General features: G+C 41.4%; 3 protein-coding genes across 8 annotated transcripts; all 3 read left to right on the top strand.

Moving 5' to 3' along the window:
- The first annotated feature begins 1,357 nt into the window (after positions 1-1,357).
- Positions 1,358-21,031, top strand: spon2a (spondin 2a, extracellular matrix protein). 3 transcript variants are annotated; one of them, XM_086085061.1, is made up of 7 exons: positions 1,358-1,497; positions 3,826-3,915; positions 9,713-9,935; positions 14,232-14,452; positions 17,781-17,972; positions 18,410-18,581; positions 20,299-21,031. In XM_086085061.1, the coding sequence occupies exons 3-7, from the start codon at positions 9,713-9,715 to the stop codon at positions 20,484-20,486; spliced, it is 996 nt and encodes a 331-aa protein (XP_085941187.1). In that variant the 5' UTR covers positions 1,358-1,497; positions 3,826-3,915; the 3' UTR covers positions 20,487-21,031. The 3 variants fall into 3 exon arrangements, with proteins under 3 accessions (XP_085941187.1, XP_085941185.1, XP_085941186.1); XM_086085059.1 differs by lacking the exon at positions 3,826-3,915; XM_086085060.1 differs by lacking the exon at positions 1,358-1,497 and having other exon boundaries at positions 3,723-3,915.
- A 1,984-nt stretch (positions 21,032-23,015) lies between these two features.
- Positions 23,016-43,970, top strand: kdm3b (lysine (K)-specific demethylase 3B). Of its 4 annotated transcripts, XM_086084653.1 has the most exons (26): positions 23,018-23,600; positions 25,966-26,121; positions 28,254-28,367; positions 28,527-28,632; positions 28,811-28,935; positions 29,025-29,084; positions 29,419-29,464; positions 29,891-30,114; positions 32,511-33,717; positions 33,793-34,009; positions 34,117-34,331; positions 35,243-35,395; positions 35,532-35,639; positions 35,728-35,855; positions 35,926-36,226; positions 36,311-36,564; positions 37,280-37,552; positions 37,675-37,846; positions 37,938-38,028; positions 38,144-38,274; positions 38,390-38,509; positions 39,090-39,113; positions 41,663-41,802; positions 41,910-42,086; positions 42,159-42,293; positions 42,993-43,970. In XM_086084653.1, exons 1-26 carry the CDS (start codon positions 23,391-23,393, stop codon positions 43,071-43,073), a joined length of 4,968 nt encoding a protein of 1,655 aa, XP_085940779.1. In that variant the 5' UTR covers positions 23,018-23,390; the 3' UTR covers positions 43,074-43,970. The 4 variants fall into 4 exon arrangements, with proteins under 4 accessions (XP_085940777.1, XP_085940775.1, XP_085940779.1 ...); XM_086084649.1 differs by having other exon boundaries at positions 23,017-23,600; positions 29,419-30,114; XM_086084650.1 differs by having other exon boundaries at positions 29,419-30,114; positions 35,929-36,226.
- A 4,874-nt stretch (positions 43,971-48,844) lies between these two features.
- On the top strand, positions 48,845-59,367 carry reep2 (receptor accessory protein 2). Its single transcript, XM_086085519.1, has 8 exons — positions 48,845-49,145; positions 51,358-51,430; positions 52,993-53,069; positions 53,305-53,425; positions 53,511-53,624; positions 54,560-54,740; positions 55,843-56,006; positions 57,752-59,367. Exons 1-8 carry the CDS (start codon positions 49,114-49,116, stop codon positions 57,815-57,817), a joined length of 828 nt encoding a protein of 275 aa, XP_085941645.1. The 5' UTR covers positions 48,845-49,113; the 3' UTR covers positions 57,818-59,367.
- Positions 59,368-60,948: the final 1,581 nt, after the last annotated feature.

Genomic DNA, 60,948 nt, shown 5'->3' with positions numbered 1-60,948 from the left:
ATCTGAGATTATTATCATGGCTAGTACCCTACTATTTGCAAGATAATCATACAATGAAATGTGACTTCCCTTTAAAACTAACAGAAAGCGATGGTGAGAATTGGACCCCCCCCCCCCCCAAAAAAAATCACTTGCTTCTCTGAACTGGATACGCTGTAGAAAAAAAGATGGTTGCATTGAAAATGTTACTTAAAGCAGTTTTTCCAACCATTCGGCAAATATTTGACAAGCAGTCAAACCGATGATCTCTTATGGCATAATGGCTTGGAGTCACTTTCTTAAAGGTTCAGCAGTTTGACAGTTTGACCCTGGAACAAATTCGCCCATTTTCCATGATTTCCTATTGCACAATTTGTTTCGAAAGGAGGTAGTCCATCATCCAAAAACAATTTTGTTGACCTCAGAGCTTCCATTCTATTTTTACGCTATGCCCGGCGGTCCTTCAGGTTTGTGGCACTGAACCATTGGCCTAATTGATTAGCTTTGGTTCCCCTTTCAATGCTTCACTGACTTGGCTCGTATTTGTTACAATGACGTGTGTACGCCATTGACAGGAAGCAACTTGAGAGCTAGTTTGGACATTTGCCTCTTTCACACAGTCTAGTGCGTGTACTAAATGACCACACTATTCCAGGTAATCATTAAGATCTAAATGCCCTTTATTTTGTTCATTACAGAGTTCAGATAATGAGTCATTTTGTGCGTCCACCCATGCATGTACACACTCGTGTATTTGTACTGTTTTTCATCAGTGTAAGATGCTGAGCTCATTGACATTAATCAGCAACGGAGGCTCCCCCCCCCCCCCCCTTCATATATATACTCTTACCTATTTTATAGAAACATTTCCACACGCAGCCTCATTTAGTGTGAGCTTTGACATGATGATGAGTGAGGGGCGTCCCGTAACAAAAACCTCCCGAGTCGTCCATGTGTGTAGCAGCTGTAGGAACTGGTGACTACACGTCTGACAGCCACCTGAAGAAAAGCAGCCCTTCAGCTGACATCACAGCTGGATCTGCCACATTATTCAGGCTTTTTCTTCTCCGATCACTAAACAAGTGCTGCCTCTATTTCAAAGTTCCCCCCTGCTATATATTCCTTCAGTCTTGACACCTGCACATGAATCCACAATGCAGAGCAGGGAGTCCAATGTGGTGTTGATTAACTTGTCAGCAGAGAGAGAGAGAGAGAGAGAGAAAAGAGCTAAAGAGTTAAAGGAGGTGGACAGTGGAGGAGAGGAGCAAGGCTCTTTTAACCTCTTTCCCATACAAGGAGAGGTTAGGGGGAGGAGAAAGCCCGAGAAGGAGGTGGGAGACAGCGATGAGAGAGAAAGAGAAAGGGAGGAGAGGAGAGTGGGGGGATAAAGCCGGTCAAGGTTGATAAGGTTGCACCACTGACAGCTTTGCAGACACGTGGAGCTCACGTCCTCGCAGAGGTATCAAACCCGGCCACTGATTGTGCGACTCAGCCGCTGATTGATTTGAACCAGCAAAGGTAAGACACGACACGATAGCCTCCATTCATTACATTCACTTCATGCAGAGGCAGTTTCTCTCATTCCCCGTAAGGATGCAAATTGGAAAAAGATCTGGTGCTGCATTTGGAATTCCACTCAAGTGCATGTGAAGTTCTCATGTCAAACTGTAAAGAATTGGCTTTTTTTCCCCGAATATCACATATTATGGTATGCTGTTTCATATTGTGCATTTATACCTTGATACAATGAGTGAGCTCACTGTCACAAATAAAGTAAAAGTACTTCCTCTGCCATTCAACATGTTGAAGTTGAGATGTTGGAGTACATTGCAAAAATTCAAATTCAAAATTCTTTGACTTTTTCATTTTAATGCATTTATAAACAGACACACACCAACGGATCATTTTAAAAGAAAGACCTGAATCTTCTATTCTTCTCATTTCTACTGTCTGATCGTAAAGTATCCTCTGCTGTTTCAAGTACCGATATCTTAAAATTAGGCCTGGTCTTGGCCCGATACTGTGGTATCGGTACGCGCCTTATTAGGAATGAATCGATAATAGCAATATCGTGATATTGCGATATTAAAACTGCCACAATGTTATCATCGTCATGTCACAATTTGTTAATAAAAGTCAAGTTGATTTCCATTTTTGCAGTTTCAGCACCCTCTGGTAGAGTTTTTATGTCCACTGTATGTATTACAGTGTTCCCTCGCTACTTCACGGTTGAGTTATTGTGGATTCACTGTATCGCGGATTTTCATTTGTGACTAATTCGTGACCTCTAACCTGGTTTCTGCTTGCGGTAAGCCATTTTAAGATTTAAAAAGAAAAACTTCAGCAGCTTGGTATTTATTCTACATTTTGTGTTAAGTGCAACAGTTTAGAAGGGTGGGGATTTCAGAATTGCTTAATAGAGGTGTAAATCACAAAAAAAAAACACTACTTAACGAAAATTCACTTATTTGGGTGCTTGGAACGTATCAAAAAGTGAGGAACACAGTATATGTATACATATCTGAATACTGTACTGTTGTATGTGCTACAATATTATATATACTCACTTTTTGTCTCTTACCACTTAAATATTGTAAAATGAAAATACCATCCTGAGGCTCCAAAGAACAATCATCACAGCCCACTCTTCTACTCATAACATATTCTTTAATAAAAAATAAAATTATAGATATATTTGAAAAAATGCCGGATAATTGAAACATTTTATTGTAATTAGATTTTTTCCCCCATCATTTTATTTGTTGATGCTGCTGATTGGCTAGGAGAAGTCACATGGTACCGATGCCAAATAATGAGATGTGTATGGTCCGTTTTAACTCCAACATATGTTACCAAATATGGTTTTATGCAAATTTCTCACACAAAATTTGAAGACAGACCAAAACTGTCATTTCAAATTTAGTAGCATCACCTCAAATGTGAATATAATTCTTTCAGGTTCCTTCTGCTTGAAATATGCTCGCAATGGAGGCTTTGAAGAGCTGCAGTCTTTTCACTTTCCTCTCTGAACTCTTGCCGACTCTGTCATTGTTTCCCTGAGACACAGTCCAGTTCTGTTCCAGACTTGAGCGCATTTATCTCTCTCCATACGTCAGTGCTGGCCAACTTTGAGCACATCTGAGGAGGAGCGCGGCCAATGACCTTCCTGACATCTTCTTGTTAAAAAACAACATCTGAGCTGACTTTGCGCGTGTGCAAATGTGCGCTTGTGCGTGCCTGTGTATAAGAGTTGAGGTCGATGTGTACATTATCTCTGCGTGACTCTTGCCGTGATTACACAGTGAGGAGTGCCTGTGTGGCGGCACGTTTGGCTCCATGCCACATCCCCTGCTTTTATTATGTCTTCTGTCTGGGGAGAAAAAATCGCTTCGTGAGTCTGAGCGTGTATGCATTGATCGGCTTTCACTGTGTGAAAGTGTGAAATCAAAATAAGCGTACCCCTAAATACATTCAAGACTGTGTGGTGTATATATTTTTAGTCATCAGTCTGTCATGTCTGTGTGTTGACTGACGGAGTTTACTGTGCGGAAATTCATGAAATGTCTCTTAAGTCTGTTATAGTGTGAGAAGTTGACAGGGAAGGTCAGAAGACACCTCCAGTCTCATTGTTTGGAATGGTGTCATTTGCTGGTTGTTATTGCCACACAGGTCACATGACACATGCTGTAATTGCCTGAATAGACTTGCCTTTTGCTCTTCAAAAGGGCACATTGCTCAGAAAATGTCGTGCGTGAGGATGTGCGGGAGCGGATTTCTTTCAAAGACGTGTTAGTGATTGATGAGCAAAAACAGCCCGACAGGACTGACCTCCTTTTCCATCGTCAGCACAGCACAGACGGACGGGACAGTGGCTATTAAGGAAAACCTCTGACTCCGGGTGGTGAACTTTCATGAACCCGCATTGCTCAAATCCAGGTCAGAACTTGTTTGTTGTACTCCTCACTGTCTTAAGCTTAAGTCAGCAATGGACTCGTTTTGCAGTGCTGTCCACTCAGTAATGTTATCTTTACTTCTGCTACTCTTATTTGATAAAGCGGCAGGATGAATAATGTTGTGACTAAAGATGAGGGCTTGCAGAAGTTTCTCAGGTCTTGAGGAATAGCCTATTACTAATTCCTCTGATAGAAACATTGCAAAGTGTGTGGCGAAATCAAGTTCACGCCAACTCTGGCAGCTGAGCAATCTGACTATAGCAATTGAAAGACTAAACGTGCGAGTACAGAGATCAGAAAGTGGAAGAGGCTAGAAAACACAAGACGAGTAGCAGTTCGCTGCTTATCCACTTTATATTGCCCCGTATTTCTTATTTCTTATGGAAGGTCAACCAGCTGACATAAATCCGTTACGTTCGTATATACTACAAATATGATGTAATTAATGGGGTTCCTCTGATATGATTTTTGAGGCCGATGTCAATTCTGATATTTTGCAGAATAAAATTCTGATAGCATATTAATTGGGTAATTAAAAATTATACAGTAATTTAAAAAAAATAGGGGGGGGGGGTGGCCCTTAACGCTTATAACAATAAAGAAATAAACTACAGGCAGAATATTTGACTGTTTTACAATTATACGGTCCTTTAGGGCGGTATTTTTAGAGACAGCGTACGTACACTCGGGCATAAAAACGGTTGCAAAAATAAAAATGCTTGATTTTAGGGCAGGTGCACGCCCGGCGCACCTGACAATTTGATGGCTGAAAGTAGACTAAGCTTTAGACCAGGTGAAAGCAGATCTATCATGGGTGGACGGCATCTCCAAGTGCCCACTTCACAGTTGCCAACTTTACATCATTCACAAGTGGAGGTCTTCTTGCAGTTCCTCATAAACGCACTTTGCGCATGTCAGTCTCCGACATTGGACTCCACTGAGGTTATTTTATGCTTCCACTTTAGAGATTGTGCCTATCCTGCGCTGATTTGAAAGGAAAGTAGATGAGCCACTTCTATTGGTCAGGAAGCATGTCGGCTGTGTTCACTCCCTCAACGGCGCAAATATTTGAAAAAGCCAAGAGAACTAAAACTCCACTCTTGCGCACAGTTGGATCGCACTTTGCGCTTGATTTCACTAGGCATGAAAATAGGGCCCTTGTTTTTTTTGTTTTTTTTTACAACAGACAGAAAAATTGCCCAAAATTAGCCGATTTATTATATTTTACTTTGAGGGTGAGGGGGATGTTTGAGAGAAAAAAACTCAACAGATTTTTTAAAGATCAGCTGTCTAATTAATCGGTCAGGTATCTACTATCTGATAATCAGCAGTGTTCGAAAACAGATTTATTTTTTTGCCCAATATAAGTCCTCGATGTGAAAATGACTATACAGTATTGTGATTAGGGAATAGTAAATAATTCCGAAAACACCGTGAAATCCTGTATCGAGTCGTCTTTCTTTTACAGAGAGCTCACCAGAGGGTGGGCTGTTCTTGTAACTCTGTGGGCTAAGCGAGTGGCATGGCATCCTAGAATCAAAAAGAGGAAACAAAAAGAAGAAGTTCTCACTAATACAGTTTCGTAAATAAGTGTGCTTGCTTCCAGCTCTTCATGTGTCACTCCAAGTTGAAGTTTACTGTAAAACTCACAAAGCAAAAGAGAATTCAACATTAAGAAACAAAAGTCCGCTAGCTTACTGCTAACGTACAATAGGGGAAACTGGGCTAATGAAAATGAGCATCGATACACATGGTTAAGATAATTATCAACTTTTAAATCAGGCTAATGCAAATTAGCATAGATACACGGTTAAAGTAATTACAAACGTTCAAACAAGGCTAATGAGAATTAGCATAGATACATGGTTGCCGTAATGATAAACTTTGAAACAACCACTGCTTTCACTCACACAGAGCAGCAACACATACGCGGCATCTTAACCAATAGACTTAATTGGGATTTGAAATTCACTTGCCTGTGTAAAAACCCATTAAAAGAAAAACAATGATTGCTTAAAAATCTGCAATATAGTATTGGAACGAGGCTTTCGTAATAATACAACCACATTCATCTTCATTTAATTTCGTTATTAATATGTAGATCTTTCCGTTAGCAGCGGTCATGATGTAACTTACAAGAGACAACAAGCAGAAGTGGTCGGACATCAACGTAAAAAACTGTTTTAAGTTGCCAAAATCATGATTTCCACAAAAGTGGCCTTCTGAAGTTAGCATCTCTGTTGATCCTCCTGCTGCAGCCGGTGAGATGATCACATGACTGTTCTTTTGCATCTCCATCCTGCAAGTATTTTTTTTACAGCAGGCTCTTAAAACCGTTACGTTATGCATACACGCTTAGTGGATTCCGGGAATTGATAAAACACTCGTGACGTGCTTGCCTGCACTCAAGAAAAGAATTGTCAAGACTTGGAGTTTTGCAGCTCCGAGGGCCGAGTAACACAATCTGACCTCTTGAAATAGACCTCGGGGACAATATGCACACACGCGTGCTTGTTTGTGTGCACGTCGACTTGACCAAATTTAACTGAGGGCATTCTGCAGCTGCTCCCAGGTTTAGTTCTAGTACAGAAGCACGCAGAAACAGCGCAGCAGGTTGTCGAAGGCCGTCACTCTCCTGTTTCTTCAGCTCATTGCGCACACATAGTTGAAAACATCTGCGACAGCAAATACATACGATCAGATTACCTGAAGGAAGGATGGCGGGGTGGCAGTTGAGTTAAAGGGAGGGATAATGGAGGACGATGGGTGACTACGTGGGAAGAATGAGGAGAGAATGGGCAATGGCGGAATGGAGAAGGACGACGTAAGATGAATGAGTGACGATGGATGGATCGAACGGTGGCAGGATGAGCGAGGGGAGTAAATGAGATGAAACTGAGAAAGTGGCAAGAATGAAGGGAGAGAGATGGCGGATGGGGTAAAAATGGGAAAGAAGGGACGAATTACATGAGAAAGTAAAGTGATGAATGTTTGAGTGAAATAATATTTTTGATGAATGAAGCAAAAAAAAGAAGAAGATGGTGGTCAAAGTGGAGAAAAGAAGATGGATTAGTTGGATAGAAATTATCCCATGCTGCACCACGCTGATGTGAATCGCTATATATAAACAGAGGTGAGCACTTCTTCCCTCCATTGGACCCGTTATTGACGGATACCCACATTTTTACCGAGTGCTTTATGACGCGAAGCCTCGAAAAAATACACGGACTGAGAGGGTTTTCACTGACCTGGATTGGCGGACGAAAACCTCCTTCAGTCGGTGCTCAGTCCGTATATTTTTGTTGCCTTAAAATTCCAAGTTCAGGCAATTTTTTTTTTTTCAATAATAGTACTGGGAACACAATTTTGTTGAGATCTGACAGCTGTTTTTAACAAATTTCAAGTTTTTGATCTGTAGGATCCTGGTTTTCTTAAATATAAAATAAATGCCTTAATGCCCATGGTTACAAGGTTAAGAGAAAAGCCAGCACTAACCCTCTTAATTCCTACTTTGCTAGCTTTCTGTTTGCAGATACTGATAGTACGGACCTATTGGGAGCCCACACATCTCTCACCGCACTTCCTCAATTGTGACTGCACAAACGCGTTGATACTTAGCTTTAGTTAATCCCATTGGAATCAGCTCTTCTTACTACAGTCTTTCTACAGCTATCAGTTTTTTTTTTGCTTATCTGGAGGGTAAACTTTTGAGAAAAAACTTGACATGCTAAGAAGAAAAACTGACACAATTTTGGAATCTGCATGCCCATTTTAGTTTTAATCAGCATAAAAATCTAACTCAGCAGAATTTTTTGTAGGCTTAACGGGGATTTGTGACAAAAGGTGCTCAGGTCACAAATGTTCTGCTGTGGGAATTTATAGTGCAGGTGCAGAAAACTCAAGAAAACAGTGCTTGCCTTCTGCATGGTTTGCACATGAGAGGATAACCCAAATATTGAAAGATCAAAGACGCGCTCCGTTTCGCTGCTGCGCTTATTAAAGGAAGTCGGTACGAGTCAGACTTGGTGGCCAGCGCATGGTCAGTCGCTGAGGTCAGTAGAGCAGCACAGCAGACTGGATTTGCGTCTATCATTAGGGATGTTGTCCATGTTGTCTTATTTTGGTATGACTTAAGCGCCAGTGTACACACACAGACACACACACTCACAGGCAATAGAGGAATTTGAAAAAAGCCAAAGCAGTTCAATCGGTTCACAAAGCTTAGATAAGATAGATGAGGTGTTTTATGAGCTCATAGCGACATTTCTATGTCAAGCCTCCGATTGATTGTCCCGTATCGGTTTCCGAAATATTCACGATGACATCATCTATTTATGTGCATGACAATTTTATGAGGTGTGGTTCTACAATGGTCCCTTTTTTTTTTTTTCAAGCTATTTTTGTATGTGACTTTGGGCTTGTCCCATAAGGGGTCGCCACAGTGAGTCACTCGCATGGTTTGTTTGGCACAGTTTTTACCACGGATTCCCTTCATGACACAACCAAGCCATTTTTGTTTGGCTTGGAAACGGCAGTGGCTGGGAATCAAACCAGCGCCAACTGCAGAAAAGGCAGCAGGATGAACCAGAATTGCTTTAATTCAGCGACACTGGAAAGTTTTCAAGTATGATCGGCCATTTTAAGGCCTTGCCACAGCATTTCCAATTCGATTCAAGTCCAGATTTTGACAAGGCCACTCCAAACCTTTTTTTTTTTTAAGCTATTCAAAAGTTAACTTTCTCATGTGTATTGGATGGTTGTGCAGCACTGAACAGTCCCCTTCAGGATAACCTCAATCACAACAAGTCGTCCAGGTTATGAAGTAACAGAGCAGCCCCAGACCGTCGCACTACCACCAATGATGTTCTCCCAAAAATCTTGGGAATCAAGCAGATGTTTTTGTTTTGTGTTGAGCAGTGATTTTCGCCTTCAAACTCTGCCAGTCTCTTTCTTAAATTTGAGTCGTGAACACTGACCTTAACTGAGGAAAGGGGAGGCCAGCAGTTCTGTAGATGTTGTCCTGGGTTCTTTTGTGACCTGGATGAGTCATCACTGTGCTCTTGGGGAAATTTTTGTAGGGCAGTCACTCCTGGGAAGGTTCATCGCTGTTTTCTCCATTTGTGGATAATGACTCTACCCATAGTTAGCTGGAGTCCTAAACCTTTTAATGGCTTTGTAACCTTTTCCACACTGATGGATGTCAATTACATTATTTCTTATCTGTCCTTGAATTTCTTTGGATTGTGACTTATTTTATTTTATTTTTGAGATATTTTGGCTGACTGATTTTGTCAGACAGTTCCTAGTGTTTTATTGTTGCATCAAATTTTCTTTATTAAAGAGAAAACTAAAACAAAACAACACATTGAGTTAGACCTGGTCCAGCCCCATTTAAGTAGGACGAGGACGTCCACCTCACCCCATCCTTCCCTTATTGTTTGCTTGGCCAACATTTAAACGTTTAAAAGATTGTGGAATTCATTAACAGTTATGTTTAATTTAATTTACTGCAATAGGGAGTTTGATGTGAGCAGGAGACTAATAAAGTGAGGTGCGAATTCCACATGAAGCCACCTTCGCCCTCATTAAAGAGTTAATTGCCATCAAATAAAGTAGGACAATGACTGACTCACAAACAGGAGTTACAAAACAGGACATTAAAAACAAGCGCGCCTGGAAACCATGAATGTTGTCTTCACAGAATTTGCAATGAGTTATTTCAGATAATGGATGTATGGATAAACACATATGTAACTACATTACCCATCTCTTTCTTTCAGATGATGTCATCACAACAACTGAAGAAGCTGTGGCAGCTTCTGGTTGTACTTTTGAAGCTGTGCCTCACTTGTGCTGGTCCTCTGCAGCCACTCAACGGGACCGAATGCACAGTCAGAGGCCCTGCTTCTTACATCGTGGTGTTTACGGGTTACTGGAGCCCACAGGCCTTCCCGAAGCAGTATCCGCTGTTCAGGCCCCCTGCCCAGTGGTCCAAACTCATAGGTGAGAAGTTGAACAATAATACTGATATAAAATACTACTTCAATGATATTGGAATAACCTGGTAGTTTTGTGTAACTTTGTTGTCGTACTTTTACACCAACTTTTTTCGTACATGTATTTTGAACAATGTGTGAATCGGGTCACTTGTATCTCAATGTTACAATTTTGAGTTTATAAACATTAATTTTGCAATTGATTCTGTTCTTCTTGGGGGAAAAAAATCATTCAATGAGGATCTGAGGTTTGTGGTTCAAATCTTGGCTTCGGCCTTCCTGTGGTGAGTTTGAATGTTCTCCCCGTGCTTGAGTTTTCTCCGACTTCCTCCCCAAATTCCAGAAACATGCTTAGCTTAATCAAAGACTTTAACTGTCCATTGGTGTGAAGAGAGTGTGAATGCTTGGTGGTCGAAAATTTGCCTTTGGTTTGGCAGGCATCGAGCTGCCTTTCAGCCGGGATAGGCTCCACCTCAGCCGCGTGACAACAAGCACTATAGGATAAGAATGGACGGTTTGTTTTTACCACTGTGCCCGTCTACTGCATCTGGTGGGTCACTTCCCCACTTGCACCGAATGCAAAATCACCACTTTGCTTTATTGAGTTTGGTCCATTGTGGTCGATGACATTCCACCTTCATCCTTTTCCGATCCAAACCATTCAGATCACCCACTGACTGGTATTTTTGCTCTGTTATGAAGTGTCATTTTATGGCCTTGCTGTCAGCACGCACTTCTGCTCACAGACACGAGCAGTGGCGAGATGTTAATGAGCTAAGTGGTGAGTAGCAGACGGCCTAAACGCTACCAGACGGCTTTCTGTGTTTCTCTAACTGTCTCCTGACTGTCCAGCCATATCTATGATATTTTTCTATTACCCTCCATTCCCCACGCCCCCACATTTCCACTGGTTTACCACAGTGCTGGCGATAAAGAGTGCAGCGGAGGTTTGGGGCTGAAAGAAGGTGGGTGATGACTCTCAGGGCGGGGTCAGGTCAGACCTTACCTCAGAGCTCGGAGCAGAATGGGAAACAATTCGAGCTCATCTCTGTTCTTTTCCCCCCCAAACCAAACAGGGATGGATGGCAGATGTTTATGCATGTGTGTGTCCATGTGTGTTTGTGCCAGACCACGGTTGTGCGTCAGTGCTTGTGGCGGCTGCGGCTTCCTTCGGTTTCAGCCTACCTTGCCAGAAGATCATGGCCTACTTACTAGGGATGGCTCCATACCATTTTTTCATATCCGATGCTGATACCAGTACTGTAGCCTCAAGGACCGACAGTTACCGATCTTATACCCATCTGATTATTTTTGTCGATTTAAAAGTTTTTTTTTTTAAATAATATTAAGTGGATGTAATTTGATATCTAAAAACACTGCGGTCACTGTACATAAACTATTCTGGTCCCCTAAAGAAAGAACGTTATATGTATCATATTTTACGGACCATTTGGTGCAACAAATGATCAGGTGTAATATCAATGATTGAGTCTGTTTTGAAATATTTTTATACATAAGGGTTAGAAGGCGCATTATCTTTGTGACACATGTATGTTAAATTGTTTATTCTAATTGTACCATTTATATGTTAAATTTAGTGCTATTATGCTAGGTTCACACCAGACACAAAATATCGGGTAGCAGCGCACGTTTCCTTTTTTTTATTGTTGTACACGGGGTTGTTCAAATGGTCTTTCTTTTTTAAACACCTTTTATTTATTTTCTTATTTCCCAGTTCCTTTTACCATATTGTATTTTAGCTTTGTTTTTGCCTTTTATTATGTTTTCTTTTAGCTTTTTAACTGCTCTTATTTTGTTGTCTTTTAGTTTTTAGCTCCAGTGTTTCCTGGGTGCCTTTCCTCACATGGTTTCTCTGTGCCCCGCCATGTTTGTGTGTGTGTTTTATTGTATTATGGATGTTTTAACACCTCAAGTTGCATTTTAATGTATGTCAGGTGCTATATAAATATTGATTGATTGATTGATTGATTGATTGATTCGAGCAACAGACAAAAAAACATCGGTAGTCAATCTGGTGACTGGTGGTTGTTTTATTACTTTGGCTAACTTGGTTGACAGTTCAACAGCTGTAAACAAGACAATGCACTCACCATTATCCAATCTTTTTTGCTCATTTGCGGCAGCTATTGGAAGCTGGCTGTGTCGTTCACCTCGCGCTGATCCCACATTGTAACTTTGGAAATGTGTAGCCAGAAATGCTCAGCTTGCGTTGGTCTGACCGCAGCAGCAGGCTAACAGGACTACATTTCCCATGATTCTTAGACACATAAGCAAATATGTCTACTAGCATGTCACACAAAGTGAAATAGAATATAGTATATGATGTAGTAATTGGGTTTATGGATTGGATCAGACTGGTTCTAATCCAGTCATTTCGACTACCAGCTCTTCATGGAGAAAGTAATATTTGCTCCATGAAGAGGCCGAAACCAGAGCTTCAAATCCAGCTTTAGTGGCAACAGCGTGTCAACGCATTTAAGAGGGCATAACCCGTTGAGATGTTTGGAGAATGGTTTGAGGCAAGGACGCCGCTCTAGGAGAATGGAGTGTGTCAAAAAATGACGAGTACGGGATGCCTTAATATCTTGGTGGGGCTTTAAAAAAAAAACATGATGGGTGATTGAATTTCAAGGTCTTGATGCTTGTGGGAACCGAGTTAGGATGGAAATGCAATTATGGGCATAAGTAATGACAGAACGGGAAGAAACAGGATAGTGTGTAAAGTGTCCTGGTCACGTTGTGTGTGTGGCTCACTGCGCTGTGTGCATTAATACATGTGTCAAGAGTGTTTAAGTATGACTGCGTGTGCTTGTGTGTGTGAACCTTGCAAAGTGAGGTAAGGCAGAACCATCAGAGCATTTGTCAGCGTGTTTCTGGCTAACCCCGCTCTGGCCTTAAAACCACGGGTCCAGGCCAGTGGTTCTGTGGTTTTCAATAAGGAGCTTCATTTTAACCTAAATATGAGTCCCTTCATAGGTAATCGGGAGTAAATGTGTGAATGTGAAACTGATGGTTTAGTTGTCTTAAAGAATAGCACCCCAAATTTTTTTTTTTACGTTTGTTTGTCTGCAGGTCATTCCCCCTCTCTCACATTTACTATCAATTCTTCAGCTGAACTGTCGATTAAAGGCTAAAAAGCCAAAGAAAAAATACTTAAAGGCTTTTTAAGGGCTCTCAAACCCTGTGGCCCACAGAATGGTGTTTTGAGGCTCTCTACTTGACATCAAAGTTTAATGTTAGGGCCCACATTTTTGTCTCCCTTTTGTTTGTTTGTTTGTTGTTGTTTTAAACTTATGGGCTTCTATAACTCAGACTCATGACAGCTTTTGGTGAAATGTAGTTCTGAAGGGATATCCTGCCACACAGCCCCATATGTCTTTTTCAAAGCCTGCCGTGAAGAGAAAGGTTGCCGACGAGAACAGCCAACTGGACATGCTGAGGAGCATTTTGTTCACCTTCTGAAGACCATTAATGTTCTGAATTGTTATTGACTCATTTGCTCCCAAAAAGTATAAATATGTTCTATTTTAAATATTTTAAGTGTCCCAAAGACATATTTATACTTTATTAATGTTTTCTTATGTTGGAGCATACAGAAGGCTTTGATGCAGCCTCTCAACTGCAAATTTTTTTGAAAGAAATTGTAGTTATTACACAACCGGAAGCAGAGCGTAGAAAAGAGATCAACCAGGGCCATGTTGGAAAAAAAGCTCATTTACTCACAGTTCTAAATAGATTTGTGAATAATGATGAACCTTAGCCAGCTCCATGTTTTTATAGCATTAGAACACAATATTCTCTAGGCCTTCAAATTCCAGTAAAACAGCCGGGAGTGAAGGGGATTGCTTCAGTGACAATGGCTGGGAGTGAATGAGTTGATAAAGATTGATAAGACTTTTATTTTGAATACTTGATGTGCCCCAAACACACCCAGACTCTATCTCCAGTGGCCCTCACATACATAAGTTGAGTTTGAAACAACTCCTGTAAACTATAGCCCAAAACCTCTTGACAGCTAAAGCCCTTTGGTTTTATCTGTGCACGATAGAGAATATATGCAATCATTCAGTGCTATGCATTTAAACGTTTTTTGGCGAATTATCTGTTTAAATGCAGGAAGCTGGAGGCAGTCATTGAAATACCTACAGACTCCAGCACGGTGGAAATGATCTCAGCGTCTGGCAGAGGCTCTGTGGTCCTTCACTGACATTGGGAAACATTCCAAAGAGTAAGAATCTCACTGCTGTCTTCTCTGCTTTCTTGTGTGTCTTTCTCACTTCAGCGGTGAGCCATAATCGCCATTTTCGTCTCTGGGAGGAGGGCGCTAAGGCCAGCGAAGGGGTGCAGCACTTTGCTGAAGTTGGCGTGACGGTGGAGCTGATGAAGTCGGCCAAGGAGGCGAGGAGGAGACGCTCGGTCGGCACCATGTACCGGACGGCCGGCATTCCCAACGGAATCGGTCACAGCTCCACGGAGCTTCTCATGCTGCCCAGGAACTCACTGGTACTCATTCACAAAAGCACACACACATGCTCAGACAGCGTAAAAAAGCCACATTTCCTGCAAACGGTCCAGGTCAGCTCGGAACAGAATGGTTTGGAGCCGTAAACTTTGATCACCGCAGGGAGTGTAGAAGGAAATGCTGTGTCAGCTGTTTAAATGGTGTGACATCATAGCAGTGTGACACAATGCTGTAAACCTTGAGTAAAACTTGGCATCCAATGTGCAAGTTAAACACAATCCTAGCCGACTCACTTTTGAACAAGGGCCTCTTTTCATGTCTCGTCAGGTATTATCTTACATCTTCAAATCCTCTCCTTGTAATTCAAAATTGTTGTTTTTATTCATTTTTCTTTTCCTTCTATTGCTGTCACTGCATTGTAAAAAAAAGAAAAGGTGCCCTAATTTGTCCAGCCAAGAAAATTTTCAGTTATAGACTTCATGCATAAACATGACCAAATACAAATGTCGGAGTCAGGGTGCTGCACGACAGACCCGTCGTGCCCTTCTTAGTTGGAAGTTAAGTATCCGGGTCAAGGCCACCTCTCCGGCAACAACATCCTGGGTTTTGATCTCTAGCTGCCTTGCTACTGAAGATATCAATTTCCCAACCTGTCGGTCCTTGTAACCTGACAGACTGGGCCCCAAGAAGTGATGGCTCTCGGACATCCAATCAGTAAAATGCCTTGGGGCAACACCAAAAGGTGATAGTTTGGAACTGTTATCTTGCTACCTCTCATACATTTTGATAAAGAATAAAAAATATATATCCAGTCCTACAGTGAACTGCATTGCTGGGCCTCCCTGTGATGTCGTTCACCAAACACTTGACCACTGATTTCCGCCACCCAATCAGACTCGTGTTTAACCAGCGCAAAGGCCCTGGAGCCACAAACGCCCACGTGCATCCTGCGCAGTCTGGGCTCTGCGCGCCTGACGCCTGTCCCAATGAAGTCGGTCAGATTGTCAGATGCCTTCAAAGCAATATTTTTGCTGTACTCATCAGATTTCTTGCGAGTTACGTTACAGTATAAATACAGCAAATTTCTTGGAAATATTCAACCATCGCTGCTTAAGACTATATTTAGATATGAAGAGCGACTGACACCAATCTGATTTTTGGATGAGCTATAAGAAGGCACAGCCAAAAGTCTACAAAGATTGTGTAATACCTCAGGGAATAGAAATGACCCCACTGTGAATCCTCTGTGTGTACACAAGTCTCAACACTTCTGTAATGTCGCACCAGCGTGCCAAAGTTAGATCGTGTTACAGCATTCCTAAACAGCACAAGTACCTGGAATTGCCTGCTATGCAGTTTCGACCACTCAGTCTTTTGGTGCAACACTTTTAATTGATTGAAGTAACAATTTGTACTCATTTCACATTAAATATTCCCTTCAAAATACTAGAAATTTTTAATGTGTTTATTGTTGTCAGATCACGGAGTCAATCTTAAACATTTCTTGTCAATAATATGTTATATGTGACCGTACTAGTCTAAACATGACATTCTGATTAATATTACATTTGTGGAATATGAGTTATGCAGCAAAATCCAGCCGTTTTTATCCATCTCACGGGGCGGCCATTTTGCCACTTGCTGTCGACTAACGATGACATCACAGTTGCTCAGGGCTCAGGCAACGACCAATCACAGCTCGCCTGTTTTCTCAAGCTGAGCTGTGATTGGGTGTTACCTCACACCTGAGCAACTGTGATGTCATTTTCACTTGATAGCAAGTGGCAAAATGGCCGCCTCCTGATACTGACAAAAATTGCTGGATTTTGCTGCTTAACTCATTTTCCAATAACACAATATTAACCAGAATACCGTATTTTGACTAGTGGAGCCGCATAGAACATATTATTGTCAAGAAAAATGTTTTGGGTTGACTTCCTATATTATTATGGACTAAGTATGAGAACTAATTTAGTTTTTCTCCGCGTACTATGGCTTCCTCCCACATTCCAAAAACATGCATGTTAAGTGAATGGAAGACTGAAGACAATATAAGCATGAACGGTTATTGCAGTCCATAGTATACCCTGCTTCTATACTCCAAAGTCAGTCAAGATAGACTCCAGCTCACCCGTGACCTAATGTGTACAAAAAAAGAGCCAAAGATAAATAACTTAATGCACTGTGAGTGCCACCATTGTCGTGTGATGTCAGACTTTTGAGGAAAATGCGCTACTGGGCACGAGGTTGGAAATGTCCAACTTCCCAGCTTTCTAGAAGGGAACATTAAAATAACACTTTGCATACAGTATAGGAGAGCTCATAAAACAGCAATTATTTAAGTTGGCAGATAATGTGCATAGTACATGCCATATAGTAAAAGCATGTTTATAGCCCAGGCTATTTTTAATAAGTCCGGTGAGAAGTTCACTGCGGGATGAGGATTACACATTTGATTCCTGCAATTTTGGTTGTCATGACAGCTGGACTGAAAAATAAAATTAAAAGGTCAGCCCGGGATTCTTTTGTGGCTGGGAATACATTTGAGTGCGCCAGTCGACAAAAATGAATTATTTAACAATAAAAATATATTGAATCCACAGAGGTTAATATTGAAATAAAATGATATTTATAGTATAGCCTACATGGCTCGTGATTAATAGTTTTTAGTCATAGGTATGTGTCTGGTGACCTACATATCTTTATTAGTTATTCCCCTGCCTGAACTCGGGAGCGCTGGAAATCATAAACAATCCTGCAGGAGGGTTTCTTTGTTGTCATCTTGTCATCTGTCTACAATGTCTGAGGCTCCTTTCGAAATGGGCCTCATGCTTCGAGACCAGAGGACGATGTGGCGGAAAGGCAATGCCGGGTCAGACAGTTGTGTGGTTTGTAGAACATGACAGAATGATGAGCGTCTGTTGACAGCTTAATCTGTTATTCAGCTTTTGTGCGTGCTTTTTTTTCCTGGGCTATCATTCTCCGTCCATGCACAAAGCCGCACATATCTCAAACTCGATGAGCTTCTTGCTATTGTTTTATTTGTTATGAGGTAATTTTATATCTGGTGTAGCGCAGTGGTTCTTAACCCGGGTTTGATCGAACCCCAAGGTGAGTCAGTCTCAGCCCAACATGTGCTAACACCCAGGCCACTTCCGAGATGAGGTCATAAGCTCACAGGAAAACACTCATCGCACACAAGCTTTTTTTAATTATCGGGTTAAGACTTGACTTTAGGTTTCTCACCCTTGCCTTTTTGCAAGTCTCAATTCTGATTGAGAAAGAGATTGATTTCTTGAACTCAAATAAACTTCTGTCAGTATGATGCAAACAAACCTTCAAAGCGTTTTCATGATTATATTGTTTCAGCTGTCTCTGATGGTGAAGATGATCCCCAGCCCTGACTGGTTCGTTGGTGTGGACAGCCTAAACCTTTGCGAGGGGAGTCACTGGAAAGAGGACGTGACCATTGACTTGCAACCTTATGACGCCGGGACAGACAGCGGGTTCACGTTCTCCTCCCCCAACTTTCCCAGCAGCCCCCCAGAAAACATCTCAAAGGTAAATTGGCTTCTTGAATGTTGACTCATACAGAACGGAGACATTTTGACAGTGGAACTTCCAGTTTGTGGATTCCGTTGGAGCTTATTTGTTTAAATGGATGGCTGCTATTTGAGGATATATTGCATACAGTATAAATAAAGTACAGACAAAAGTACATATACACATTATTTCCAGTGTGTAACAAGATGATGTCAACGTCTCCCATCTTCTCGTATGAGAAATAGATCGGGAAGTAAGACTTCACCACATTTCCCCTAAAAGTGAAAGCTTGGCAGAACTCACATGACCTGAAGCCATAAGAGTAAAAAAAGAAAAGAAAAAAGACAGACCCCTGTTACATAACAAAAGGCGTTTAAAAGTTGGGCTATTGGACATTTGTTGGCTCTTGCTGTGAATTATGCGACTGTATGGTTTTTTTTCTATGTGTCTTTCAGATCACCTCTCAGATGCCAAACCACCCCGCCAACTCTTTCTACTATCCACGCCTAAAGAACCTTCCACCCATTGCCAGCATAAAGATTATACGGCAGAGCAGATCTCTTCACCGCCAAGTCCCTATGTCCAATCACATCTTCCCAAACTCCATCAGTCCACAGAGATTCTCAGGTGAGCCCCCTGGGGAGAATTAATTGTGAGAAAAGCAAACTTGATGTTGAGTCACTGGTTAATAAATGGTTTGGTAGCCTTACAAAGATGTAATAATGTTCACGTTTGCTTGGCCCTTCCAGACACGTAATAAATCAACAATGAGTTTATAGTGTGGTTAGTAATGTAGGAGAATATCTTAAGCATTTTTTTTTAATGTGAGAGACCACCCACAGGATGGGGAAGCAATTGGAAAATAAATGTGTAATAATGAGCATGTATCAAAACCAAATGTATGTCGTAGTACCAAGACTGACCTGCGAGGGGCAGGACAATGCCACAGGACATCCAGACTACCAGTAAATAGAAAGAAGAAGCACTGCTACAATTTTAGCACTGTACTGCACTCCAAAAAGTCGTAATATTTGTCTTAAAATCACTCTTATCACACCGCACACCACAGGATAATCCATCAGGATCATTTTTTAGTGACATACAAGAATTAGACCTTACTAAGTATGAGTAGAATTAAGGATGGCCCTCTTTGTGCTTCTTTATTTCAACAGAACATGGTTATATATTCACACGATAAAGGGATTTTGTAATAAATATTTGGCTGCCGAGCGTGGCCCTACTGCACAAAGAGCATTAGTCAACAGAATATCCGTGCCTGTCCGTGTCTTCTAAAACATCTTGTCGCGGTTGCGAACAAAAGGCTCTCTTGTGTGACTATTTCGCAGATTTTGTAAACTAGAGCAAAGGAAGACAGTTTGCATTTCTGACTAGTCCTCATTATGAGCGAGCTTCACTGGGGTTCATTGATTTGTAAACTGCTGACATTTCATTCATCCGTTGTGTGTGTGTGTGTGTGTATGCGCGTGCGTGTGTATATATATATATATATATATATATATATATATATATATATATATATATATATATATATATATATATATATATATATATATATATATATATATGTGTGTGTAAAGATGTGTATATGTGTGTATATATGTGTGTGTATATATATATATATATATATATGTATATATGTATGTGTGTGTATATGTGTATATGTGTATGTATGTGTGTGTGTATATATATATATATATATATATATATATATCCATTAAAGGTAGCATGTTGGCACTAAGCACGTTTCAGTGGTTCAACAAAAAAGTGTATTTAACAAAAAAAGAAAAAAAAAGAAAGAAGCAAATTACTTAAAAACAAACAAAAAATAGCTACTATGACTATGCTAATATGTTTTGTTTCCCCCTGATGACAACCACAAAAAAAACAACAACAACCCTGATTCGATAGAATGGCTCAATTAGCATTAAAGGCAGCAAGGTGGCCAGCAGTTGGCTTGTGAGGTTTGGTGCTGTCATCTCTGCTTTTTCTGTGTGATATTTACATCTTTTCCCCATGCTTGGATGTTACCCCCCCCCCCCCCCACCCCACCCCCCTAGCTTCTCGGCTCCCTCACATATTCCTAGTTAAGTTAACTGAAGAATCTACATTGAACTGTGTGTGAATGGTTGCTGGTTTATACCAACCACTCAATCACCATTGGAATTGTTGCTTGCCATAATGTTCAATGCTATTTATGATTGGGTTTGTATCAATGTATACTGAAATAAAACTTTCATGGATATGTAGAATGTTGTTTCACTATAATGGTAAGCCATTGAATTGTAGTTTCATCAACGTCTATCTATTTTTGCGGCTCACACAGTGACTCCACTCGACTGTGAAGTATCTCTCTGGTCATCCTGGGGCTTGTGTCTGGGCCCCTGTTCCAAAGGCGGCGTCCGCCATCGCACCCGCTACATCCTTCTACGGCCGGCCAACGCTGGCGTCCCTTGTCCCGAGCTGGAGGAACAAGCGGAGTGCGTACCACACAGTTGCATGAAGCTCCAGTAACCCACACAGAGCACGGTGTGCTGCCAGTATTCAACACTGGGACTCATGTTATTACTGCTGGACTGAGAAAACTTTCTGCGTTATTCCCTTGGTAATGCAAAGGAATTTCCTCCCTGTCAAGACTGCATTTATTGTGTTGCCTATTAGTTTTAGTGTTTAGTTCTCCCTTGATGGCAAGTGTTGATGGAGTGTTGGACCAATGGTAAAACAACAAACAACTTCTCATGTGAGGTGGGCAAATGTTCTCTGTAATCTCCATCAAGTCAATCAAGTGCATGCTCAAAATAGCACTGTTTGTTACACACACAGCAAATTCTTTCCACTAACTTTTAGGTGTGAAAGCATTACTTTACATACCAATTGACGAACATGAATAATGACTTAAAACCGTAAAGAAGCTGATTTGTTTTAAAATAAGATGCCATTTTTTTTAAAGAAAGGGAATATTTATACATTGTTCTATTTTGTTATGTTAATGTTTTGTATATACTGTATTTTAACTCATGTATTACTCATGAATAAACGTGAAGTGTTTTTCAAAATAAGACACGTGTGTGGCTTTTGTTTTGGGAAAACGGTTCTGATACAAAAGCAAAATTGGCAATACATAATGCATGATTGACACTATATGGATCCATAGAGCTTGTACCTGGGTAGCACGGTGGACTAGTGGTGGATAGTGGACTAATTTATTAACAGAAACACCAGCCACTAGCTAACAGTTTTGCTCTGGAAACAGTAAACATCTTCCTGTTTTTTGTTTGCTTGTTTTTTTACAATATGGCTGTCAAGCCTTTGTGGTATTTAGTATCAGGTTAATCTACTTCACTAAATTAGCAGCAAACTTCGACAGCTAGCAAGTATCAGAATCAAATTCTGCAATATTTGAGAGGTCAAATCAATATAAAAAGCTCTGAGTAGGCCACACCGTGACAAATGCCTGAAGAAACTAGCTATAAACTATTATTATTTACATTTTGTGATATATTTTTAATTGAAGAACCCTCCATAATGGGACATCGTCCAAAACCTTTCTGTACCTTATTTTACCCGACAGCAGAGTCGGACAGTCAGCAAATTTTCCTATGGGAAGTAAAATAGGATATGCTCTACGAGACTCAGGGTTGTTTTAGATGACCTCTGACCCCGCGCACAGAGAGGCTTCCACAGTTGTTAGAGGCATGCCTGAACCAGAGCTGTACTTACACTTAAATGAATGACTGTAACAAACTGCATAGTACAAATATCAAATCAAATACCACAGGCTATCATAAGGTGAGTTGCTGTACTTTATTTTAGTTGGTAACTTCTCTTTATACTTGTATGACTATAATAGATGTTTTCTGAGGAGATTACCAATAAATTATTTTTCTTTTAATGTACTTCTAGTGTGGAAGATTGTTTGGAAATGACAGCAATTTGTCAAAACAACAAAAATATTTACCCTCAAGGTGATTGTTGTGCTGTATTTACAGTAAACTTGACTCCCATCTCGCTGCTGCAGTTATGTTTTTGGTTGTTTAGCGCCACACAGTGGACACCTAAAATAGTGCAGTTATAATAACCTACCTTTACTGAATTTTCCAGATAGAAAGAAAAAACTTATACACCCTCAATATGTCACCAAAAAAGTAGATATACTGAAAGATTGAGGATCTCCAACTAAACTAAATAACTGACTTGTGAAATCTTGGTATTTTTAGTTTAAAGCTAGCTCTGCTTTCAGAATAACAGGCGTAAACAGGTTATTCTCCCATCTAGTGGAAGGACATTTAATTGTTCGGTCTGTCATAAGGAGCTCGCATAGATGGATTAACAAAGACAGATATAGTGCACAAAAAAAACAAAAGACAGATATTGTAAATAAATAATATTTTTCAGAAATTTAATAATTTTCCATGGCACCTGATAATTTCTCTTGACACATTGTGGTTGGGCATCACTAACATAATGTAAATTACAAATGTACATGATATAGTAGTTCCATTGTCAGGTAATATATTTAAAAAATAAATAAAATAAAAAAAGAATACAAATGTGCTTTCACTGAAATATATATATATTTTTAATGTTTTAATTGCAATGCAGCTGTAATTGTCAGCCAGTTAGCAAAACTTCTCTCTACCAGAAATATATCTGTCTGAGCACGTTGAATCTAGAACATAACCATTTAAAAATATCAGCGGCAGTAAAATTAAGAGAATACAGACTTTTGGGAATCAATTATTAATATAGTTTGATGGAAACAAATGTTAGATTTGCTAAGTGACTGACTGTCCACCGCTGGTTATTTGTTGGTTGCAATGGATTAGAAATGCATTGATTGCATTCCTGTTTTAAATACTTTACCGGGTGAACTGTTGTGTTTATAACGAAGATCAGAGAATGGCATGCGTTCATCGTTCCTTTAACTTCATATAGTGTGCGTGACACTGATCTCTTCGTCATATAAAGAAAGAGGGGACACTTTAGAGGTGGGGGAGGTTTCATTTTTTCCCTGCAATAAACCAGCCACCATTCCGCAGTGGTTCAGATCGTAATTCCGATTTTTTCCACTAGAGAACGCCGCTCACGCAGACAAGATCCGTGTCTCCGCAGTGCTGGTTGCCTACGAGGAGTGCGTTTGATTGTTGCAGGACTCAATGGCGGACGTAGCAGGATAGTCGCGTATACCACCGAGGACAATAACAGCTCTGCCGTGTTAATTCCGTTTCGCCGTCAAGTGTCGTCTGGTGCACGGCTCGATTTCCAGTTTGCGGCGTATTTAGCGATACATTTAGCGGCCGCAATCGGCTATTTCCCCCTCCCTTGTTCGTCTTTTCGCACTTTCGAGTTTGCATCCGAGCGAGGAAGTTAACACCGTTCATGCTGGCTCGATAGAGGCAGCTAGTTTGCGGGCAAAACATGGGGGAGTCTCTTGAATTGATCGGAAAGCGGCTACTCTTGCTCCTCGGCGACGGCGGGACTGCCAACGGATCCGAGTCGGAGCAGCAGCCGCCGCGAGCCCGAGACTGGTTGCGGGGGACGGTGCGGGCGGTGAGCGTCATCGGCCTGGCCGCCCCGGAGGCTAGCGGAGGAGAAGCGACAACAACAACTCCTGCTGCGGGACTGACGGTCGGTGTTTACATACGGTGTGGTGTCTTACAGCGCAACCAAATAACAACCAGCTAGGGGGTTAATATCTCAATTGTTGTATTTACACCACCTCACCCGATTGGTGCATATGTTAATATGGGTTCATATGTTGACACATAGTACTGTACTAGCTTTGCCATGTACAACCTACGAGCTTGCTAACGTCACAGGCAGCTGGCTGAAGCTAAACTCGACACCGGGGATTTTCTGGCCTTCGTATTGTTCGCTTTTTACTATATTAATTAGTGTCAACCACCTTTGGGAATATTATTCAGTTGCCACCACACATAAAGTAATATCATAGCTGTGATCAATTTTCGCCCAAAGAAAGATAATTTGATCGTTTTTGCTCCCCTTCTGCATTGACAAGTAGCATTAGCTTCTTGCTTGCTAGCTGTCTTAGTCCACTAAGCGGCCTTTAAGTTGCGAAACAATTCACTTTACAAAGCATTTAAGCCGTTAATGTTTACGAATGAGGACGGTGTTTTAAATAGCATTTTTTTTTTAATTATTGGAATGCTTTGAGCAAAGATGATTATTCTACGGTGGGTAAGACTTGCGAAGAAAGACGTTGAGGTGGATGAAGGTGGATGACCTACATAAATTAAACCAATTAGATACGTAGAGAACACCTAACTCGAGATAATATACGAATTTCTTATTTACTCTATTAATATAATAGTATTTGGTTTTCAATTTATTTTGGCTTCTGCCAACAGCAGACCTCACCCCATTGGAGTTCTTCTTAGGGTGTGTTGTTAAAATATAAAACGACAGTACCGAATGTAACGAAATGCACCAGAGAAACATGAAATTGATAACCTCTATCAAAGTGTGCTTGAGTGCAAAAACAAGATTCTAGGAGTGGAAAAAGCCGGCAGTTTGAGCTCATTAATAATTGTGCTTGAAGGTAATTAGTATGCTTTTGTTTTTAATGATAAAAACAGCATCTTTACTTTAGCAATCTTTATGAATGTTAAGAACATTGAATGGTGTTGGCAGGTAAATGCACAGGATTGTTTAGTATCTAAATTGAAAAATAATAATAATACATGTCAATAATACTGAAATGTTACTGTGTGTAAAATTCTCAACCTTTAAATGAAGCTCTCCAGTATCCACAATATGTAAACATTGCAATGTTCAGGAATACGGTAATGCAATGGAAGATCATTCTTATTTTTATTAATAAAGTCAAAGCAAATTGGTATCTGACCAGTTGTGGTTTGACATCATGGGTGACATTGATGTTAAGGCTATAATGTGGAACTTGCTGTTCTATCGACATGGGCATTTCCTAAAAGATTGAACACTGCTCAATTTTCCAGTGTACATCTGTTCTCTTCTTATTAGCAATATTAGTTGGAGTTTAAAAAAAATCACGCACAACCATTTTGGATAATGGTTTTCATCTCGTCTAGTTTTGCATTTGTAAACCACATTTGTAACTATTGGCATGTTTTATTTTATGCATTGCAGTTATTTGGAAAATGTAGAACATTGGGCATATCCCTCTTTAGTACAAGTTTTTTTTTTTTTTTTTTAACAAATTAATGACCAATCTAAAGTTTTGAAAACAGATTGCTTTTGATGCAATTTGTAGATTCTTCTGGTTGAATAAAAAAAAAAATGTTAAGAAACATGAATCCATTACAAAGCCATTTAATGAACTTTTGATAATGGCAAAGACTACATAAGTACTGGTTTGCTTAAAAGATCTTTAAACAATCGCGTCAACAATTTAAAGATTCACACGGAATGTAATTGACTGAAGACTCAATAGCATCCCCTCTGAATACTAAATTTCTTCAGATGTACTCTGGGGTTCGTTACCTGTTTGACAACATTTATATTCCTATAGTAGGGCTGAACAATATATCCAATTCAAATTGACATCACAATGGAGTAGAATTCAGTTTAGAACTCACAAAGGCTGCTAGTTGGGGCAGTCGGTTTATGTCTGTTTTATGTATTTATTTATATAGTGTCGACTGTCTAGATAAGTTCAGTGCTTAAGAAGTGAAATCCATATAATGTTTACAAGATATTTTTCATAATATTTGAAAAGGTAAAGTGATACTGAGTTATGTTTACGCCACACTTGTTTGGTAGATTTTTATGTCTTATAAAGTTCAAGCTTAAACTATTTGATTGCATTTTTTGATTAACCTCATAACCCCTTGCTAAGAAATTAGATATTTGCAATGAGAACACGCTAATTAACATTAAGGCTTAAATTCTTCATAATTAATGTACCACTGTTGCAGAAAGCATATATGTGCTAAAACTGGGTTGATGTTTGACTTGGATGGTGGGTAAACTGACGAAATGTTTTCAACTGCAGGTGTTTGTGGAGTTTGAGAACGCGTCGCAGCGGTGTTCGTGGGTGCAGGTGTACGATGATTCCGTTAAGGCTCTGTTAGTGGAAGATTCCATCGTTTGGGCCAGTCGAAGCATTACTACCCTGTCTTCCGGGTCAACCACACCTTGGCCTGCTCTGGTAAGTTAATTGTCAAGGCTGTGTTCACACTTGGAAGTTTTATACACAGTTTCAGGACAACGTGGGGAATGGTGACAATAGCAAATATTTGACTTCACTTTCAATTGCAAAAAACACTTGCAGATCCTCTTGAAAAAAATTTGAATGTCATGAAAAAGAAAAACGGTAACATTTAGTCGGCTGAGCTTTTTCTTTGTATATATGAGATTTCCTTCTGCGTGCGTGGTCATTGAATGCCCCTAGAGTCCGCTGCGGCGCGAGTGCTTGCTTTTCTTTTGCTGTTCTGCAATAAATCAAAATTTTCTTGTTTCTAAAACTGAAAAGCTCACGTGCACATAAAATGTTTTACGGGGGTAAGTATCTGCCGGTGTTGTTGCACTCCAGGTGACAACAGGACGCTGAGTGTGATGTAGTCCATCCCCAAAGCCAATGTGGCACATATCTCAGCCCATCAGGCTGCGAGGCGAAATGCAAAGAAAGTTCAAAATTTTTAACTTTGGCGAATTTGGCGATTTTCGCTGCACACCGTGTCCTCCCACCACTCCAAACGCTTCCTCCGCACCGCACCACGCACCCGCCCGTTCGCGCTAAATTGTCTAAATGCAGTCACGCTGCCTAAACGCTCCCCCCACTTTTGGTGACTTGTTGTGTATGTAAATCCGATGTTAGTAGATTGTTTTCTTCTTGTGTGGCAACCTGGCAGGTTATTTAACATGGGCTTTTGACAGTAGTTGTCATATTTTTGGACCGAAGCACCGTTCCGGCCCACTTTCCCCCCTGCCAACAGTCCAGTCCTTTTTCTCCTTGGCCCAGTTGAGACGCCTCTTATGATGGCTCAGGCTCAGAAGTGGCTTGACCCGAGGAACCAGACTGCTGTGCTGTGACTCCTGCCTCATTCCACCCTTTCTGTATCTCTGCCAGATTCTTGAATCTGCTCTGTTTGATCATCTGCTGAAGCCCACGGTCTTCTCTTTTGTTGGCGCCTCTTCTCCTGTCACATTTTGCCCTTCCACTAGACTTTCCATTGATATGCTTGGACACAGCAGTCTGTGAACGACCAGCCTCCTTGGCTATGAACTATTGTGGCTTCCCCAGCCTATTGATATTGTATCTATGAGGTTCTTCTGGCCAGTTGTCAAGGCTGCAGTCTTCCCCATATTGAACCAAACTGAATCAATTTAATGACACCCGGGGAAGCCCATGTAGATGTTTCGAGTATAGTAGATGACACTCAGTGTAAAAAGAAAAAATCATGCCCTGCAAAATTTGGGCTGATTTCGCAACAGTATTCACATTTTTTGAAATCCTGTTTTTGTGGAGTTTATGAGCTGAAAGCCCAAATGATGTAAAAATAAACAAATTAATACTTGAAATCAACTTAAATTGTGGGCCCTGGATCTACAATCTATGGAAGTTTGTCTTTTTGAATGGAATTATGAAAATAAATGTTTCCATGATATTCTAATTTCGTGAAAAGGATCTGTACATTTGAGTACTTGCTGATATTGAGTATTGATACTTGATGATGCCAATAAGTCTTAGAATTGTGATGAAAATGTTTTAATAAATTGTTTAACACAAAGCACAAATGTCTTGAACATGGCATTAGTTTCACTTAATACAACAATTTTTAGAGGAACAGCTTTGCATCACTGACAGTGATGTGGTACCTTGGTCTGAATACTAGGGTATACCGTGCAGAAGGAGTGAGTGCATGTAGTAGATGAAAGAGAAATAAATAATAGGCAAAGAAGGTGGGTGTAGTCTTGTGGATACTCATAGGATGCCTTGATATCTCTTTGTAATAACTTCAAAACCAAGTCACTTCAAAGAAATACATGGCTGCTTCTTTAGAATGCCACTTAAAAACAAACATTTTGACTGGAACCAGCGTCGGGGCACAAGTAACTTTCCGCCACCTGCGTTGGTTTTTGTGCATCCCAAGTTTGTAGCTTTGGCTTTTAACATTATTTACTTTTTATAAAATGTACTTTATTGTTGTTCTGTGATCAGTACTTGATAAAGCTGTCATTGATTGATCTGAATTAAAATGTGTGTTTTCCCACTTGCAGGTTGCCCTGTGAAGTGTAAGGCTATGTTCAATGGTATATGTTTTCCGTTCTTCTTCATAGGCTTTTCACTCAATAGTGGACAGAGTGGGTTTAGGAACTGTACTTCCAGTGCAGTATTTTGGAAGCAACAATCTTGAGTTCCTTCCTGATAAAAAGTCTATCCACAGGTTTGAGGTGTGTATCATTTACCTTTCCCACAATTTAATCATTACAAACAATACAAAGAAAAGAACTACAGTTAATGGACATGGGAATTTAAATTGTATTTGTAGATGTTGTATATATCAAAAGCATTACAGTATTAAGGACAATGTTTTTTGTGTTCTTACGCAGGTTGAAAAAGACATAAGAAATCCACTGCTTGTGGAACAGCCCTCTGTGCAGACTGCCATTTCCAGCTGGCGAAGTGATTTTGAACTGCAGGAGATTCTTAGGAAGGGTGAGAATGTGTCTTCTTCCTTTGACTTTTGGAAAATGTAATGAAGGCTGGAGTGTATTTTTATTTATTTATTGTATTGTATTTTTCATACCAAGTTCATCTTAAATATGTGATTTTGTGGCATTTACTATTCAGATCCAGTGTGTGTGAAGTTGAACCATCATTATTGTTTGTGCAGGTTCATACACGATTCAAGGACGCAGAGTGTGTGTGTATCAACCGGAGCTTGAGGAATGCTGGGCCCTGGGACTTGTCTCACAACACGACCTGATCTCACACATAATGGAGATTATGTTGGATAAGGTGATGGTTTTAGTGGACAATTGACTTTGAAATCATTGAGAGTGAGTGGGGAAATCATGGTTTATTAACACTACACACTTTTGTCATAGAATAAAGAAAAGCAGCTGGTGGACCCCCGCGTTATACATGTGATGCTGGGAGATGAAGAGGTAAGGCTTTCTAAATCAATGCAAACGTTTTTCTTCATATAGAGCCATATTCTCTCTGTCATGTGCAAGCTATTTTTTTTTGTCTCCCAGGGCTTGCAGCCTTTTTATCTGTGTGTGGATAAAGCGTGTGTAAACCCCCCGCTCACAGAGAAGGATAACAAAAAAAAGTTAATGGAGGCAATTCATTTCAAAGAGGCGGCTGTTTATATTAACTGCATTATCGATATTTTGTCCCCACCACTAGTCATATTTTACCTTTGGATACTGCTTGACTAGCATTAAAGTAACTTCCTATCATTGTTTTGTTTGTTTTTGTTCGTTTGTTTCTTTGCAGCTTGGTAAGAGTGCCCGGCGAAAGATGGACAGTGAAACATTGAAAGGTGATAATAGTCGCAGACGCAGAACTGCCTCTGAGGAGGAAGACATGAACTTGAAGCGCTTTAAAGGCGCAGTAGAATTTGGAGCTGATGATCAGAGATGTGGTGATTCTAACAAAAACTTGGCGGAAGGGCCAGATGTGTGGAGAGGAGACGCTGGTGAAAGAGTCAGCAGCACAACCAAAAATGGCGGCACCTTGGAGGGGAGCCTTCTTCAGGGCAAAGTATCAACCCCTGCCAATTCCTCCGTCCAGATGGATCAGTCAAATGCCAACCCAACGCGTTATTACGCCCATGTGAAAGAAAATGGTCGGATGATCGCCACACAAGGGGCAGCGGACTCAACCACCTCAGTTTCTCTTACCCCCACCCCTCCTCCCCTCAAACCAGCACCATCTCCCTTTTCTGCCACATCTTTCCCCTCTTTAGGGCAGATGCCAAGCCTGGTCCCTGGAGCCCCAGCACACAAGGCTTCTCCATCCCAACCAGCAGTCAGAGAAGATGCCTCCAAATCCTTTTCCAAAACTTCAGCTCTCGTTTCCCCTGGGCCTGTCACCATTTCGTGGTCTTCCCCTGACAGCAGCCCGAGTGTGGCGCTGTCTGCCTCGGGAGGCTTCACTCCCAAGGCTCCTACTTGGGGAAGCCAGACAGAGGTAAGACAACCAGAAGCTTTTGTACATTCGATATTGTTTGTATTAACGTTTTGCTGTGTCTTGTAAAAGGACACAAATGTGCATTTTTGTGCTCAATAGCAGTGGCAACACACACACACACACACACACACACACACACACACACACACACACACACACTAGAACCCATACCAATTAACAAAGTATGCTGCTGGGACTGTTGAGCTACTTTCTTTTTTCCTGAGGGGATGCCTGTAATGTCATTATCGTTCTCACTTCTACCCAGGGGCATGTTTGGACGGCATCTTAGAATTGCTACAATGACTCATTGATTACTTTTACCAAATCTTACCATAAGTATCGACCCTGTTAGAACCATGTTTTCCTTCGCTGTCGCTGGGAACATTGTTACTATTTTACTACACTGGATGCAAGCTCACTCATAATCAAATAGCCGTCACTGCTAGCTATCTACCTACTGCATTTACACTTAGGGCTGGGTATCAATTCTAATTTCCTCAATCTATTCAATTTCGATTCACAAGAGTTCAGTTTGATTCGATTTAGATTTTTTGTGATTTGATTCAATACCATCCATCCGTCATCTACCGCTTATCTGGGGTAGGGTCGCGGGGGCAGCAGTTTTAGCAGCCCAGGCTTCCCTCTCCCCAGCCACTTCAACCTGCTCCTCAGACGGGATCCCAAGGCTTTCCCAGGCCAGCCGAGAGACATAGTCCCCTCGTTCGTCCTCGGGGCCTCTCACCGGTGGGACATGCCCGGAACACCTCTCCAGGGAGGCGTCCACAAGGCATCCAAACCAGATACCTGAGTCACCTTAATTGGCTCCTCTCAACGTGGAGGAGTAGCAGCTCGACACAGAGTCCCTCCCGGATGACAGAGCTTCTCACCCTATCGCTAAGGGAGAGCATGGACACCCTGCGAAGGAAACTCATTTCGGCTGCTTGTATTTGGGATCTTGTTCTTTCGGTCCCGACCGACCCACAGCTCGTGACAATAGGTGAGGGTAGAAATGTAGATTGACCGGTAAATCGAGAGCTTTGCCTTTCGACTCAGCTCCTTTTTCACCACAACGAACCGATACAGAATCTGCATCACTGCAGACGCTGCACCCTTTCCGCCTGTCGATCTCCTGCTCCATCCTGCCCTCACTCGTGAACAAGACCCCAAGATACTTAAACTCCTCCACTTGGGCAGAATCACATCCCCAACCTGGAGAGGGCACGCCACCCTTTTGCTACTGAGGACCATGGTCTCAGATTTGGAGGTGCTGATCTTCATCCCAACCGCTTCACACTCGGCTGCAAATTGCTCCAGTGAGAGTTGAAGATCACGGCTTAAAGAAGCCAACAGCACCTCAACGCCTCGGCTGAGTCTAGAAATTCTGTCCATAAAAGTAATAAACTGAATCGGTGACAAAGGGCAACCTTGGTGAAGTCCAACCCTCACTGGAAAACAAATTCGACTTACTGCCGGCAATGCGGACCAAACTCTTGACATCGGTAGTACAGGGACTGAACAGCCCGTATCAGGGGGCTCAGTACCCCGAAGCACGCCCCACAGGACTCCTCGAGGGACACGGTCAAACGCCTCCTCCAAGTCCACAAAACACATGTGGACTGGTTGGGCGAACTCCCATGCACCCTCGAGGATCCTGCCGACGGTGTAGAGCTGGTCCAATGTTCCATAGCCGGGACGAAAACCACACTGCTCCTCATGAATCCGAGATTCGACTTCCCGACGGACCTTCCTCTCCAGCACCCCTGAATAGACCTTACCAGGGAGGCTGAGGAGTGTGATCCAGCTATAGCTGGAACACACTCTCCGGTCCCCCTTCTTAAAAATTCAATTCATTACGATATTGATTAATTATGGAACATACATTTTTCTTAAATATCAAGGACATGATGAAAATTCCACAAACATTAAATTTTGCGGAGGCAGTAACTGGTTAAATGATTTAGTGCTGTGCATCATTTAACCAGTTACTACCTCCCGGGTCATAATCGCTTGATTGTTACACAAACATTGACATAAGCAAGGTTGAGATGAAAATATTTTCATAATTCTAATTCAATAATTGTAAATATAAACAAAAAAGATTCTGAATTGTCTTAAAGTGCAATAAGTCAGATCTTTCATAAATGTAAGAAAATACTTTTAAATTCATGTGAACAGTAAATTTCAAGAAAACAGTCAGATACAAAAAAAGGCCTTTAAAATTCAATTTTCTTATGAATTTATGGGGGAAAAGATATATTAAAAAGAATCTATTTGTGGTTTTGTGAATTGATATCAGGCTCAAAAAAGAAAATCGATTCGATATTGATCATTCGATTTTTATTTAATTAAAATTTTTAAACCCAACCCTTTTTACAATGGCTTTGTCTTCGTTATAGGCACCCAAGACTGCGTTGGGTTATCGGCTCCCATCAGCTGTGCCTGCTGCTCCTGTTTTTGGAGAGGTTACCTCACAGACCAATGGTGCTGCAACTGGTTCTACAACCTCCAAGGACATTTCTAGACCCTTTGGATTTGGTTTCGGTCGAGATAAGAATGAGACTGAATCCAAGCAAGACCAAAACTTGTTTTTCCAGTGCATGACAAAGAATCTAGACTCCAACCCAGGCCTTGCTGGTGCTCAAAACCAGTCCAAGGACACCAATTACTTTGCCGCTGTGTCAGAAACCGTTAATAAGGAACCCCCAAGCCTTTTCAAGTCTGCTGCAGAAGGGGTGAAAAAGCTGGAGCAGACCAAAACACCTGACATTCATCCAACAGGAAATGGTGTGCTGAGCAACGCTTCAGCAGCCTTTCCAGGCGTGGGTAGCACTTCTGCTGGAAGGGGCTCTGCCGTTGCGGGTTCTGCAGCAGTGTCTGGACTACAAAACCTTTTAAAGAGTTGTAATAATGGTACATTGGCAGGGGCTGTGGTGATGCCATCTAATTTTAATCCTTCAGAGAGCCATCAGAACCTTTTTCTGCAAGGCTCGAAAGAGCCAGCAAATCCATTTTTGTCCTATGGGGACAAAAACATACATACGCCATTTGCTGGACTCTCCAAAGTTGAATGTGCCTCGGACAACAAGCCCAATCTTTTCACTATGGCAGAGCCACCTAAGGGCATTCTATCCTCCCCTTTCGCCACACTCTCATCTGCCGCTTCACCCAGCTCTTCAATCTCTCCAGCACCAAACACGACCCAAAGGGCGCAGAATGAAGGCACTTTGTTAAAAGAAGAAAAGGCAGTTGGGGAGATGCCGTCATCCACTTCAGGCAGCTCTGTTTTTGGTACAGCTGGCCCTGCCAGAGCAGGCAGCTCTGTTTTTGGAACAACTGGCCCCGCAAGAATGGATCAGCTGCCTGTGTCGTTTGACCAGAACCTGACACAGAAGTTTGCCTTGGAGGAAAGAGCACAATCAACCAAACGTGACTCTGACCTAAGCAGTAACAGCGACCTGTCAGACCTGAGTGAGAATGAGGAGGGCCCAGACAAAGGCCAAGCTCATGGAGAAGCATCTCAGTCTGGGAAGGACGTAGCCATGCTGCAAAAAGCTAAAATCCAAGGCGCCGCTAAAAGCCGTCCACGAAATAAGCCTTTCAAAGGTAACCTTAGTTTAAGAAAGTCAGAAGCATAAAAGGTGATATTGTTTGGATCTAACATTACTTCATATTTTCCAGTGGGCCAGTCTGTACTGAAAGACCAGAGCAAAGTGCGCCGTCTTAAGCAGTCTGGCGAATCCTTCCTTCAGGATGGCTCGTGCATCAACGTGGCGCCTCACTTGCACAAGTGCCGCGAGTGTCGCCTGGAGCGCTACCGTAAATCTCGCATTGCAGATGATGATAGTGAGGATGACGATGATCCAAATGTGTCTTGTCGTTTCTTCCACTTCCGAAGGTACTTCATTATAGCAAGTTATTTTCTTTGTACCTGTAATGATGTTTCCACAACAAGACAGATAATTTGTGATATTTCATCTTTCTTTTTTTTTGTACTGTGCCCAGGTTGGCTTTCACTCGTAAGGGTATGTTGCGTGTGGAAGGCTTCCTAAGCCCACAGCAGAGTGACTCGATGGCAATGGGTCTGTGGCTACCTGCGCCCGCTGTGCAAGAGGGGCTTGACCTTGACACATCCAAGTATATCCTGGCCAATGTCGGCGACCAATTCTGTCAGCTGGTCATGTCCGAGAAGGAGGCCATGATGATGGTGGAACCTCACCGTATGTACTAATACATCTCATTTTTATTCTTAAGGCATACATGAGATGCCAAGTGTTCCGATTCTGTTATGGGCAGTTGTCATGTGTTCCACTGTTATGGATAAGTAAAAACATTTCTGGAAGGGATATATTGAGCACTGGGTTAATTTGTTTATTTTTTGCCAGAGAATGAGTGAGTGGCTGTCATGCACTTGATTTGTAAGTACCGTAACTTGTGTGATGGGCTGACACAATATTTGGACTCTACCATCCAATCGCGCTAACGTTTGTCGATGATGTAATCTCATCTTCCTCACGTCTGACTCCAGTGTGGGCAACTCTGAGTACAAGTTACTAATCATCGCCTCCATGGCGGCAAATTAGCTACAATTCTGGCAAGTACTGTTATCATGAAAGAAGGATGACTCGAGTAATAATCAACAGGACAAAACCACTTAGCTAAACCACTAAGCTTTTGTTAAATGTATTCATAAAATGGTTCACGTTTAACAAAAGTCTGGCAAGAAACGTGTTACAGTGGCAAATAATCATCTATGCAAAACAGCAAATTAATAAGTGTCTAGAGGAAAAATATAAATGCACAGTCACATACATTACTTGCACAATAGAGTGCTTGAGTTTTGACGTTCTATGTTTTCAGTGTCTCACTGCTATTGTATATTTAGCAATATATTGGTAAGAAATTATATCCTAGTGAAATCTAAAAACATACCTTCCATCCATCCATCCATTTTTTTAACCGCTTGTCCTCACAAGGGTCGCGGGGGCCGCTGGAGCCTATCCCAGCTTGCTTCGGGCAGTATATACGTACCTGACAGAATATTCATAATATTCCTGCATACAACATTCAAGTTACTCAAATGTTAATTGACTACCCTGTACTAACATTACTTGTCTTGCTGCCCCAACAGAGAAAGTAGCATGGAAACGTGCTGTGCGTGGTGTGAGGGAAATGTGTGACGTGTGCGAGACCACATTGTTCAACATCCACTGGGTGTGTCGCAAGTGCGGCTTTGGCGTGTGTCTGGACTGCTATCGCCTTCGCAGGAACACACCAAGAGATGGTAAGTTTTCATAGATAGTGGCTTTAATTAGAAGTTCTTCTTGTCAATTTAGGTTCCTCGGGTCCAATGTAAATACAACCTAAATACGTTGATGTTTGGATTATGGTGTGTTATAAACATGTGTTATATATTTTAGATTTAGAAGAGGGTCCAGTGGACGATGTTTTCTCTTGGTTGAAGTGCGCTAAAGGACAACCTCACGAGCCAGAGAACCTCATGCCGACACAGATTATCCCTGGCACAGGTACTGCGTGCATTTATACATTAAGATTGAAATGTAAATTTGCTATCATGAGGTTTGGTTGTTAATACACTTTTTTTTTTTATCTTAGCTCTTTACAACATAGGTGACATGGTGCACTTAGCAAGAGGCAAGTGGGGCATTAAAGCCAACTGCCCTTGTGCAAGTCGGCATACTAAGGCCCTCGTCCGCCATAGTGCCCCCAATGGGATTTCACAGGTGCATCATAATGTCATGATTGCTACATTAGGTGTTGAATGCGTTCTTACGGTTGGTTTGCTTGTCTCAGCAGACACCGCCAAACAGTGGTGGCATACCTGGAGCTACAGCATCTGCTGTTGGCACAACTCCAAAGTCAGAAAGTGAAACGTCAACTATCAAAACTGAAATGACTCAAACAGCAGTAACGTCCAGTGGCGGGGCAGTAGAAAGTGTGGGCAGTACTAGCTCTTCCACCAGTAGTACATCGTCCCTCAGTAACCTTTCACAGTCATCCGCTAAGGAGTCACGCTCATCGGGAGAGGGCAACAGCTCTGCTCTGCACTGGCTTGCAGACTTGGCCACACAGAAATCCAAGGATGACACGAAAGGTGAGGAAAAAGACAAATCACCGGAACTGCGGTTAATTGTCGTTCCATTTTAAAGTGTAACGTCACTGTCTTCTTACCATTCAGAATCCGGTTCACTTCGCGCCATTATGAATCGAGAAAGTCGACCTCCTTTTGGACTGGACTCACTCAGTGCCCTGTCAAGGCCTTCGGCTTCCAGCCCTAAGCTCTTTAACAGCCTGTTACTGGGTGCCAGCGTGCTGCAGTCCAAACCTGAAGGTTCTAGTCTCCGGGACCTGCTCAATTCTGGATCTGGCAAGCTTTCCCAAGGACATGGAGAGAGTGTGGTACCATTCCCATCCGTCTTTACCTCCGGAGGCGTAAGTGTAAATTTTTGTTTATGTGTGTGTATATGCATGTCGCAGAACTCTTAACTCATTCGCTCCCAGCCATTTTTACTAAAACAATCCCCTTCACTGCCGGCTATTTCACAGGATTTTGACTGATTTTGCAAGGCCCACAGAATATTGTGTTCTATTGCTATAAAAACATGAAACCTACCAAAAGAAAGATTAAAGTCTCTTCTTTTATCAGGAAAAAAAAGTATATTACTATCTAGCAATTAGCATTAGAATATAGCTATGTTTCATCATTATTCACAAATCTATTTAGAATTCTGGGTAATTGAGGGTTTTTTCAACATGGTCCTGGTTGATCTCTTTTACTCTGCTGCCACATTTGTGTAATAACTACCATTTCTTCAACCGTTCTTTGCAGTTGACGGTGACAGCTCAGTGCATTTTTCTTTTCATATTAAGATCTATCTAATCTTTAACATGAAGTAACTTGTGAAATTTTGCACATTTTTAAAAATTGTAAATATAACTACACAAATATATGCATTTTTATTACATTTGTTACTGCTAAATTTTGACATGGACGTGTCTGCTACATTTCTACTGGAATTCATCCAGTACAGGCTTTCCAAGTAAGGGGCAGTCATTAATCACGTTTTAAAAATTAGTGGCGTTAAAGGAACTCAAAATTAACACACAAATTTTGACACCCCTAATATATGTAATTGTCTTTACTCAGAGTGACAAGCTAAAGAGCAGCCTTCCCAACTTCTTGGACCACATCATTGCCTCAGTTGTGGAGACGAAGAAAGCCGAAGGCCGCCGTTCCGGAACCTCTGAGGGAAGTGAGCTTGGTGTGTTGGGAGCCCGCAAAGATGGGATAATGGGCCTCAGTGTTTTGGAACCACACACCTCGCACTCCTGGCTCTGTGATGGGCGACTCCTTTGCCTCCAGGATCCCAGCAATAGCAACAACTGGAAGATCTTTAGAGAATGCTGGAAGCAGGGACAAGTAAGAACCACTATCCATATTCTATACGGTGCTTTTTTTTCATCTTTAGTGTGGAACTGTTTTTATTAGAATAGCTTTACATTTTGTGTCTTATATTTACAATTTGTTTCCTTTGTGCCTAGCCTGTCTTGGTGTCAGGGATACATAAACGACTGAAGCCTGAGTTGTGGCGTCCTCAGGCCTTTAGTGAGGAGTTTGGGGACCAGGACGTAGACTTGGTCAACTGCAGAAGCTGTGCCATCATTTCTGACGTGAAAGTGCGAGACTTTTGGGACGGTTTTGAGATCATCTCCAGTGAGTTCCCCAATACTTCTTTGTACATGCAGCTCCCCCCCTTTGGACTGCATAGGTCCATTCAACATTGATATGTTTTGATCAACTACAGAGCGGCTGAAAGATGCTGAAGGTAACCCAATGGTATTGAAATTAAAGGACTGGCCTCCAGGAGAAGACTTCAGGGATATGATGCGCACACGGTGAGTGACAAAAGACAAACATCAATCTATAACTATAACAATTTCTTAATATAGACTTGCATCTATATGTAGGAATTTGTTAATGTTTGTGATTCTTCCGCTTTGCGTGTCATAGGTTTGACGATTTGATGGAAAACCTTCCCTTGCCAGAGTACACTAAAAGAGATGGCCGGCTAAACCTTGCTGCCCGTCTGCCTAACTTTTTTGTACGACCAGATCTAGGACCCAAGATGTACAATGCTTATGGTGGGAAGCCGTGGCCGAGTTTCATCAATCCACACTTTGATTTTTTGCTCCATTGTTTAATTTTTTGTTTTCATCTTTCTTCCTCTCACTTTTGCATGGATGTTGTTTTTCTCAGGCTTGATCTCAACAGAAGACAGGAAGGTGGGCACCACCAACCTTCATCTTGATGTGTCAGATGCTGTCAATGTTATGGTTTATGTTGGAATACCTCATGGAGAAGGAGACCTGGAGAAAGGTCAGTGGACTCGCACACTCAAACATCAACTCTTAGTAGCTGTTTTGAAAATGTTCGCGCTGCTCATGCTATTAGGTACTATGCCATCATTTTCTTAGAATTGTTTTTTTTTAAATGTATTTAAATGATCATTCTCAAGGAGCGATGGATTTTTTGACAAGGGTTGTAGAACTGTCAGATCCAAAATCAGTGGACCCTGGCCTCATAAATGGGTTCCGAGAAACAAAACAAACATTCCCAGAGAAAATACTTAGACAGTACAGGCTATCCCATTACTTTTTTTTTTTCTTTCTTCAATTTGAAGGTTTTAACGATCTGCTAATCCAAAAATGTTGAAATAGTATAATGCTTGAGATGGATATTAGCAATTAAAGCCATGTCAGTTCACTTGGTGGTGAGTTGTAGCTTAATTGGCGGTAGGCAACAATAAATAATATGCTCAGGTTGACTCTGAGCCAAAGCGTCCATTATTCTTTGACACGGTTGTTCATTGCCACTTCATCCTTGGCTTACACAGCACCCGTAAAATAATTCAATGGGTATCTGTTTTTTTCATTACGGCAACATTTCTCATTCACAGAAGCCGATATCAATGGACGCAAAGGTGTGTAGACTTTCAGTTGTATCACTTGAGTAGCATGCATTTCTTCCTGACTAACTCCCCCTCTTGTTTGTTCCACTCTTCACTCTGCGATAGGGCTGGGCGATAATGGCCTTAAAATAAATACATTACAACCAATCACACACACACACACACACACACACACACACACATCTGGTAGAAAAGGTGAATGGTAACAATGTTATTTATAAAAAATAAAAATAAAACATAGATACATATCTTTCTTTGTAGAAAGGTGTTTTCCTCTTGGAAAGTGTCCCTTTTGGCATAACGTGTATGTAAATAACATTTTAAATGTTCAACAATTTATAAAAAGAGCAGTCAAAAAGCACGGTCCGGCTGGTCCGTACGTTATTTGGTCAGAGCGAGTGGTCACACTCTTATATATTGGTAAACTTGTGGCTTGGAAACAAATATCTTGCGATAAAAGTTGACAGTATTTAGACAAGGATAAATAACAACAAATAAATAAATGGGAAGCATTTCTTTAGCAATATTAAGTGCAATTGACTCCATGACTGCTGTTGCCTTCGGACGGGAAAAATTCTGCTTACTTTCTTCTGCAGTAGAATAAGTTGCAAATCACTTTAAAAAGGTCAAAAAGCCGTGTTTCTAATGAAAGATGTGCTTGTCAGTGAAGCGCTTTGAACTACACAAGATGCTAATAAATATATTCATTATAAATAAACTTTAATTGCTAAATTTGGTTCATCGCCTAGCCCTAATCTGCAATTATCTATGCAACGATTGGGGTATAGCTCCATGGTGCATTTATATGAACATAATCTTCAAACTCCAAAATAATAATTTATCATTGAAAACTCTCCCTGTGAATGTCACAACCTGGCAAAACTTTCTCAACCCCTCCCACCCACCAGCAAAAAAAGATGCTTACACTTCTTTGCAGCTGCAGTTTGTCCACTTTCTGTCAACTTGGTGTAATCACTGTGGGAGGAAAGTTTGAATGAAGGGCATCTTGACTTGGCCCCCCTCCATCTCATCTGGCAGGCATCTCCTCTCTGCTATTCCACTCTTTAGCTAACATGCACACAAACTGTGATTCCCCATTTCCTGTTTTGGAACAAGTCAATTTATAAAACACATTCACAATGTGAAAGGTAAACCATTTATTTCTGTGCACATTAGCATTTTATTCTCCCTTAATGTCCATAAATGGAACATTTGACATTTAGAACCTTACCATGAATAGGAAGAAAAAAAAGTGCAAAATTGACACTACTACGAAACAAAATGTTTAGAATTGCTTATATTGATAGTTTAAATCATAAATGTGCCTCAGACTGTAATCCCCAAACACTGTCATTTCAAATTCATACAACATTGCTGTGCCATTATAAGGAAATGGCTCAGAATTACCGTAACCATACACAATACAACATATTGTAGCTTTCCTGTGAAAAACATTTATGTCCATTTTTTGGGGAGATGTCTGCATTCACAGGACAGCGGCGATATGTACACATCAACAATTCTTTCAACTTTATGACTGTATTGTAATGAGAATTTTGAAGTTGCATTACAATCAATTTGATGATGAAGAATTAACAGTACAGGCTGATGAATGATGATGATGAAGTGATGACTCCACAGAGAAGCTGAGATATTACATCCCTTTTTTCCCTCAAAGCTTTCTCGGCTGGTGAGAAGAAAATAGTGAGGCAACAACTTTTTATGATGACCCAAAGTTTTTTTTTTTTTTTTTTTTTTTTTTTACACATCTCCATTGTACTGTCAGCGGTATTATGGAATGTAATTGATGTCCATATAAGTACTCTTACTAGTTGACGCTATAATGGCAGCTCAACCTTTCCCTTCCTTGAGCATATCCAGGAGGGTTTACCTTCTGACATTGTAACTTTTTTTCCTGGCGTATCAGCTGTTTGACAGCATATACAGACATTAAAGAGCAAAAAAAAAGTGAAATACTGTACTACATGCAGTGATGATGTCACACTTTAACCAAGAAAAGCCTTTGCTTATAGTATTGCAGCATCGTGTTCTATATTAATATTTGGCTACATTTGTGTTGTTATTCTAAATAAAACGGTGACAATAAACATCTTTGGACTATTTTAGCAATACTGCTGAAAATCGCGAAACATTTTGCGGCAGATTGGTAACAGTTTACTGTAATTACACGAGGTAAAAAAAATTAAAATAATTAGGGATACCACGGTTGATATTGTAGCCGTTTTACGGTCAAGAATTTCAAATTAGAAGAACAGAAAATTGCCATTAATTTCATGCAATTAAAAAAAAAATGCTATACAGTATTAGGATATATAGGTCTTTAAAATGATTTGTCATTTTGGGGAAGACATTTTATGTATCAGAAGTATCAGTAGTAGAATTGAGTACTCGTACTGGTATCGGTCTGAAGAAAGTGGTACACTGTCAAACGCCCCTCATCATCAACACATATTTGACACCAGACAACATGCACCCACAAGACAGAAGAGCACCGATGTAAGAATCTGCTGATGTCATTATGTTGTTTTGTTTGAACACAGAGGTCATGACCACTATTGAGGAGGGAGATGTGGATGAAATGACAAAGAGGAGGGTGTACAATGCAAATGAGAAACCCGGAGCTCTCTGGCACATCTATGCGGCCAAGGACGCAGAGAAGATCAGAGAACTCCTGCGCAAGGTTAGCAGCCAGCCGACACTGTCCCGAATGCCCGTCCGTCCCTGGATAAATCAGCTGCAGCATTGGCCAAGTGGGCAAGTTTTTCAGTTGAGTCCTTTTCTGTCAAGGTCGGAGAGGAGCAGGGTCAGGAGAACCCGCTCGACCACGACCCCATTCATGACCAGAGCTGGTACTTGGATCAGGCTCTCCGCCGCAGACTCTATGAAGAATATGGTGTGCAGGGCTGGGCCATTGTGCAATTCTTGGGCGATGCTGTTTTTATCCCTGCTGGAGCACCACACCAGGTAAATGGTTGAGTGATCCCTGCCCGTCTGTTTACTTTTTAAATGTAACATTGTTTGTTGTTCTGCTTTCAGGTGCACAACTTGTACAGTTGCATCAAGGCAGCTGAGGACTTTGTGTCTCCAGAGCATGTGAGACACTGTTTCAGATTGACGCAAGAGTTCCGACATCTTTCGACCACTCATACGAACCATGAAGACAAGCTACAGGTAGGGGTGCCGAATACACGCCCCTTTTTTCACGGCACCAAGGGATGTGTGCGTTAGCAGAATTAAGCAAAAACTACTCAAGTAACGTGTACAAAACTGACATTTTGGTGTAGATTCAGATCGTCAGTTTGTTTTTATACAAAGCTTTGTAGAAATGTCCTATTTGTGTAATCATGCTAGTATGAACACAAATAAATGCCCCGACATTTTTGTCATGTAATATTAGCATAGATTTTTGCTGTCAAAAAGTTCCTGTAGTGTTTTTATTTTATTTTTCAGAAAAACAATTCCCATAGCAAATAATGTTGTCGCCACAGTGAGAAACAGCTCCATAGGAAAAAAATTAAGTAAAAATAATTTGTTTTATGACACATGCATTATTTGCAATAGTTTAAGTAAAAAGTAATAATAACAGCTGACTGTCATAAAGACAAACCACTGTATTAGAAAACATACATTAAACTACTTCCACTTGGAAAATGATGACAGAGCTAGTTGCGGCACATTATTGCCCCCTTGTGGTCTTTTTAGGTATTGTGGACTTTGTCAGACTCAAACTGGTCTGGAATCCATATTATAGGCTACAGTATTTGTGTACATGTGACAGTTTGAAGACAGATCTCTAATGATGTTGAGCATTTCTGTGGTTGTTGATTATAGTAATATTTTTTTTTGCCATCTGTTTGTCCCTATATCTAGGTGAAAAACATCATTTATCACGCAGTGAAGGATGCCGTCGGCACACTGAAGTCCCATGACCCGAAACTAGCCCGCCCGTAGTCACAGAGCCGTGTGCCGTGATGACTAGCCTCCCAAGACTCCCCCACTTCACTCCACCATACAAGATCTCTACATATGCGTATACATTTTTCACATACACACACTTACACGCACACGCTCTCAAACAGCAGAGTGACGCAGAAATTGTAGTTTTCCAGGGGCAGTGAAAATTTGGATGTGGCGGAATAGATCGTCAAATTTGGGAGAAGGGTTCAACCTCGTAATGTGCTTGTCGGAGCGCCAATGAAGGAAGTCCTTTATCGCTGTCACACAGTACGCGCAAACTTGTCGAGTTTATTTTTAATTTTTTCATTTGTTTTGATTAACTCTGTATTTAAGGTCAACGTGTTTGTTTTGTCGTTTCCATTGTATATGTACAATGTGCAAGTAAGGGAGGTAAAAGCTGACGTGCCTTCGAAGCAGATGTTCAGCGACCATATAAGAAACTGATATGTGCGTTCCAGACTCATGTTTCTATTTTAATGACGTCAGTGTATTTCAATAGATGCAAGGTTAATTAACCTGTTTTTGTAGATTTTTGTTGTTGTTGTTCTTGCAGTTTTCAAACTGGGTGCTTCTACCCTGGCTGAAAATGTATTTGTGAAGCAGCCAGTCAAGGAAGCAGACCAAAGTTTTGTATTTTTAGTTTTCACTTAAAGGAGTCTTCTTTTATACACCCCTTTATCATTGCACAAGTAATGATCAGGAGGATTTCATAGAAGAGGCTTTTTTTTCAGTTACTTTGTTTCACAGGCTGAATAACTGCAGATTTCAAACAACATTGGTCTAAAATCACATTTGCAGCTGAACACAACTACTGGCCATTAACATTGTATCAATATATATTGATCTTAGCAGTCTGTTTGATTTTTCACAATAAAGTTAAGAAAAATGGCAGTGTGTGGGTGTTTTGTAAATATGTCATTGGCTAATTGTTTGTTTTGTTGATCATCAATGAATTGGATTTGGGATTTGAATGTTGTTTACCGGTAATAGAAATACTTTGGAATTTAACATTTTAATTTTATTTTTTTGTTTTATGTTATTAAATTACATTTTTATGCAATTCCAATTACATTTTAATGCAATTCCAATTACATTTTAATGATACCTACCAACCCAAGACCCCACCATTTTATCGATTAATTTAGTGTATCCTGCAGCAGATTGATATGCTCACGAAATTAAAACATACTGGTATGTTTGACCTCATTTCAAATGATTGTATCTAGAAAAAAGGATCTCTAAGTGGGGCATGAAATAGAGCATGGAAAAACTGCAGTTCCCTCAGAAATTGCCATTGGATATCCTGAAAGCTGTAGAAATACTAATATGAAAATAAAAAGGCCCTCATCGCTAATATTATTTGAACAATATTTCTCAAATATGATCACATGATTTTGAATTCATCATGGGTGATGACAAATCTGAGCTTGTCTGACCATCGTCATTAATTCAAGTTTGACTCCAAACAAGAATTCTAATGAACTGTTTTTCAGGTTTGTAATTTTGTTTCACGTGATTTCTGGTTGAGTCGTGTGGTTCACAGTCGGCCCAAGGCATAAGGGAACTATGAACCCACTTGGGAGCCCTGCGATCATGAGGGACCCTGAAAGACACAAAATATATTTAGATAATTTTTTGGGTCATCTCAAGTTTTGAATAAAAAAACAAAAGGTTTTACTCCTGAAAAATACAAAATAAAAAACGGAAACTTTTTACATTATTTGCAAGTTAAAAGTATGATAAAGAAACAAATTCCAACACTCCAGGGTACGCTCCAACCGCCTGTTTTAGCTAAAGAGATTACCAAGCTTTCTCCGACAACAACAAAAAAACTCTCAAAAATATATAAGTTACTTTCATATACTGATAAAACGTCTTTACCCATCTCGAAATGGGAAACAGACTTGTCTATAGCTCCGGAATCTGTCTTTTGGATTCAAGTTTGTGAAAACGTTTTTAAAATGACAAAACACAAATTTACAACTTATCCAATATAAAATTATTCACAGAACATACATTACTCAATATATGATGAAGAAAATGGGACTCTCAGACTCCGACATTTGTCTCCAGTGTTTACAAAACACTACAGACACTTATTTTCATGCTTTATGGTTATGTACTCCGGTTATGTGTTTCTGGACTAAAGTCTTAGAAAAACTTTCCGCTGTCTTGGACTGTAGGATACCGTTCTCTCCAAACTTGTGTTTGCTAGGTGACTTAACAACAACTGACTTACCACATAAACAATTTCAATCTATACTTGTAGCCCTTACTATCGCAAAAAAAACAATTCTTGTTAACTGGAAAAATAAACAAACCAATGGTCTAACCTCCTCATAAATCATATTTTAATGGAAAAAATATCTGCCTCAAATAAAAACCAAATGTCAAAATTTAAAGAAACATGGTCTACGTATATAATTTTTTTTAACCTAAACTTGGATCTTAATTCTGCCTGTTAGCAAGAGCCACAGCAGCGTTATAACTTGCATTGATGTTTCTGTATTTGGCAATTTGTAACTAATGGTTGTGTTTCTATAGTCAGGAACCCGGCTGCTGCCAGCGGGATCGAGCGGATTCGCCTCCGATGGGCACCAGGGGTTGATATTCGGATTCATGGCATGCCAGTGGGTTAATTATGTGGGTGCTATCCCCCCTGGCTGGGCGTGGGCGGGTCTGCTCCTCTGTTGGCTGCTGGGTGGCGGCTGCGTCTTGGCCGTTCCCTGGGTCTCTTGGGGGGTGCTGCGTTGCGGGGCTTTCCCTGGTGTCGGGGGCGGCGCCGTTCCGGCGCGGTCCGTCGCTCTGGGCCCGGCGACGCGGTTCGGGGACTGTGGGCCGCCGGGGTGCCCGGTGGTTCCCTCTCCCCTCCCCCTTCCTCCCCCTTGCTGCCTCTCCCTCCTCGCCTCTCCCCGCCCGTCCTCCGCCTCCCTGTCCCTTCTCCCTCGTCACCCTTCTTCCTCCTCTCCCCCTCTCTCTGCGGCCCTGCCGCTGCCCCCTGCCCTTCTTGTCGTCTCCTACCCCCCTCCCTTCCCCCTCCCCGGTACGCCTTCCTTACCCTCCCCTGGGCCGGGGGCTCCATCCATGGCCCGGGTCTCGGTGCTACGGGGGCCGGCGGGGGTGGCTGGGGTTTGATGTCGTGCCCGCCCCGCTCCAGTGGGCGTCTTGGCACCTCGGGTGGGACCTAGTATCCGGGGGGCAAGCCCTATCGCCACGCCGGACGGGTCCCATATGCCCGCCGGGGTCCCGGTGGGGTGGGTGGGGGCTTGGTGGGCCGGTGCGCCTCCTGCCCCCGCCCGGTTGGGGAGGGCCCCGCTGGTCGCTCCTCTTAACTCACTACACTAGGTTTGCACAATACACTTTTATAGACATATAGGGCACATAACACACTTTGGGGGGTGGGGTAGGGTGGAAACACCGTCTTCACCCTACAACTCCCCTCCAATTTTAATACACCACACAACTTGGGGGGGGGGCTTGTGGGGGTGCCATCGGTTGGGGGCCGCAGTATAGAGCAGTGCTGCGGTCCCCTGTCCGTGTCCCCGCCCTATTTTTTTTTTTTTAATGCACCACATACACTCAGTAACATGCTTGGGAGGCGGGTGGATCGGAGCGTGGGAATATCATTTCCCTCGGCTCCGGTTCACCTGCTCCTAATTTTAATGCACCACACACACACACTTGTATATACACTGGGTGGGGTCACATTCACGGTTTAGGGGTAGAGTTCGCCAGTCGGCGAGCTGGCGGACTCAGTAACAGGGGTTAACTTTCACAAAGAACGCTGGGGTGACGACCGGGGCCTTCCCCCGCTGGGCCTGGGGTTCGGGGGTGTCGGCCGCCCTCCGGTGCCCCCATCTCCCCCTTCTGCCCCCGGTGTTCCGTCCTTCCACACGGCGGGGGGTGGGGTGGGCGCGGCTGCCCTCTCCGCTCCGCTGTCCGGCCCCTCTTCGGCGCCGGTGCCTGGGTGCGGGTGGTCCCCGGGGGCTGGGGGTCGGGGGCTGGGGGGCTGCCGGTTGGTCGGGGTGGGGTCGGGGGGGCGGCTTTGTTGGGGGGGGCGGTGGTGGGGGTTGCGGGGTGGGGGGTTGCTGGGGGTGGGGGTTGTCTGGGGGATTGGGGACCTGGGGGCGGCTGGGGCTGGGTTGGGGTGGGTGGCGGGGGTGGATGGGGGGCGGGGGGTCGTGGGGGGTGCGGGGGTTGGGGGCCGGTGGGGTGCCTGGCGGGCCTGCAGTGCCCCGTTCTGCTGCGTTGGGTCGGGGGCGCGGGCCGTGTTGGGGCGGGGGGCGCTCCTGCTCCTGGGTTTGCTCTTCGGCCGGTGGCCCTGGCGGGGCCCGGGGGTCGTCCTTTGGCGCTGCCGCGGCCTGGGGGGCCCTGAGGTGTTGCGCTTGCTCTGTTCCGGCGGGGGTCGACGGCTCCCCTCTTTGGTGGAGATTTGGGTTGGGGAGGAGTTCTGGTGGGTGGTGCCTGGTCGGTGCTGGATTTCACCTTCCTTGGTTTTCTTTGGTCCCCTCGGGTCTCCTGACGGCGGTGTTTGGTTTAGGTGAACGGTATGAGATTTTTTCTAATAGGTTTTTTTGGTGAGCTAACAAATACACGCACGCACGAACACACGCACGCACGCACACACGCACATACACATACTCACCCACACACACACACAAAAAATAAATAAATAAATAATAATAATAATAATAATAAAAAATAATAATAAAAAATAAAGAGCAATGATGATGACATTTCCGAATGAACAATACTGAGCTCTTAAAAAAAAAAAAAAAAAAATATATATATATATATATATATATATATTTTATTACTTACTGTAAGCCACTGTAAAGTTACATTATTCGGCATTCGTTTTCCAGCAGCTCACGACTTAATAAAAAAAAAAGACAATTGCCACGGCTCAGACATTTTTTGTTGTTGAGATTTTTGCCGATTAACAAAGATGGCCGACCAAGAAGCATGCTCCAGGATTAAACAGCGGTCAGTTATCACGTTTTTGGTTGCTGAAGGGTGCAAACCAGTTGAAATTCATAGGAGAATGTCAACTGCGTATGGTGCCACATGTTTCAGCCGTAAAAAATGTCTACAAGTGGGCTAAATTGTTTAAAGGAGTTTGAAAGTGACAAAGTCAAAAGTGTTTGAGCGACTAGCTGAGACATCAGTCCAAAGATTGTTTACACTGAGGGAATACAGAAGCTTGTGCACAGATGGGAAAAGTGTGACAGTGCTGGGAGACTACGTTGGAGAAAAAAGAAAAAGGAAGCTTCTATCTGTATTAGAAGTCCTTATACCAATAATTCACCTCGTACATTAAAAATTCAATAGACATTTAATTGATTGAGTTTAACATGTTTAATGAATTCAAAGTCAGAGTTTTAAAAGTGGCTCAACAAATGTAGATGACCATAGGCTGTAACAGTAGTCACAGGCATGTTTTCTTTATCCTTTGTGGGGGGAAAAACATTAATACTATTTCAGATTCACATAAAATAGTTGTGAAAGTCTTCTTCCATTGTGTTTCGATGACTGTATTATACCGCCCCCTGGCTAATTCGCATACGCATCAGGAGTCGTAATAAATTAATTATGATGCACGAACTATTTCTTTACAATATTCAAGTTAATTATTCGATTAAGAGTATCTCAACTGTAATAGAAACAGAGGACTGCAAAAGTAAATTTTGCATTTGCACCCCATGGAAGCGTTGGCCTGTTGTGTTTGTGTGACTGAATGGGAGGGGTAGCAAAAAAGTTGAGTCCATTTCAGATTGGCACTGCTGCCTCTTTAAGAAGCAAACGCAGACACTTGCAGCAGCTCCACAGCGACGCAAAGCAGCTTCCAGTTAATCCAGCCACAGAGTAGACTGCAGCTGCACACCCTCGGCCGCTGCCTCCCCACAACTGACCGATTTCCCCTTCTTCACCACAATCCGCGTCCACGAGCGGTTATGGGGGCGCCCTTAGCCCACTAGCTAGTCGCCGTTTGAACCTCGAGGCGGAGAAGGCAAGCGAGCGGAGGTCCAGCAAGATGGTGTCGTGGATGATTTCGAGGATGGTTGTGTGAGTAGTTTTGCTGTTTTTGTTGTGGTGGTCCCGTGTTAGCCAAGCCCAGCGGCGGCTCCATTCATCAGCTATCCAACTGATGCTGCACGTCGCGTCCCGCTAAATGACGCGGCTGTCTCCCCTGACAACTGTTAAGTGTGCTCTACTCCCACGCAGAAATAAACACTTGTACCGGCCATTTGGTTACAATCGACTAAAATGACGTCGCTTATGTCTACCCGAGTAATTAATTAACATGACGCGTTGCAAGCTAGCAGTCGCTGGTAGCTAACAGCTAGCCAGTACAGTTACCACCTGACAACATTATTGGCAGGAGTTATTCGCTCTTTGATCTAACTGAAACTGTTTTAAAAGGCATGACCCGCTGCATTGTAAACTTATGAAGGGTGAATTTTGTCCAAATGAAACTCTCACCACCATATAGTTGTGAAAATATGATGACAAGGCAGTAATCAGTGATAGCTGATTTTAAACACAACATTGTGATGAATGAATGACAGGACGTTACAGGGTGATTCAAGCGTAGGCCGCTATGGCAGGGAATGACTCGACTAAAGTCAGCAGCTATTACTACTGCTGCATCACTCCGAACAGCATAGCCAGATAATGTGGCAGGTTAATCCTCTAAACTCGCAAGGTGTCTGCATATCTGCTTTCTCGTTTGCCCTATAATTATCTTCCTCTGATTGCATAAGCAGAGTTTGCAAATGGTTCTTCTGACAGCATCCATCTGGCTTTTCCACATTACTGCACTTGAGGTGGAAATAACACATGGTAATGATGGAGAGGTGGGGCATCTGCTGTATTCAAGTTCCTTTTAGGTGGCTTTGTGCCATGCACGTGACTAATGCACTTTTACAAGTAGGGCCTACTGGGATGAAAGGCCAATTTCAAACACAAACAATAAATGCACCGTGAATGCCCACAGCTGAGATGCAAGAGAATGTGTGTTGTACATATGCATATACAGTGTGTGCAAAATGATCAGGAGCCACTGGATGTAACGATGGAAGACTTTTCCAACTTCTGGGAAAACTATAGAGTCTGTGGTTTCAATCCATTCAATCAGATGAGACCTGAGGGAGAGCCTGCCTGACAGTCTCTGGTTCTTGCCTTCACGTCCTCGTCTCATCATTTATGGTCGTTACCAGAGCCCTACGCAACTGTGATAAATGTGTTTGATGAGGATGAGCATGATGATGATGATGATATGATATGTCATTTTCAGTCAGCAACAAAATGGCTGCCCCCTAAGATTGTTTTAAAATGGGTGGATTTTGCTGCTCATTCATATTCCACAAATAAAATATAGGGGGCGTATAGAACATAGTATTGCAATGAAAACGATTTCCCTTCTATGTTATCAGGGAAGAATGCACGAATCTTCGAATAAAAAGCATCGGTACAGTAGAGCAGTGGTTCCCAAGCTTTTCTTGCACCATGGACCGGACAATGTTTTCTTTTCTGACAGATCACCATAGAAACAAATGAAAGTGCAATTTTTGGGTAATCTGTTTTATTTCTATACAATCCAAAGCCTTGTCTTTAATTGTTTAGGTTGTTGCCTCATTTGCGAGCCTGACATATTACACAGATGCAAGCCAGCTAGCTTAAGTAGGACTGCTTATATTGTCTCCTTTAGTACAACTTTATTTTTCTTAGATGTTATAGGTGCTTCTTCTGTATCATTATTTGGCCTGTTCCACTTTTCAAAAAAACATCTCAAGCCCACCACTGTAGTGCCGCCGTCAGCCGGCCTTTTGGTCTGTCCGCAGGCACTTCCAGCCTGTGGCTTTCGTTGAGTATAGACGTATAATACTAGTATGTCCCATACGGGGCTAAAGAATAGCAGCAGGGCACAATAACATTAGCATGTGTTTTTTTGTTTTTGTTATTTCGAACAAGGTGCTATCGAAAATTACAATGACATGGATTTTATGCTGCCATCTCACTGCTTCTGTCCTTTTAAAACCGACCCACCCATGGCAGACTTCTTATCTCACTTCCCGACTCTGTGTATCAGGTTTGTGTGTTATGACAAACCGCTGCCCATCCTATCAGCACAAATGTACTGATAGTATAGAAAAAGCAGGAAGTCATTTGTTTAGGTTTCATAGTCAACACCGAAAGTTGTTCTTATTTGATCTCTTCTAACCTGGTCTTTCTTTCTTTTCTTTTTTTCTTTCTTTCTTCTTTTTTCTTTCCTTAGCCTCGCCTTCGGGACGCTCTACCCAGCGTACGCGTCATACAAGGCTGTCAAAACGAAGAATGTGAAGGAATATGTGAGTATCACCGCTGGTTACAAAATCCACGTGCATCATTTTTGACCCCTGTATGCTGTTCCAGTTTTAGGATGTTTAGCCGCAGGTCGCTGTCAACTGTATTTACCTCTCCTGATGAGTTCTTACTTGCTTGTGTTGGTCCATCTGTCAGCATGGTTGAACAAAACTGCAGGATAGATGAGATTTTTCCCACAGTTTGGTGCAAGGCCTGCTAACCATTGACATTTAAGTAATATTAAATGTATTCAATTACATGAGCCATTGACAACCCAGAGGCTCATGTTTCAACTTTACTTTGTCTGAAGTGTCGTGAAATGTCCACAATGTTACATTTGAAGTAAAACAAGACATCCACAGACCTCAGTTTTAATGTACACCACCATTAATCTAGTAGGAACAAGTTCTCAGTCGAATGCAGGAAGTTTAATAAATTGCTCAAATAGTAAGCCTTGGACACTGTTAGAGAGGTGCAAGATTTAACAGTTGTTCATTTTTGGGGCAGGAGCTGCATCATACTAACAGATGTTTTTGTATTTTGACCCTCAAGCTGAAGACTGCTCTTGCATTCAATCTCACGTGTGGGCAAGAGTATATACTGTAATGTAAAAGAAAACAAAGTGAACACACCCATCTAAAAAAACAAAAAACAAAAACAACAAAAAAAACAAAAACAAAAAATCTTCATCAAGATTTTACTATAAAGCATTAACATGAAAGCATCTTAAAAAAATCTTTATTGTATGGGTTGTTTTTTTGTCCCATTTCCCTCAAACAAATGTTTCTTTTGATTTTTTTTTGGGTTCCTTTTTAAATACAGTTTAGATGTAATTTAATTTTTTATTTCCCATATCCCATTTTGTATTTCTTGATTTCTTACAATATTCAGTTCATTTTAACCTGGTCATCTATAACTGCACATTTTAAAAGTCTATTGTCAGCAGTTAAAAAGCAACACAACTCGGCGCTGAAACAAACGGGGTTTCCTCCCCGCTTACCTCATCACTGCAAAGGTTGAGAGCAAGGAGGTCCGTGAGGGGGGAGGGGGGAGGGGGGAGGGGGGTGCATCATCACGCTGGCCTAGCGCCTGCATTCGCGCTGAAGAATAACTCCTTCCTGAGTGGTTACCATAGCAACACCCCCCCTCCTCTCTGCCGCTACTTGAGCAGACGGCAACAGAAGGAGCAGAGTGTGTGTAGGACACCATTTTTAGAACTGTTTTGATTTCTGTTTGCTCCAGTTTGGTGTCACTGGATTCAACATGATTTTTTTTTTTTTGGGGTGTATAGACACGATTGATGTCTCGATATTGCTTGAAGCCAATTTTGCGCTTAAGTGATCCCATTTTGTGCAGCGATGCCCTACATTTCTTTTGTGTCTGTGGGAGATGAAACCATGCATACTGATGCGCTTCGGCATGACTCACATATGTTGCATTTAGCATGAGCACATCTTGTTAAATGCCACGTGCCTTGGAACGTGATTCATTAAATGCTGTGAGCATTCAGGTGCTATCATATTCCCCCCCCCCCCTCCCCCCCCCGTTTGTGTTTCCATGCATTCAGGTGAAGTGGATGATGTACTGGATAGTATTTGCCTTGTTCTCCACGGCAGAGACGGCCACAGACTTGTTCCTATCATGGTGAGTTTAGTAGCTGCACATGATCGGTCAGATCATCATTCTCAGTGCTCTTTGAATAAATAAGTGCTTATATAATATCAATTGATGTGTTCATGTGCTTCCAGTTCTGCACATGCTGGATATTTTTAACGCTCATTGTCACTATCCTTTAAAAAAGAAAAAAGAAAAAAAAAAGAGAGATCACAGTGACTGAAGCTTCAACCCTCATTTCGCTTTCTTGGGTTTAATTGCACAGGTTTCCTTTTTACTTTGAGTTGAAGATCGCCTTTGTGGTCTGGCTCTTGTCACCATACACCAAGGGCTCCAGTGTTCTCTATCGCAAGTTTGTCCACCCAACCTTGTCTAACAAGGAGAAGGTAAGGACACCCCTTGGATGGTATCCTCATTTGACAGATATTTTTACGTTTTATTGATTTGTCCTTTTTGTTCCTTATGCCGCAGGAGATAGACGACTACATTGCACAGGCCAAAGACAGGAGTTATGAGACCATGATGAGGTTTGGAAAGAGGGGTCTCAACTTGGCTGCTAATGCTGCAGTCACTGCAGCCACCAAGGTGAGGGGGCGGTGCTGTGTATGCGTTGTAAAGGCCTTTTCTGATATCGCCAGGCCCTTGAAATGAAAAATGTTTAATAGACGTTGCGATGCCCAGTTTCACATCACAGTTTGTGAGTCATGGATGCATAAATCCCCCCTGTTTAGGCACAGTTTTTTTTTTAACAAAGTCTGTTAGGACATATTTGATAATATAGTATTGTAATCAAAACTAAATACCTTTTTTTTTAAACAACAAAATTACAAACAGAAATAAAATGCATTTCCATTTTGATATCTATCTATCTATCTATCTCTGTCTCTCTATATCTATATATATATATATATATATCTATATATATATATATATATATATATATATATATATATATATACACACATACATACATACAAGGTGATGTTTTTTTCCCCCCTCAACATAAGTAAAGAAGGCAATTAATACATTCGGGGTTCACACTTCAAGTGTGATGAAGAATAGCCAAATACAAATTTGTAAGTGGAGCCAAAAATAGAAAAAAAAATAATGAAATGATTACACTGACAAAATTATCTCAATAATGCACTGCTGAGAAATTGTTGGCCTACTCTTCTTTGTATAATAAATTAAATCATATGAACTGTCATATCAAAGCATCTAATTGGAATAAAGTCCAAACTTTGACTTGACCACTCCAAAATAATGATTTTTGCGTGGGGTCAGCTTCATTTCCATGGATGCCATTAATGTCCAGTGTCTTTTAGAATTTAAATTTGGCTCAAAGATCTAAAACAAAAGTGTGTTAAATATGCAAAAAGGTCATTTGAAATCATGAAGGTGGCAAATACTTTTTGGTCTGGTATGCATATATATATCTGGATCCTTATTTAATTTGAGATATCATGAAACATTGTGTTTTTGTCACGTCACGCGTCTTACACGTTTCGATTGGTGTGCAGGGACAGGGCGTGCTGTCAGACAAGCTGCGCAGTTTTAGCATGCAGGACCTGACACTCATCAACGCGGAGGATGAGCTGTCTCTACACTCTTCAGATGGCCGCACGAGGCGAGACTCAGTGGATGACATGAGCTCAGGGGCGAGCACGCTGCCCCGAGCCAAGAGCACCACTGCACGACAGAGTAAGCCCACATTTTCAAATATTTGCATCTGTATAATTCTCATTGAGCTGGTTCTCGAACGCTCAACCAAAACATAATTTTTCTGAGCTGCGGCGACCTTGGCTTGGTGTCAATTTATTATTATGTATTATTTTTAAAAGCTATAAAGTGGCGATAAAGAGAATTAACGGTGTCTTTTTGTCTCTGTGTCGAACTCACAAGCTGTGGCTGAATGCAGAAAAAAAGACTTGCAAAGAGCAATTCTGCTACCAATTGTTAAAAAAAATAAAATAAGTGAAAGTTTTAGGAAGAGGGTTAAAATATTTAATAAACTGTGACTGTTACATACTAGTACTGTAGTAATAATTGGGTCTACAGTGAACATTTGCCATTCATGTGGGGTTGGGATATAAGTAAGTGGCAATGCTTGGCACCTAAAAAAGTTTGCACTTGCTTTAAATGCCACAAAATGGCCGCAAAGCACTACTAATGTGTTAAAACAAAACACCTCAACACATGCCAACATACTACCTTGACACCAAGATACCACTAGAGGGCGCCAAAGCAATACTTAAAACGAAACACATCAACGCATGCCAACATACTTTCTTGACACCAAGATGCCACTAGAGGGCGCCAAAGCAACACTGGTGTCAAATTTGTAAATGCTGAACCATAAATAAACATGCAGCAAGTCACTATAAAGAATATTCGCTTTCTTGAATACTTACAGTACACCAACAGAAGCTTTTATTTAGTACAAAATCTTTTTTGGTGTGGGCACATTTTGTTACTATAAGGTGCTAAATTAGAAATTGCCTTAAGAAGGTTCTTAAGTCTTAAATGTAACTTTGTCAAGCCTACAGATAACAATGAAATTATTTTAATTATTGTCAATTAAACAATATTTGTGTCAACTTGGAACACCTCATTACCTTAGGAGCCTGAAAGTCTTGTTTTGGAGTGTTGTTGCATTTAGTTTTTGTGTATTATAAAATCACAAATTCACCACACAGCTTTAAAACTAGCAAAAACTACAAGCAGTTGATGTTGCATTGGGATTTAAAAATGGATCAAAGAATAAGTTAAAAATTGTTTACATTTTTTCCATCCCCATCCACAGCTCGCTCTATGGCTTCGACGGCCCTTGCAGATGAGATATCATCCCAACACAGCTCAGACCAGTCAGATGCAAGAACTGAGCATTCTGATGAAGATGCGGGAGAAAAGGCCCCCAAGCGGACGACCGCCGCCAAGACGGCCAAGAAACCTGCTGCAAAGACGGAGGTACACACTCAGATTGCCTGTCACGCGAGTGACAAAAGAAGTTAGTCACGGGCACTAAAGTTGTAAAAACAAACGTTTCCTTCTAAAACTGTGTAATGAAGAGGTGATTCATGTTGAACCTCATATGGTCATATAAAATAGCATTAATTTATTCCAAACAACCTATTCCCTTCATTTTGTAGCATTTCTCTTGGTTGTGTAGCTTACAGCAATGTATGTAGATGTGACATGTTTTATTTTAATTTTATTTTTTGTAATTTTTTTTGCCAAATCAGATTTTAGCTTCTATTGGTTGCCTGGTCAATTTCATCTGCCTTCAGAATAAGTAGTGCTGGTATAATATAATTTTTAGCAATGGGGCCATTTCTTTAGTTATAGTAATTTCTGGACTACAAGGCGCACCTGACTATAAGCCGCCCTTGCTAAATTTCCGGAATACTCGAGTTTGTTACACATATAAGCCACACCCGACTGTAAGCCGCTACTTTTTTTTTCCCATAATGAGGGCGCAAATTGTCTCGCTCTCATTCTGCCTTTCCTACTGTATTTGGGCTCACTTAGTTTGTTTCGCTCTTGCGCTTCCTTTATAGTGCGCCCCCTTGTGATCTGATGGATAAGCCGCACCTTTGTAATGGCCGCAGGGTCGAATGCAAGTGAAAAAATTTGCGTCTTATAGGCCAGAAATGACTGTGGTCAGATTTCAAATTTGTCCTCACAGGGTCAGAATGCTGGCCCTGGATGATATCAGCAATTTTCCAGCTTCTGAATGGTTGGTCAGGGAAAAACTTGATCCAACCAACTTCTTCTGGTTTGTGATTTATTCTATAAAATTCTTTTTTTTTTTTTGTGACGTTAACTCATTTACTCCCCAAAACCTATAAATCCGTTCTATTTTAAATATTACCATGCTCCCAAAGATGTATTTATACATTTTTTAAAATATATTTTCCTTAATGCTAGAGCATACAGAAGGCTTTGATGCAGCCTCTGAACTGAAGAGAATGCTTGAAGCAATGTTAGTTGTTTATAAAAACGGCCAGCAGGTGGCAGCAGAGTGCAAGAGATCAACCAGGGCCATATTGCAAAAAACTCTTTCCCCCAGTGTTTTACACAGATTTATGAATAATGATGAAACTTGGCTATATTCTAATGCTAATTGCTGCAAAACTGAAACAGATAGAAATATACTTTTTTTTTCCTGATGAAAGAAGAGACTCTTCTAATCTTTCTTTTGGTAGGTTCCATGTTTTGTATAGCAATAGAACATAATATTCTGTGGGCCTTGCAAAATGAGTCAAAATCCGGTAAAACAGCCGGGAGCGAAGGGGGTTGCTTCAGTGAAAATGGCTGTTAAATAAGTATTGATTCCAAGCTAGACCAGATGATGTATGTAGCACAGTTGCATGCTGTTTTAGTGTTTTCTATAATTGAGACATATTGCCGGTGTTGAGTAAATCCCCACTGAAGCTAATTGACTGCCTGCCACTGCATTTCAGGGCGGTTCGAGTCTCAAATGTCATTTTCAGTCAAATACCGGCAGTGTGCGCGTTCACTTTATTTTGTCAAGGGAAAAAATAACCATTCTTATTTGCGTTCTTAGGCAATGTGTGGGAGGTACTCTTGGTTGAGTGTCTACACAACGTGTACATGTATATGTCTGTACATTGTCCTGCAACTTCACCAATTGTTGTTGGCTCTCTTTTTCTTTGTTCTCTTCGTTCCGATCCCGCTCTTCCCTTGGGAAGACACAAAGCAAGACGGTGAAGAAGGCACCAAAGAAAAAGACCACATCCAGTGCAGAGGCTCCATGAGGGCTTCTGTCCATGTCAGCGAGCATATGCTCCCTATAACCACAGCCTGACAGCATCCCCTCCTACGTCTGGTCTCCACATGAACACACACGCACACAACATGAAGCACCAAATGCTGTCTTCATTTAATTTTTAGCTTTTGACAGTTTCCAATTTTTTTCTCCTTCTTTTTTTTGGGGTACTCGTGGTTCTCTTAATTTGTCTCACTGTGTAGTGAGCATTCCTGATGGCTCTTATAACATTTTAATTAAAATTTCTATTCATGTTTGTATTTGCTGAGAAGGTAAACCCGATCAGTATGTGAAGTGACATGCATTAGGCATGTAGCACAAATTGGAAAAAAATAGGATTCCTACTGAGTTGTTTTTAACTTTGGACCTAATCTGTGGCTCACCCAACCAAGAGATGTTCTGCTCCAAGTGAGTCTGGCTCGGCAAAGCTTAGGTCCACGCCTTCGTCAACAACTATTTGTGTGCTTCACTGTCGTTGCAGCCTTTTTGTTGAATTTGCTTGCTTGGAATAAGTTATGATCATTTGTCTGCTCGGCTCGTTTTTCATGTGATTATTGTAACTTTTCAATGTTTTGACTTGGAGAAAATTCCTGATCATGGCAGCACGAAGGATTCCTGTGTGGCGTTTGCGCGCGCCTTTCGTGCGTGCGTGCGTGTCGTTTACGTCTTCCTCCCACATTCTGAAAAGGTGCGTGTTGGGTTACTTGAAGATTCTAAATTGCCCGTAGAAGTGAATGCGGGTGTGGATGGTTGTCTATAGGGGTGTACCCCGCCTCTCCAGCCATGCCAGTTGCGTTGCTCATCTCTGACTGCAATTCTGTCATTTTATTAGTCTCTCTTATGGCAGTTTATTTTTCCTCGTCCCCATTTTGTATTCTACCCGGAGGAAGTGTCGGAACGAGGCTGTGGTATTTCTCGCTGCACAGGGCTCCACAGGTGTCCCACCACCCTGTTGCGTTTGGTTTTCTTTGGCTGCTCCTCTAATGGGATTTTAAGCATGATGGCGAAAGTGTGAAACTAGTTGGAAGCAGTAGGGGGAGACAAAGTCCGCCTCTGCTACTGGCAATGTAAATAGTGGACTGTAAATAGAGCACAGTGCGAGCTTGCTTGCCTTATCTTATTCTTTGGGCTTTCATCTGTTTACTAATCCAGCATTTTCAGTTCAATTTCTCGATCAATTATAGTTTAAAAAAAATGGTGGATGATTCCGTTGTGTTTTTTTTTCTTGGTGTTAAGAGACCAATTCCTCTATTATACAAAGACTAATAAACACGGAGGGAGTTCTACACCCTGCTCCCCACTAGATCCAGATTGACTGAAAGGTCTTGCTGCACCAACTGCTGAAATACTTGTGAGTAACAAAAAATTTTTTTGTTTTTAAATCTATTTATTGTTTACATTCTGTTTGAAGTAGTATTGTACACTGATATTCTCTTATGTACAGTTATGCAAATTTTCAAAACGCCATGTGAAACACAAAAGTGTGTGTACTGGAATGGTATGTTCATGTATCAGTAATAAAACTGCTAATAAAGGAGAGTTGATTGACTTGTCATTTTTTTTTTTTAATTACATTTGTTAAGGAAAAATATTACACACAAATCTATTAAATGTAACCAACCAGAAGGAAACCTCGACTGTTAAAATATTTAAGATGGCAATTTAAAAAAACAACAACAACTCTAGTATGCAATACCTTTGAATCAAATGGCGTAGTTCAATTTATTTTGATTTTAGATAACCACTGGTATATCAATATCAGCAGTGGCAATGTGTAATACATGTTTTAAACACTTGGTGGCAGCATCAACCTGACAAAGACCAGAGGCTTTGGGCGCGCCCTCCCGAGAGCTTAAAGGGGGCGACCCCACTTGGTGCTGTGCCATCTGTTGTGCAGGAGTGTCCCAGTATGTAAACACTTAGACCTGGGAATTTCATACCCATTTGCAAGCCTCTCAATCTGGCGTATGCCAAGCGGCGCTTGTGGCCCCTAAGGTCATGTCTTTTAACCCCAACATGCCTCGTGATGTGACCTTTTTAGGGGCTGCTGAAGTGTAAGGAGGCCCCCTGCTTCTGAGCTAGACACTTCTTGACAGCTTATGTAACACATCATCTTAACTCGGGAGACGTTTGTGTGTGTATTTGAATCACGATGCAGCAAGTGGGTGCATTTGAGAGCATTTTTAGTTAGAATGCATTTTCCTGCTTTGGTGAGTGTGTGTGGGGTCCGTGTTAAATGCAACATCAGAATCCAAATCTTTATTGGCCAAGTAAGCATATGTCTGGTTGTTGGGTCACTATAACAAAAATGTTGCCTACATTTACAGGATATACGCTAATGTATAAAGTGCAGGGTGCATTTGCAGTTCAGCAGCAGAATTGTGCCTTTACAAAGATGCTAATGCTCCATTTTCCACCAGAGAGATATGAACTCACAATATGAATATTGTGCTTGAGAATTGAACTGCATCATCCAGTTCATAATATTTTTGCTACCTTATTTATCTGTTTGACAGGAGCCAACAACAGCATAAATAAACTTTAATAATGAATACCTCTCTGATGGTATCAAAAATTTGCATTGTTGCCAAAACAAAATTTTGCCTTGGATTGTAACTCATTTACTGCCATTGACGGCTAGAGACGTCAAAAATTCATGTGAACTATTTCTATTTAACATTTTTTTCTACTTTTGTTACCAAGAGTATGAAAACCTATATATTTTTATTGTACATTTAGAACAGATATAACATTTGTGATTCATTGTGCGTTAATTAGTGAAGTCATTTGATTAATTACGATTAAAAAATGTTATCGCCTGATGCCCCGATTATTATTATTTTTTTAAGTTGTAATTAATCACATGCCTTCAAACGATTAATCACACATTTTATATCTGTATTTCAAAAAAAAAAAAAAAAATCTAGGTTTTCGTACTCTTGTTAACAAAAGTGGGGAAAAAAATGTTAAACTAATAGAAATAGTTCAAATTAATTTTTTTTTTTTTTTTTTTTTTTAGAGCTCAGTATTGTTCATTCGGAAATGTCATCATCATTGCTCTTTTTTTTTTTTTTTTTTTTTTTTAAATATATATATATATATATATATACACACATATAT

Source organism: Leptonotus elevatus, chromosome 9 (genome assembly GCF_054856555.1).
Source record: "Leptonotus elevatus isolate MCC_2025b chromosome 9, RoL_Lele_1.0, whole genome shotgun sequence".
Classification (NCBI taxonomy): Eukaryota; Metazoa; Chordata; class Actinopteri; order Syngnathiformes; family Syngnathidae; genus Leptonotus; species Leptonotus elevatus.
The sequence above is the reverse complement of the archived record's forward strand: the minus strand, read 5'-3'. Positions and strand labels throughout refer to the sequence as shown.

Coding starts and splice junctions, on each gene's coding strand:
- spon2a (XM_086085059.1), top strand. CDS start 9,713: ATGATGTCATCACAACAACTGAAGAAGCTGTGGCAGCTTCTGGTTGTA. Junction 9,936..14,231: donor CCAGTGGTCCAAACTCATAG/GTGAGAAGTTGA, acceptor TTCTCACTTCAG/CGGTGAGCCATAATCGCCAT. Junction 17,973..18,409: donor CCCCAGAAAACATCTCAAAG/GTAAATTGGCTT, acceptor TGTGTCTTTCAG/ATCACCTCTCAGATGCCAAA.
- kdm3b (XM_086084649.1), top strand. CDS start 23,391: ATGGGGGAGTCTCTTGAATTGATCGGAAAGCGGCTACTCTTGCTCCTC. Junction 28,633..28,810: donor GCAGGAGATTCTTAGGAAGG/GTGAGAATGTGT, acceptor TTGTTTGTGCAG/GTTCATACACGATTCAAGGA. Junction 37,847..37,937: donor CGGTTTTGAGATCATCTCCA/GTGAGTTCCCCA, acceptor GATCAACTACAG/AGCGGCTGAAAGATGCTGAA.
- reep2 (XM_086085519.1), top strand. CDS start 49,114: ATGGTGTCGTGGATGATTTCGAGGATGGTTGT. Junction 54,741..55,842: donor GAGCACCACTGCACGACAGA/GTAAGCCCACAT, acceptor CCCCATCCACAG/CTCGCTCTATGGCTTCGACG. Junction 56,007..57,751: donor AACCTGCTGCAAAGACGGAG/GTACACACTCAG, acceptor TCCCTTGGGAAG/ACACAAAGCAAGACGGTGAA.